This window comes from Diadema antillarum, unplaced genomic scaffold (genome assembly GCF_040938485.1).
Source record: "Diadema antillarum isolate AM-2024a unplaced genomic scaffold, OU_Dant_1.0 seq00000569_RagTag, whole genome shotgun sequence".
NCBI lineage: Eukaryota > Metazoa > Echinodermata > Echinoidea > Diadematoida > Diadematidae > Diadema > Diadema antillarum.
This window is the reverse complement of record NW_027271507.1, coordinates 65,091-137,179: the sequence shown is the minus strand read 5'-3', so window position 1 is coordinate 137,179 and position 72,089 is coordinate 65,091. Positions and strand designations below refer to the sequence as shown.

Below are 72,089 nucleotides of genomic sequence, written 5' to 3'. Positions count from 1 at the left end.
TGTTTCACTCGGAAAAAGGTTTTGAAAATCTTATTAACACAACCACAATATCAAACATGGTTCAAATGATATCACAGTTGCTTTGCAAAAAATATGCTGCTCAGCTCAGCAGTTGCTCTAGATCAAAATATGCAATCCCTGTTTGACCTAACTGCCAAGGGACAAGCTGCTCATAGTAGGGTGCGCAGTGGCACAGTCTGAGTAAGCCAAAAACATGCTCGGGAGAAACTCTCATAAATGCTCCTCTATCAACCAGGTTTCAAAACAGTGTTTCAAAAACATTGTCTCAAAAGAATATTTCTCGGTATGCAGTCTTATATACACAGCCATGGACAGGTGTATGCAAAGCATGGCAAACTTACTGAAGATTTCATTCCTTTGTGAAGTAACTGCCTTGTCTCCTTGTCCTGTTGCTGTATGTTGGCTGTCAGTCTCTCTATTGTTCGCTGCATGGTGTCGATCGTTTTCTTCAAACTAGTCATTAGAAAACATGGAAGGAATTGTATAACAGGATATAAAGGTTTGCTTTAATACCACTATATATGCACTGTACAATTGTCTGGAGCAAGAAGAAATCAGAGTCAGGAAAGTGATATACATACATCTCAAAAACTGCTCACAGTAAATGAATGTAATAGTAAATAGACATCCAAATATAGTTTTGAAATAGAAGTGGGTATAAGCAAACGGTCACAATCATAACTTTAAGGAAAGTATTTTCCTTTCTACAGTATGGTGCTAAACATTATTAGTTTTCCCCTTCTTGTAACATGAATGTACCATTAGAAACTATGACACAACACCCTACAAACCAAAGAGTTTCTATCACTATTAGTATCTTTCAAATGATTACCTTTTAATTTCACCCCATAGCAATGTAAACACTGTCCAAAGTCCCTCGCACAGAAAGGACTAACCCCATTTTGTCGATGTGTTAACACAGGACACTTTTAAGAAGGCTTTCAATATAACAAACGTCATTGCAATAATGAACACTCAAGCGAATGATAAATGACAATAGATTTGAAATCAGAAAAACCAAAGACACTTGAAATATGTATTCAACACCAGCATAGATAATCAGATTCAGCCAAATTTTACTTTTAACAAAAGAGATTGTTCTTACGCAAGTGTGCCTAGTTCTGCTGCTGTGACTGGTGTGACAGCCTTCTCGCCCTTTGAGGCAAATTTGATGATCTGCAGAAATTAAAACATCACAGCAAAGTGATAATTTGAGACGAGCAAATACAAAATTTCATCTTGCAAAACACAACAGAAAATGCATCTCCAATAATTCTTATCTCTATCAATCAAATCTGGATTATTGTCATGAAAATAGTCTATCTTCAAGAAACAGAAAAAGAGGGAGTATAAATTTAATTCTTAGGATCACAAGTGACTAAATGGTCATCTCTGCCAGGTGCATGATGGAGATTTTGCCCTGATGTTAATTTCAAGCTCTGTAAGAGGGTCTCTTGTTAGAATGTACACTTTTCTCAGACAAAGCAGGAGCTGGAAAACAGTCACTTTGTAAAAATCATTGATCTGACCAACCATATTAACCCATCCCCGTCACCTCCCACAAAAAACGTGGTTTTTATTATTTATGACCAAAAGAGGGCGTCCTAGGACCTCAGGCTTGGCCAGGAGCTGTAGAATAATTTTAGCCAATCACAGAGATCCTTACTGGGACTCAGAAAAATAATTTATGCAAAGAAACATATTTTAGAATGTCTCTTATTGGCCAAAACACCTGCCAGGGGTTCGAGCCTGCTGAGAAACTAATCAATATTCATGTTTACAGCGCGCATGTATCTTTGTTGCCCCAGCAACTGCAGTGATTTCTTACGCGCGGTATCGTGATATCGATCTCCTCATAGAGTGCTTGACGATATCTCCTTGTGTGTGTACGTGTACTGCTATGCTATGCTGGGGCGGGCACGGGGGTGTGTGTGTCGAATTCCATTTACGTTAGTGAGTGTGGGTAACTTCTCTAGGTTTCCCGTCCATTTCTCTCTCTCTTTTCTCTCTTTTGCTTTCGTATCATTCTATATCTTTCATTCTCAGAGTACAATCGTACTTCTGAGAGTGTTTTGTTCATTTTTTCTAAGTGATTATCTCGTTTGCAACAATTTAGAGGTGAGTTTTTGTCCTAGTGTTTGTTGAGTTTTTTGATTGAACACGATGTAGCTTATCTACGTATGTGCGCAAACATAGTAGCTTGTGTGGTACCCACTCGTTTGTTTTCCATGTAAGCATTTTTGCCGTACCTCCACATGGTAGTGTCTTCATCGTTCGTCTTCCAAGCATCGTGTTTTCACCCTAGTTTTTCTCATCGTAGTTTTTTACCTCGATTTTTTTTTGGGTGCAAGATGTTCTGTGTATTTTTTTCTACGGTAATATGCCATCGTTGATGATCTTCGTGTATTCATTTACTAGTTTTTCACCTCCGTTTCATTTTTGTGTACAACTAATGTCTAACGTGGCGTAGTTACAACTATGTTTAGAGCTAGTAGTTAGCTAGGTCTGCGATGTCTGTATCGTTTGCTGATATGTTTTGTGAGCTGAGAGTGACTATGATGGGAGTGATATTCAGGGTTTTGCTGTGGTTGAGGTGATGGCAAGATGTAATTTATTTTGTGTAACCATGTATGACATTGATGATGGCGAGTAAAACTACGACACGAGTAACCTAGCCTAGGTCAATAACGAGAGCTAGAGTGACACTGAAGAAACGGGGGCTGATGCTCGCTCGTGCACGGGAGTGGTCTAGAGACGTGCATTACAGTTGTGTATTTATATTTTTTTTCCTTTTTCTTATTCACTCGGGTATTGTGCTACCAAAATTTGTGTCTCTGAAGAAACTCAACCAAAAGCTTGACAACAAGTTTGCATCAGGTCTATTCTGTAGTACTAGCACTAGGTTCTAGATCTAGTTCTAAATCATAATGGCGATGCTAATTTAGTTTTCATTTAGAACTCGATGAAATCCATTTTCTTTGCTCATTTTTCAACTGATAAATTATTTAGAACTGTACTTAAATTCTGATGTACTGCATTCACCATTGTAATAAAAAAGAGCCTGCTGATCAGGTGTTTCATTGTATCCTTTTCATTTCCTCCCTATCCTTTTGGTTTCCTTCCTGTCACTTTCTTCTTTGACCCTGGATGGAAAAAAAATCCCATCTTGCCATGTAAAGACAGAATACATAACCATCATGAAATATCATGACATTGAAGTAATAATAAGAAATATTCAAGTGACCAAAATACTTGTTTGTGAAAATAAATAACAAATGAAAGGTGATTTCTTATGGAGCAGTTCTTTCAAATGTCAAACAGCTTCGATAATGAAGTGAAATCTGAAAACTATCCTGGCAACAAGTTGAAATTGATAGGGAATTCTGACAAAAACTGTCACACCATTTGATGTTTGAATTTGTCTTTTTATTGGATGAGGTTATAAAACTAAGTGCCGCCGATAAAATAACAATCCTCTCAATTTGAACAAGAGCAGTAGGGTGGTACACTAGTACGACTCAGTAAACAGCTGTATGCATCGTATCCATGGGCAACTGCGGGGTAACTGCAAGAAGGCGCAGGAAATTAGACTTGAGTCAAGAACGACTATTTATTATTATTTTTTTATTCAAACTATTTTTTTTCTTGGACTAAAAAAAAAAACCCAAAATATTTCATATTACGCTTCTAAAATATAAAATGAATATATGAAGTCTTTTTATCGTGATTTCATGAAGAATTAGAATTATTAAAAAAATATAGATACTAGACGGGCTGAACAAGGAAGTCTAATTTCACCCCAAGAATTTGCAACACACCGCATCTCGGGTGCATTCCTAGCGTTCTTGCCGCACTCTCACGATCACCTAGCTATAGAGGCCATGTGCACAAGCCAGTCACATGTTCACAGTACACACGTTGTTAGCCAGTTCACCGATCTCATTCCTGATCTCGTGCGTGTAGAAAATTCTCTCAAAACTAAGCCAGACATGATTTTGGAACATACATTACAATGTCAAGACCTTTTCAGTGGACTTTGAATTCGCTATTTGTCTGTTTTAGCTCTTGAATGTACGACTTCGAACGTCCGATTTGTTTTTTACTACACCACGTGGAGTCCCGGGTTTTCTCAGCCCCATTCTTCTCCACACACGTCACACTAGCACTGTGTACCTGTGTACACACACAAGCCATCGCGATCGAAGTTTGAGCGATAGCGATAACATGTGCGGAGCAGACATGCGGATTTCAGCACAGGGTAAATGAGTAGTTGAACGTATCACGATTGTAAAACAAATCTTTTTCTATGTCTCTGCAAATTTGAATTAGGCTATCTCAGCATAGATAGATTATGATACATTACAAAATAGATTAGCCATAGCAAGAACTTGCTTACATGAGAGTTATTAGATAACGTTGCAAAATAAAAACCCCGTCATTGAATGGAATGTTCCAGAGCTATCTCGGGGGCGGGGGGGTGGGGCTCGAGGACATTATGGACACGTCGATTCGCAAGTGGGTAAGATGTGATTACAGATGGCTTGAAATGAAGAGGATTTATCAATGAAATACACAGAAACAATATTTTTTCATAATTCCTGCACAATTTATTATTTCTTTTCATAAAATTCACATAAACTAGTGCTGTATTGAGTCAACTAAGTGCATATTAGCACGAGTGTACACGCATCATCCCTCCTGCCTAGTGGGAATGACACAGGCAGTTTTTTCCATGACGTATGAATGCTCTTCGCGTGTAGATCGCGCCGTAGGGAAGATCGCGCCCAAGTTCATGGCCAACTTACTAGGCAGGCACGATATTACAGATTACACAGAGGCCCGTACGTGGATGGGTTAACTCATGAAATAATACAACTGATCTTGTGAGAGATATATTACACTTGTTGAAATTATTACCTTATTCCCAAAATGTTGAGGTATTTGCATCACAGCATCACAGGCAGTAGAGTTTTCCCGTTATATTTTTTTTTCTGTGTATACAGACCTCATCTCAGTTCATCTAACTTATTCTTTGGTGTTTGTCTTGATGATGAATATATTCAAAAAATCAAATGCATAGAGAACAAACAAAGACTTTCTCTGTACTACATGGAATGTACAATATCAGAATCCAATCACTCTAATCCATTTTAACAACCAGCAGTAGAACAAGTAGTGGTGCTTCATGATTATTATCATTAAAATTCATCATCCTGATTAATTTACCTCCATTTGCACAGGGTAGGCTCTCAAGTTCAGACACTGTTTTCACTTAAAACTCTGTCACTATTATTATCCAAGCATTACCAGATACCAATTTATACACCTGTGTCAAAGGGGATACAATGGGTAAAATTACCTTGCAGAAGGATATTTATTGCCCTAGGCACTACTGGAACACATGACCTTAGAACTGTCCAATGGTCTCAGATGATTCTCCTGTTCTCATACACAAGCAGTAGTATGGCTTTCAGAAAACTTTCATCAGTTGGGAAGATCATACGATAGGAGATTCAGGCTTCTACCAACCTTCAGTGATTTGCCGGCTAGCTTTCATCCACTCCTGTGTTCCTTAAAGCAGAACACGTCCTCAATACAGGACACAACATTGGATGGGAGGATGCAACAATATTAGCCTATGAAAGGAATTTTTGGCAGAGAAAAGTAAAAAGAGTCCATCTGGATTAAAAGAATCAAACTCACACTCAATAAGGATACTGGATACAGTTTATCACCAATCTTCGATCTTATGATCAAGAAACAAGCAGGCAGTGCTAGAGAAACATTGCAATCACTTGGCCTGAAGAAGTCGCAGGAGTGGATAAAAGCTAGCCAGCAAATCACAAGAGGTTGGTAGCAGAAGCCCGAATCTCATATAGTAGTATGGCTTACCTTTGTGCCTTCGTTGGTGGTGACAAGGATTTCCTTCCTCCGCTGCAGATGGAGGAGGACTAAATCAAAGGAAGCCTGGTCCCTGCACAGGTCTGCGCACTCCTCGCGGACAGTGGTATAGTCCACCACATGATCTGTGCTGGCACACTGCACACTTTGGTGATGTCTCTCTAGAAGCGCTGCTGAACATTCCTACACAGAATATGACAGGAAGAGGTACCCTTTACCAAATGTTATGCTATACGTGTACATCTAACTTGGTATTATGTTTCAGCAGTTTCCATTTGCTAGTTGTCAATTTGAGTCTTGACTTCAATTGATATCAAAATAAGAATCTCTCTTGATTTAACAAAAATAATGGTTTTTAAAATTGTATTCAGACTTTTTTTTAAACAAAACTTGATTAATATTCAAATTTTTCATCAAATCTCTCACTTCTTTTTCCATTCATCAAAAACTGGCAACTGGTATCTTATTGGAAAACTGAATCAAAGCCGTAATCATCAATGATATCCACTGTAAATCAAAGCAGGGATTCTTTATTACCGGTAGCTTAATATTCATTTTACTATGGATGTTCAGTGAGACAATGAAATGAAACAACTCAACTACTATGGGTAGGCTCATTTTTACCTTCATCATTTCAGCCATCAACACTGGATTTTTGTAAACACAAAATACAACTGAGATAACACTACACTCATTCTCACCTTCAACAGTTCAGTCGATACATATTCAACCTGGGAGGATGCATCTCCTCGAGGAAACACGGAGGTCATCGTCCATCTCAGTGGTCTTCTGATGAATGTATTGACACCCCATGACAACCAGGCAGAATCTGCTTTCAGATCATCAACTCTTATGAGCTGACCATTTCTGTAATTTATCAGAATACACACACACAAAAAAAAAACCACACAAAATGAGTACAGATTTTGGTAAGTTATTGAGTAAGGTACAAGTGTATAAATCTGTACTGTAGAATATCCTGTGTTAAATTACACTAACAACTTTTCACTGGAAGAAAATCCATTCATACCTCTGTTCTCAATTCATAGGCCTACCCTTCTACTATAAAATTCAAAGACATGGGACCTTCTATTGGATCTACACAGACATGCAAATATAATGCAAATCAATTTTCCATTCACATAATGATTAATGCCATCACCTGTAAGGAACACAACCAGAAACAACATCTTTTCATTTGATGGACACCACTTACAAGCAAACAACTTCATTATGAATGATGTCTGCATAGCGCTGGGATCCAGTCCAGGGCTTGCACTGTCAGTGTAGGATTATAGATGCTCCGATCTCTGTTACTACAGTATCTTAGGCCTTACTTCTTTAAAATATTTACCGGTATTACAAAACTGAAGTTGGTGGAAGATTGCCGAAACAAATGTCTGTAGCATGTTGTTATTGTTAGCACTTGGGTTGACCAAAAGATCGGTCTGTATCTGGTCGTCGGGGAAATGTTCCGCGGAGACTGCGTCTGGCTTCACGGATCCCCTCCTTATACTATACAAGCTTAAATTTACCGACCTAGGGCCGTGAATTAGACGCAATCGAGAAGGGTGAGGCAGGGCTGCCAACACTGGAAACTATTGAGAGTGAGACTCCCATAGGCCAATGCAATGCTATAATTTAGGAGTCAAAATGAGTGAGATCAATAGAAATGCATGCAAATGAAATAAAGTTTTAGAGTGAGAAAGGACCAAAATGCGTGAGTCTCACACTCAATGCATGAGAGTTGGCAGCCCTGGCCTGGTGAGGTACCTCACCCAATTTTCCATGGAGACAGTGGTTAAAGGGAAGGTAAACCCAAACAGCAATGTGGATTGAGTGAAAGCAGCAACATTAGTAGAACACATCAGTGAAAGTTTGAGGAAAATCGGACAATCGATGCAAAAGTTATGAATTTTTAAAGTTTTGGTGTTGGAATCGCTGGATGAGGAGACTACTAGAGGATATGACGTATGAGTGGACAACAATACAAAGAAAATATAAAAGAATTCAACAAAAATTCACTTTTCTAGAATTATGAAAGAGCAGTGGACCAACCGCTTTCAGAAAGCAGGGGGAATAATTGCTGCCCTTAACATATGTCAATATCAAGTTGATGGAATTTGTAATTTTCATGAAAAATGGATTTTTGTAGTATTTTCTTTATATTTTCTTGGTATTGTTGTCCACTCATACGTCATAACCTCTAGTAGTCTCCTCAGCCAGCGGTTCCAACACCAAAACTTTAAAAATTCATAACTTTTGCATCGATTGTCCGATTTTCTTCAAACTTTCACTGATGTGTTCTACTAATGTTGCTGCTTTCACTCAATCCACATTGTTCTTGGGGTTTATCTTCCCTTTAAGACCATCTACACAGCGATGTGTACTATCAACTTCCTTCTGTTCTGTCTACGGAGGAGAGGGACAACATCAAAAAAATAAAAGACTCCTCCGAACAGACGAATCTTTCTGTCTAGCACTATTAAATTGGGTTACCTGGCACTCCTAGAAAATGATAAAAAGTGATTTTGATCTCTTAAACTACAGAGTAACACCACAATTACCTATTCATTTCTTTGACAACCCCGTCAATACAATGTGGAAGGACTCCTTTCCTCTCAAACTTTGCCAGCAGACTGTCTACACTGAAGATGAATTGGTGTTCTATCCGTCCCACCTTCACTACCAGTTCTGACCAGAATTTCAGCTTGTTGTCCCAGTCACGGGGATTCACCTGGCGATTTGCTCGAAAGCCAGAAAATAGGTAGCCCATGCGCTCATCATCATCCCAACAATCGGGCAGGTGACCTGACGAACCCTTCTCCATGATGGGCTAGACAAAAGTTGCTGCTCAATACCTACACTGTATTTCACACCTACAGTTAATGAGAACAATATTGTTTACACTCGCACTCTTCACTGTACGTACGACGCAGCTGGCTGGCCTTGCCTTCGTATGATACAGCTGTAGTAGCCGAAACAGAATGTTTGTACACAGCGTCTGTGTGCAGCTGAAGCTGACTGAAGCTGCCCGATGATAATTAGCTGAACGACACTGCTATGGTGTCCTCCATATGGTAAACAACAAATAAGTCACGATTTTTTTTTTCTCTCTGTCTCTCTGTTTCCTTGTGCGTACTGTTCCATGGCTGTTGAGTCTTTATCAAGTTAGTCTTCCCTTTCTTTCCGTTCTTTCACATTGCCTTTTCATTTATCTGACATAATATCTTTCTACACGTTCCTTCTCAAAACAAGCACGAAGGTCGAGTTCATCTCTTCGTGAAAGCTACATAGCCCTTTGAAGAAGAAGACAGCTGTATATATCAGTAGAAAAGAAAAAGGAAAATGCACACATCAGTAATGAAAATATGAGGAAAGGTCAGCAAGAGATATGAATCGATCAAACTTTTTTTTTCCTTGCAAGAAAGCAAAAGGTGGAGTACTGCAAGTGGCATTTTTACATAACAATTATTTTACAAGATCCTGCAATGTTGAGTACCTATAAGAATGGCCACACTCATTTCATAATTATGTACATAATGTGACCTATTTCAGTCATATTTTACTCAATTATTATCGTTGTTGTTTTCATTCTACACTGGAAACCAAAGGCACTTTTTAAGTTATGATTTATTATTCCAAAGGTTCATTGATCTGAAGACAAAATTAAGCTTTTTGTTTTGTTTTGTTTTTAATCTTAAAGGTCCATTAGTATGTGTCTTCTTTTCATTTTTGGAATAACATACCTTATGCTATATTCAGATAAACAAATCTTCAGAATGTTGGGGAACCTTACTTCATTTGTGGATTAATAAGGATTCAGAATAACAAACATCACGTACTTTTTCATGGTGGCTTTTCCATTCATAGGACCCCCATTTACAAGTCCTTTAGCTTTATCCAAACAGATTTTCTTTGAAGATGACTTTATACATGAAGAGGTCAAATTTCATCAATTCTCAGATAAACTTTCTTTTGCATATGTACTGTGAGTGAAGGTAAAGTTACTGTGAGGGGCTAGTTACCCTCTGTAGGCCTATACATTTTTTTTGCGTGAGTTTTATATGTGAAACATTTATCATACTGTATATAAAGCATGATGATTTTACTACAGAAATAAAGCACCAACAACTTTTTTGTGCAGTTACAGTGAGTGATATTAAATTACGTATCCATACAATGTCCTCTTGTTTATGCCAGTTACCTTTAAAAAAATGGGAAAAATCTTTTGCTTTATCAGGCAAATGTTACATACAAATTATTGAATGTATGCCATATCTGCTGCATGGAACAGATGTCTTTTAGAATCCATTAGTCAATTCAAAATCAATATGCCTTCCTAGCATGGATCTTCAGTTTGTAAATGAGGATTTATATAACTTCTACTGAATTATAAAATTGTGAACATTCAGAGATTGATGTATATGTGTTATATCTGTGATTTCTTTGGTATGTTGTCAAACATCCCCTTGAAAAAAAACCCACAAACACACACACACACACACACACACACACACACACACACACACACACACACACACAACAGATACACACACACATGCACACACACATGCACGTGTATACACATCCAAACAACATTGTCTCAGGGCTTATACATTTTGGCATAGTTATTAAAGGCAATATAAATATTATATATAATTATTATCTCCCATATTTCAAACAGGAAATAAAAGGCCACCTTTTTTTTTTTGCCTGTTCTAGCATTTTCAGATTGCAGAGTGAGAGAGCCAATTCGAGGTTTCCAGGATTATTTTAAAAGTCCTAAATTAAATTCTGCCACATGCTAGTGTAAAGTAATCACCCATGTGGACATTGTTTGTGACATGCATTTATTTCTGTGATAAAAAAATGATCTCTCTTAATATATACCCTGTCTCTCTCATCCACATCCTCCTTGAAATATTTGAACAAAACTCTCTAGGATCTTCAGCGAAAAAAAAAGAAGAAGAAAGAATCAAAACAAGATTTGCTTGTTGAAGCCAAATTGTGTGTTTTTTTAACAAAAATAAAAACAAAATACTGTATTTCTCCACACTCAACAGTAGCTACTAAAATTTGGCAGCCAAATGTCATTGCAAAAAGAATAGCAAATGAAAATATAAGGAGGATAAAGAATGATGAATACCATGAAGGGTGAGTCTCTTTTATGAAAAGACTTTCCTAAAAGACATCCTTATGTTCTTGACACAAGACCCGAGCAGTTAAAATGTCCTTTGTTCAATTTTTACCAACATGCCATTTACTGAAACATGCCATTTACTGACAAGATGACTCTTCCTTTTTGAAAGCACTTAACTCCTCACCAAAGAATGAGAAACAAAAAAGATTAACATATCTGAGAATATGCTTCTAAAAACAAATCCCAATACACATTTCCTGTTTTATCTTTCTTGTTATTTTTCATTATATATTGTATTACTATCCAAATCATAATTGCACAGATTTTTTTTTGCTATTCACTACCATGGCAACAATACTCAACAGCCAATCAAAATCAAGAATTCTATGGAAGTTACCATTGGATGGCAAAGTTGCCATAATAGTAACTTTTATGCAATGGACCCCGATGTGTTTTTACCTCACCTGTATGTCCTACACCAATACTGTGCAAATTATGTTGAGCATTTCTTTGCTAATCACTCACAATGCTTTGAAGAAAAATATAAATGATCTTACATCTTCATCTTATTGTTTGTTTTAAATCGTTTGTTTGATTTTGGGGGTGTGCTCTGAAAATTCAGGTGAATTTTCCCTCCCTGTCTTAAACATAATAATATCAGAGATCATATTAACACCTCATTAGCAATGGTGACTGCACAAAATTTGATATGCAGAACTACCGTCACTGCAAGTGTAGTTCCATTGAAATAGCAGATGAAAATAAAAATGAATGCCCAGAAAATTAGTTGAAGGGCTGGTACAGTTTCAGTTGAGATGGGGCTTCAGGTTTCCAACCTTTTTTCATGATATATATATATATATATATATATATATATATATATATATATATAGATATAATTTTTTTTAGGTACTGAAAAATCTCTTATGAAATAATGAAAGAGAATGTCATATTTAAAGCAATTCAAAGTTTATTTGATGAAAATTGGTCTTGAAATGGCTGAGATTATATCCAAAACAAAGTGATTCTGATAAAAGATGGGACCCACATTTTTTATTAGGCTCACTTTGTTTTACTTTGTTTTTCAATATCTCAGCCATTTCAAAACCGATTTTCATCGAATAAACTTTGAATTCCTCTAGACTTGTAGGCTCTTTAACATTTCATTTAGTGGTTTCTATAAGTACATATATCTTGCAAAAAGTTGAAAGCTGAATCCTCATCCTAAACCAATATACCATCCCTTTAAAGATCCATGAGCGCATGCAGTCTTTAGCTAAGATCCAATGAAATCTTCAGTTCTTAAGTTTCCTTTTGTCATTGTCTTTTTTTTTCTGAATGATTGATAAACAAAATTTCCAAATTTGATTAGTCTGCCCTGACAGAATAGGCTGTTAAAAGTTATGGTCAAATTGCAGAAATGTCTTAAATCAGTTGCCAATCATAGAGAATTAAATCCATTAAATGCTCATGATGTTGATAATGCTCCTAATAACAGTTCTGATTGGTCAGGTTGACTTATTGCTAGAATGTATATTAAAGATGATAAACAGAATGCAAAATGAAGGTCAATGCTTCTGGCCTAATGATCATGCAGTTGACCCATGGATGTGCATCTTAAAACAAACGAGGCTTCATTTTCTCATTCTTTGAATCATGGGAGAAAATATAATTGAATATGGGAGTAAGTACAGTGCACTCCCGTTATAACGAACACGGTTATAACGAAATTCCGGTTATAACGAAGTAAAAATTTGGGCTGCAATGTCATCCACTCTATGTATTTCTATTGTTTATTTGTTCGGTTATAACGAAATTCCGATATAACGAAAGAAAACTGCCGGTCCCGAGGACTTCGTTATAACGGGAGTCCACTGTATAGGGCCTGTAATGGACGTATACTTGAAATATATTTCTTTTCATCGTATTTCCTTTCTTTTATCCTGCATCAGTGCAGCTAGGATACTGTAAAACGAGGAATGTTCGCGTGCATTTTAATTTCACAAATTTCGCAAGCGCCAAAATTCGCGAAATTAAAATGCATGCGAAAGATCTTGTCTACACTCTCGCGATGCATTGAATGCCAGTGGTGGTTCGTGAAAATTTCATGCCGTGAAAAAGGCCGTCGGCTCCAATTCGCGAAAATTTCATGCTGCGAATATATCATGTTTTACAGTATATAAGAAAGTAGTATCTCTTGTCACTGAAATCATTCTGACCAGATAAATCAAAAGTTTTCCCTACACAGAATTCAAACATTTTGCTCAACCATTCAATCTTTATATAACTGCCTGGACACACACACACACACACACCCCACACACATTTTGTTTATTCCTAAGTTAAAAGCAATTAAGAGTCACTCACAACAGCTGCATTAGTGAAATCACTGCCAATACAAGGCAAAAATATTACATATCTGCATAAATAAGTAAATTGATTGTATATCTATAACTTTATGTCAGGTGCATGCAGTGGAGATATAAAGATGTGGGTCAGAAGGAGAGAGACACAGAGAGAGGAAGACAGATTCAAATGTGAGATTAAATTATTAAATGTTAAACTTACAATTGTAATTCTTTACATTTGTTGTAATCAATTCTTACTGCAGTAGTGATGCATGGGTGCCTTTTCTTCCACAACAAAGTGTGTATCAATATGGTCTGTGATGTAAAATAGTAAGATGCACCACTCGATCTAAATTGCTACATACAGTCATAAGATTTATATTCAATATGCATTTCAAACATTGTGAAATTTGTAAATGGCAACAATTTTTCATGATTGAAGTAGATATTTGATATGAGGTAAGTGTATTCTTAGGCCCTGTGTGTAAATACCTTGATAATGGACCCATAGCTCTACCTACACTATAGGCCCTATAATTGAAAACATTGGCAATTTAACAATTACAAACAGCATTCAGTTTTCAGTTGAGGCATGTAAAATTGTATTGCAAATGCACATGCCAATGGGTTCACTTATATGTTACACTGCAATGTTACAGGAAGGAAAATAAGTATTTCTTAACCGCATGACCATATTGACCACCTTCAGCGGATAACAACTAGGAAAGACAACAGCTATAATTATGTAACACATCATTACAGGGCAAAGGATAGGCCTAATATGCATATAGATAAAACGAAAATGCAGAAGAAAATGTGCATTAAAAGTCACACTGACAAGACTTGCTGGAGGCAACACATTTATGAAATAGCATTTGATATTCTTTTTCATGATATTATTTTTACAAAAATGGTGGTGTTTCTGTACATAAAACAAATCAGTTTTCGTTATATATTTGCCTGATCATACATTTAGTGCAGCTGTAGCTATAGCCCATTCAAATGATCTTGGATTATCTTGTTTATCACACAGCACATGAATTTGCACAAATTCTAGTAAAGGAAATGTTTCTGAGTACCTCATAAAGGCATGAATAAACCTGATAATGAGTGAGTGATTTATGGTATCAAAATCTATCAATAGTTGGTGAAAATTAACAACAAGCAGTCAAAAATATACTAGGGCCAATATATTGCACAGACAAAGGAACCCCACAGCGAGTCCACAACCGAACGAACTTCGGAAGAATCCGTCACCTTTCGGATCTGACTTTCCGAAATGATCCACCAATGGCTGAAGGACAATATTTCGCGCCGCCACAGATCGTAAGAGTTCGTCTCAACCCAGGTAAGCCTGCGATGCGTGAGTACACAACGGCGCACGACTGACGCGTCTTGGGGTTTCAGCGCTCGCCACCAGGCAAGCGTGTTATAGATAGGCTATACAATTGCGTGTATAACGTGTGGCATTTACGTTCATAAAGGCTACTGACTTCCACAGTGACGAAAGGTTAGTAAAATGCTAATATTAAGCCTTACGCTTCCTTTTACAGTGGCTTTCGAAAGACTAGATATTTTTACCTTTTCTCCTCTTTACAGATATTGTAAAATAATGAATATAGTGTCATGTTGTCTAAAATTTTAAAATTACATTCATTGCTCTCTGCTTGTTGGGTGAGCTAGCTGTGCTGTGGTGTGGTGGTAAGTCACCACAATGTTGCAACTTCAACAAAGTCAAAGGTGTGGATGCAGTGCTGAATGCGCTTGCTCTGTCGGCGATTGAAATTTTAGTCAAGACCTTTTGTGTCCTTGTAGCTAAATTTATCAAAATGTTATAAGATTTGTGCAGATATTGTAACCAGATGTGGGAAAAAGACACTTGAGTGGTGTGATGTTCTTATATGAATTTTGAGGCAAATTTCAAACAGAACAAGTGTTGACGCCTAAGCAATCACCAGAAAATGACCTAAAAATTTTCAGTAATGTGTAGGAGGGGTCCAAGTATCAACACAGTTATCAAGTTACAAATTTCAAAATGAGTCAGTTTCTACAGGACAAAACCCTACTTACGTTGCTGTGAGCTAACATGTAAAGTAACGTTAGATGTGTAGAATAATTCAATTAAGATGCAACTGCTCTACTGCTCTGCTGTCTAGTAATTTTTAATGTCTTCATATTTTAATTATTGATTTCATCTGTTTCAAGGATGTCTTACAAGGGGGAGGGAATATCGACAGTGATTTGAAGTCTGAATTTTGTAACTTGAATTTGAAGTTTGATGTTGGCTGTTGAGTAAATGGTAGAAACAATGGTAGACTACAGATGTATTAGTGGCTATGATGTTTTGGGTTTAAGGGGCTTATAATATAAAGGATGTTATGTACAGTAACTAAGCAAGTAACCCCCTTGACCGAAAGATCGGTCTGTATCTGTCCGTCGGCGAATGTTCCGCGGAGACTGCGTCTGGCTTCACGGATCCCCTCCGTATACAGACCGAAGTCAATGATTGCGGCTCCTGTGTGGAGCAGTCGCGCACAGATCAAACGTTACGATAAACCAAATTTCAGACAGCTTTTTTACATTCAAACAAGTATGACATGACATGACACATTATGCAGAAATATTTGGGATAAATTTCTCACATTGTGCAATCGAAATACTCACATAACCTCGGTTATAATGCAGAAATTTTATCGATATCGCAACATCGCCGTTCGCGAGCAGTAAGTCGCCATTTTGAATCTGTAACAATTGCTAAGCCAATCACATGCGAGGTACGTGTTTTAGTAAAACAAACACGTAGAAACTACCTCGCATGTGATTGGCTAATAGATTCATAGTGTATGTTTCTGCAGTTTGAATGTGACGACGCGACAGGCTGTGTTTTACGTTGAAAATTCTCCTAAAATGTTGGATTATTCATTAATCTGGTGAGTGTAACGTATTCATAAAAAAAATAAATTCACCATACAAGCTTAAATTTGCCGACCTAGGGCCGTGAATTAGACGCAATCGAGAAGGGTGAGGTACCTCACCCAATTTTCCATAGAGACAGTGGTTAAGAACATCCACACAGCAATGGGTACTGCAACCTTCCGTCTGTCTACGGGGGACAGCGTTAATGGCAAAATATAAAAGAGTCCTCCGGACAGACGGATCTTTCTGTCTAGTAACCCCCATGCCATGGATGTCAGTAGTCACATCTCACATACACACAGACACTGATGGACAGTTTCACTCACTGACTGTGGACCCATGGTCTCACCAAACCTGCACACCAACAATCCAGGTCTGGCTTATTTTACCAGCTCCTGTATACGCCATATGATATATTTTAAAGAGGTTTTTATTTTCGCAAATTTTTGCTAGTTGGTTGCCAATCGCGAATTTAAAAACATGCAAATTATTGACTCTGATCGAATGTGACGTGCAGGCATACATTTCTCCGTACAACTGTACTCCGTCGATCACAGATCTAACCATCTGTGAAACTGTCAGGAAGTCCTGATGCGCGATCAATTAGATTGCTACAATTAATACAACGCGACTTAGACAATTTTAGCTTCTGCATGGTTAAAGGCAGACATTGGCACTGTAATGCGACATTCACAGAATTTTGTGAACCATCCTATTTTGACACATAACGAATTCGGGGATGTTCAAATGAAATAGTGACATAAGGACTTAATGTAAGACAGGCACAGAAGCAAATGTTTTCTCCCCCTTCTCCAATTTGCCATTGACATTCTACTTTTGTTTTTAATGTTAAAGTGCTTCAGCTTCCACTGTTTGTTGATGAAGGAGTCATGTCTCATTTGGTTCTACTTTTACTCATTTTGTGTGTGTCTGCGTAATCTGTGAAATGGACCTAGTGTGCAGGGTCAACTCAAGGTTTTCGTGTCTGTTGCCAGATAATTTTAGTCACAGCAGTTACAAGACCTTTACACTTCTAGCTTTACAATTCTAGCTTAGTCTCGATATCAATCTGAAAAGGATTTTCAAATGGGTCTAAAGTTGTGTTGGACATGGTGTAATTGCTCATTGCATGTACAATGTATACTTAAAGACTTCTGTCCATCTACACAAGGCAAAGTCTGACAGTTACAATACAGATCCTGATAGTATCAAGTATATGCAAGATGCTGAGATGAAATGCTTCTTATTTCACACAAACCCAATTGGGTGAAGTTTGAATGCAAATCTGTTTATCTTGAGCTGGATGTTAGATACATGTAGGAATGAAATATAAACCAGGAATTCATTCCTTTACTGTTCAGGGGATTAAGTGTAGTAGTATATAACATAGAATCGCACAAGGTTACAAGTTTCATTGACAGTTTACTGAGTGTATTTGATTGAACTTTCCCTTCCAGAGCTCTCGTTGAAAGGGAACAGAGGAGTCCATGCAGGAGGAATCCAATGAGCACGTCGCTCTGAGTAGGATGAATCCGTCAGATCAGAGGGAACCCCTGCCCCCTCCTCCCCCTCTGTATAGCAACACACCTCAGCGTCTTGGCAACCCGGCCATGCAAACTATTAACCCTGTGGGCTCCCTGAGTGGAACCCAGTCCTACGGTCACATTCCAGTCAACCCCATGCCAGGGCCGCCATACCACAAGATAGCACAGCCGATGAGGCAGCTTGAGCCATCTCACGGCCAGTCACTGACATTCCCTCCCCCAGCCAACCAGCAACCGTACTTGGCCCAGCAACAGCAGCCACCACCACAACAGCCCTACCCGCATCAGTCCTACTCACAGCCACCAGTATACAGGGAGCAGTTTCAGCACTCCATCCCGCCGATGGTGCAGTCCGGGATGCCCCAGGCACAGTACCCCCCAGCCCAACCAGCACCCCACCCGTCAATTCAAGTAGTGCAGGACTCAAATCAGTATGGGATGCCCTATCAGCAGTCCCATCAAAATCAAGTTATATCAATCCCTTCACAGGGGTCGCCTGTAAAGGCCCCTCCAACAAATCTTTCACAGAGCTACACATCCTCCCAGACTGTCAATGCTAACAGGCCTGTCCAGGCCCCTCCAGTGCATCCTCCTGCAGTGCCACCACAAACTGAGCCGCAGTTGCAGTTTTCACCGCAACCTTCTGAGCAGGCCCCTGCACAGTGCACCCCTCCACCCCAGAACACTAGCCCAGTGAAAGGAAACTCTGTTATGCCAACCCCTCCTTCGGATTCCACACCGTCTGAGGCGTCTGATCCAGCATCTCCCGAAATAAAGATCAAAATTAAGAAAACAGTCAGTCAGGGCAAACCCAGCTTGACATCAACGCTGCTTAGCAGTGAGGCACCGTTGAAGCAACCCGCCGCAGTCGAAAAAATGCCAACCAAAAGGCAGCTGGCCATTGCCAAGTCAGAGTCCCTTGCCCAGAATGAAGTCGCTTACAAGCCACCTACATTTGCCCAGAGGAAAGACACTGCAAAGGCAGCCAAAGTTGGAAATCTCCTCAAAGGCCCGCAGCTGAAGCAAAGTGCGCCCTCAGTTGATGAGAAGCCCTGCGAATGGCTGGTCGGTGATCTTGTGTGGTCAAAAGTCAGCGGGCATCCATGGTGGCCTTGTATGGTGGCTTATGACCCAAATTTGGGAATCTATACCAGGATGAAAGGTATTTGAGGGGTTTACCATCAAAAGAGAAGTCATTTATGGTTGTGGAGATAACTGGTCTTGTCATGAAGTAGTCCATAATCATGTTTTTTTTTTTTCCTTGCAGTAAATGGTATATATCATTGAAGTCTTGGAGAATCATATGTGCAGACTTACAAATACTTGGTCTGCAATGATAGGATGATGCAATGACAGTATCATGAAAACTGCTGTAATCGCAGGTGTGCATATGTTTTGCACACACGACAATATGGCATGTAGTTATATTTACTTCCGATGCTATTATTAATTCACCAAAGCCTACAGGACACTTGTAGTTGGACTTTTCACAATCCTGTAACATAGAATCCACGTGGTTTGCATTTATTAAGGTAGATTATTTTTTTTATAATCCTGGTTTTTGCTGTGATTTTTTATGTGCCTTTGATGAGTAGTCATTCCTAGTTGCATTCAGTGTGGAGCTTTGGGGGATATTGTGAGATTTCCACTGTTCTAAATTGTATTGTTAAGTGATTTGGAAAGAAGATGGCAATAAGAACTTCTTGGAACCTTTCCAGGACAATTGCTCTTGGCATAGCACCGAGATGCCAAGCTGCTGATCAAGACATTAACCCTTAGGGAGACTCTGAGTAACAACTTTATGCAATATTCTTTCTTTGCAGGTTCTATTGGCAAGACATACAGAATGTACCATGTGCAATTCTTTGGCGAGGTGCCCGAGAGGGGCTGGGTCAGTGGCAGCAGCATGAAGAAGTTTTCGGGGCGCGATCAGTACGACTCTCTTGTCCAGGAGATGGTCAGCAAGGTGCGCAAGGCGGAGCGGTCTCGCATGATGACCAAGTTGGCCGTGCGTCCGTGCCGGCGCCAGGCGTGGGAGGCGGCCATAGTCGAGTGCGAGAGAGCCCTCCCCATGAGCAGGCACGAGCGGAAATTGAACTTTACCTTCAAGTACGACATGTCCAAGGCAGACTCGGCTGCACAGTCAATTGACGTTGTGTCATTGGGGGACTCGCCGAAGATGAAAGCCAAGCGGGCCTACAAGAAGCAACGGGAGGACGAGCCAAACAACGAATCCGCAGCAGAAGCCAATCGGCCGCTTGCAAAGACTCCGAGGCGGCAGAAAGAGGACAGGGCTGCGGCAGAAACACCAAAGAGAAAGCGCGGGCGCAAGACGGCGCAGTTCCTTGAGTTCTCGAGACATTACAAGGCACAGATTGTGCAGGAGAATCCTGGAATTGGCCAACGGGAAATTTACTTCAAGCTGGAGGAGAAGTGGAGTGCTCTATCAGAGCAGGAAAAGGATCAGTATGCGACTAAGTCACCCAGTACTCCAACAACACAGAAGAGAGGTAATCAGTTACTTCACTAGAGATAGAAGTTTTGCTCTATTTTGTCTGTATGAATTCCAAATGTTTAGAATTTTCAAATGATACATCTCCTAACAAAGACTGCAACAGAACTAAATCTGCAGCCCTCTTTGTGGGTTATAGGAGGAGACAATGTAGCATGTGGCATGGAGATCCACAGAGTGGTATACTTCAATTCCAGTGAGCTTTCTTTGTCTCTTTTTTTTTTTGCATTCTAGTGCTTTGTTATGGTTTTGTGCAAGTTGTTTTTGTCAACTTCATGTTCAGATAAATGTATTTGTTTTTCAACGTAGAAAATCATTTCACCTCAACTTTACAGTTTATGCAGCTCAATATTCTGAGATTTTCTTTTTTCATGCCATGTGCCTTGATACAACAAGATACATATAATAGCTTGATCTGTTTGGGTGCTACATGTTTATTAATGAACTATGTACCTTGCAAACTGTACTCTTCTTTACTGCTGCATACTGATTTGCAACCATCTGCAGAGAGGAAAAGGAAACTGACACCAGGTCAAGACTCGGAGAGCCCCCCAGTTCTGAAGAGGTCCAAGCGGGAGTCCAAGCCCTCCAAGAAACTCCAGGAAGCAGACCTGTCCAGCTTGGGGTATTCCCCTGAACTGACCAAAACCCTCAAGGTATGCATCATCTGTGCCTCATGCAGTACATTCTTGATTTCTGTCCAAACTTTAATATGTTTTTTTCAAGTAGGCAGCTACACAGTTATCAAAGAAGGTTGAATTTTCTATCCAAATGCCTATAGGAAGTATATCTTTATGACTGTCCATTTGTCCATCTATCCTTCCAGTTTAAAAAGATATGTACTAGTTTCGTTGAGAGCCTTATCAAACTACTGTTGAGACATTGTTCGAATGCCATTATTGAAATATGTTTTCATATCATTCATCCATCTGTCCTTCAAGATATTTATAAGTAAGCATTTATTTCGGACTTATTCAAATAAACGTTGATACAGAGGGAAGAAATGTGAAGAAAGTCATTGGGTCAAAGTCAAACATCAACATTTTAACATATTTCCCTGTTCACGCAGTGACTAAAAAATGCTGCTTTTATGAAAGAAATGGGTGTCGTACAACAGAAATATACATAGTACTAGAGATCAACGCTCACATTGTCAATGCAGTCTTCTTGCAGTAAATGAAGTATTAGTACACTTTAATGGAAGTGTGGACATGGACAGGGTATTTATAGGCAATGAAATAGGAGAGTTCTGCAATCATGTTTATGTCATAAACCGCTGAGTATTATATAGCATGGCTTATGTTCAACAGTTAAAAGTCAGCGTTAAAGTGTAATATTGGAGTTGTAAGAAAATAAAAAGGAAGGATCATCATATGTGCTATCAAACAGCTAAAGATGGAAAAGACGTCTGAAGAGCAGGCTAAGCACCAAGAACAAGCCCCGATCCCTAGAGGGAGGTCATCGGGCATCCCTGGCAAGAGGGTGCGGTCAAGGAAGGGTGCCCCTGCAGCCACGCCCTCCCAAGCAGAGACGACACCAGTCGAACATCACTCTAAGAGGAAACGAAGCCGCAAGTCTGAAGGCCAGAGCAAGAGAGAGGAGAGCAGTGCTGCCAATAAACAGCAGGCCATCACATCAGATGTAAGGAAAGAAAAAAAGCAAAAATAAAGAGATTCGACTCTCTCAAACTCTGTGGCATTGAGGCACTGCATTTGTTATGAAAGTCAGTTGTAGATTTTTGTAAGGAATTGATTAATTTGCCATCTCTTGTTACAGGACATTATCTTAGACAAACTTTGTGATAGTTCTGACTGCATTTAGACATGCATGCATGCCAATTTTCCAAGTAACCTCACATGTTAATCTCTGTAAAATGGTATGTGGTGATAATATTGTTCAATAGAATTGTCAGGTTTTGTTTCTGCTGTTGATATATTGCATGTGTGATTGCTTTGGTACTACTAGTATCCAAAGATTCTGAAAGTGCTTAGATGAATTGCTAATGCAGTTTAGCTGAAGTATGGGCATTGGCACCATTTTAGGAAGCAAACCTGATGAGTAATTCATCTTGGGGCATGCTTTATGATCTTTGGTACTATCTGACCGACAGACACAAGTTGATCGCTTCCTTATGCTCCTCACTTCACTAGTATTTTGTTTCATTGCTCATCATAAGCACAGGCTAACTTGCCATGGCCTGCTGTTGTAATGTGTCATCTAACCATTTGCCCCTCTAAATTAAACCCCATTCCCTGACCTCTTGGCATCCATTCCGCAGATGAGCCAGGACTTTGCCGAGATGCAGGAGGACGATGACGAGGGCGGTCTCATCATCGACACCGACCTCATCGCCGGCGCCATCCAGTCTGCCGGCGACACCAACAAGAGCCTGGCCCCAGCTCACAGCGGTAATAACGAAGATCATTCCTCTTTCTTCCTAAACCTCCCGTAGTCGCAGGGTATCTTATGCTGCCTTCAACCGGCCCATCATGCTCTCAGTTTAATCTTGCCATAAAAAGCAGAATCAGAATTCATGTCTACATACCCTGCCCTACATGCTGCCTCATGTAAATGTGAAAGAACCCAGAATCTAAATCTTTTAACATTAAACGCTATCATCGAATGCTAAAAAATTGCTGTCAATTTCTTTTCCAAATCAAATAATCAGACACATCTCCAAATTGAGTGACATGATTAGTATAAAGTTTCATATTATAGGGCCGAGGCTATCTTCAACTTTTTTTGTCCATTGCCACTATTGTCTCAACATACCATTACACATTTGTCCCTGTCTGTCCTCTTCGGTTCTTTCAGACAGATAGGGGGGGGGGGGGGGGGGGGGGGGGGGGGGGGAGGGTCCACTGGGATTTCAAAATTGAAATTTGATATTTAAAGCAGACACATTAATTTCATTCAATTTCAATTAAGTTTCTTGTTAAAGGGCTATACAGAATATGTAGAACACAACATAGAGGATAGTGGCGTTGTGATTGCTGAGATATTGACGTGTGTTAGCCACTAAGGCATTATTATCGTGTGTGTAGCTGTCTGTCTGTATGTCTGTCTGTACTTGTGTGTGTATGTATGTGTGTATGTATGTGTGTGTATATGTGTATGTATATTTATGTATGTGTGTACACTGTATGTGTGTGTGTGAAAGGAATAGAGATTTGGTAGTGTCCATCTTCTGATGTCAGAGAAAGTTTGATGTCTAAGAAAGGTTATGCTGCTAAGTGAGAGAGAGAATTTGTGGTACAAGTGCATTTCCTGACTGTTTGTGGCAAGGTTTCAATTTGAAAGCATCAGTTAGTTGGTAGCTCTGGATGCGTGCTGTTGATTCCTGAATTTTTTCTGCCAGTTTTCAGTCGTGCGTTGGCTTTCGAGAATCAAAGTTTGTTGTGCTTCACTGAGTAGTTGCCATCAAATGGAAGGCTTTTGTAAAGGTGGTGTCATGTTTGCCTATTGTAAAGTTGTTTTTCTTACAACTAGGAATGTGTTCAGGAGATTGTGACAGTAAGCTACATGTAGATAACCTAGGTAACCTTTTTTTTTTTCTTCTTCTTTTTTGTATTGGCGTGGGTGGTATTCCACCATATATTTGATATAAGAGGACTTATTTTTCTTGTGCCATTTTTTGAGATAGGAGAAATCATATGGTGTGTGTGTGTTTGTTTGTCAGTAAGCGTACATGATGTGTAAATCTGTTTGTAAATTGACCTCTGTGTATACCACCTAATCATAAACACAAACACTTTGTGATGATATGTGATGACTGCGGTTCATGTTGAATGCGATTTTCTTATGTCATAGATTGTATGCTTTGCAGAAGGCCTTTTGTTCTACATTATGCAGATATAGCTGCATTGAGTGCCCACTTTCATGTGAAGTCGGTGTGTAGAGCTGTTAGGTTTATAGACATATAAAATATGATCAAGTGCATACAAGTTGTACCTGCATTTATGTAATCAGTGCATATGTGAGTGTGTTTTTTTTATGTGTATGCCTGTGAGCCTGTCATTCTTTGTAGTGTGGCAACACTGGCCACCTGCACCACACTCTGCTTGCTTGGCAGTTTTGAACTTGAAAATGGTTGCGTTGTAAGCGAGGCATTGCTTCGTTGTTCTTTGTTTCTGGTTATCCGAGGCAAGTGAAAGTACCTTACTAGTCCTTCTAAACCAAGAGACCACAAAAAAACAAATGAAACACCCTTTGCTGTCTCTCTAATTTTTTTTTTTTTTTTAATGTAGCTTCGTAAAGATTTAACAAAGACTCTTAATTCCTAGAGAGACAGGATTCTGCTTAAAATAAATTAGTTATCAGCATAGATGGTTATGGGGAAAGGGATGTTCTGTTGGGGAATAAGACTGATGAAAGTGGCCCTATCAAACATTACAGCTTTGATCATATTGGATGTATAGATGCTTTGTAGTAGGTATGTTGTGACTTGTGTTAGTCTTTTATTTGAGAGTTGAGAACAGAGTTTAATGGAGAAGAAATAGAAATCATGCCTTTTGAATGAGGACAATACTAAACTAGCGTTTGACATCCTCACTCATGTCGCGAGTGCACCAGTTCACTCCGAAGATCTGGAATCTGTTATCAATATGAGCTATATTTCATTTCTGAAATCGACAGCAGGTAACGTGTGAGTTGTGTGTTGAGTTTGAAAGAATTTTTTTTCCATTATTTGGGTGCATGTGTGTGTTTGAGCACTTTGTTCTTACAAACTTAGATCTACCTCTATCCTGCTGTCAAGATTTAGTGGCCTTTTTTCAAAAGTAAGTATGCTTTCTATGATGTATGACTCTGTCTATGCAAGGTGCTCTGTGCGTGCATGCGCTTTTCATGCGAAAAAGAAAAGCCAAAAGCAAAGAGAGAGAGGGACAGACAGATAGACAAACATCCTGTTGGCAAGTTGATTCGCAGCTTAAAAGATGGGTATAGGCATTGGCTTGGAAAGTGGGTTGATTTATTATGAGGTGTCTTTCAGATGGTGATACACATGTTGATACATCAAGCAGATATACATTTCTTAGTTTTTTTCTGTCAGAATCTTTGTAAGTGCGACGCTGTAGTTTGGGCTTTCTCTACATGATGGAAAAGATTCACCATTGCAAGATCGCAAAGCGGCTTATCACACAGTAAATGGCTTTTCTCGTAACTGGAAAATATATAGCACTGAGAAATGTGTCGTGTCTGTTTGTACCTTCACCCAGCAAGTATATATGGGCTTCAGAAAGTGGTAGATTAAACGTAAATAGTAATTTTTCTGTAGTTATGACATTTTTTTTCTTCTTGTGCTGTTAGAATGTAAGCATCTTGGTGAAAATTTCAGTGTTAGCTTATGAATAGATGGTTTCATATGATATCTGTAAATAAAAGATATATGTCTAAAAACATGTGGACATATGCCCATTTGGCATATCTAACATTTTTACTTTCCCCTTTCTCATTCTCTCCTTATTTTTGTAGATATGTGTTCATATTCTGGTAGACTGTTCAGTGTCTATGAGGTATGCACATAATGGAGATATGTACAAAGGTAGAGGTACGGCAGTCCGTGAAAATGATTCTTCATTATCGTGAAGTTTTAGTGACAGAGTAGCCTGAAACATTTGTGTTGAAGTAAAGTTGCCTTATTTCATTGCTCATTTTTGGATCAGTTGATTGAGTCAGTCTTATGTTGTATCATGTTGTAAATTAGAATATGCTAGGGATAAAGGAAGTATTATTTCTGTCAGCTAGATATGATAGAAATCATTGCAATATGCTAACTGAAGTATAATGAAGTGACATTAGCAAAATGCATTGATTTGTATTTTTAGCAGAGATTCAAATAATGTGAGTTACAAATTTAAGTAGTTTGTATACATTTCAGAATGCTTGTAAACAGAGTGTACTGTTCTGTTTGGTTTCACGGAATTGTGTGCTTGCCTTCATTAATTCACTTCTGTATGTATTTGTACATAAACCCATTTCATGTTGATTCTCGTCAGATTACAGGCTCTTAAAATTATCGTAGTTTTAAGACATTTGTACTATTGTGCTTAGGTTGTAACATAGGCATGTCCACACTGAAAGTCTAGCCATTACATAGCCTTATTCTACTTATTTATTACCAGGTATTGTGGAGGTGTGATGAAATGCCATTGTAATGAGGTTGTGATAAGTGCACAGTACAGCAAGCGTTGCGTAATGACTGGTACTCTGTACAGTAAGGATAGTCTTTCAGATTCTAAAATGTGAAGGAATTCAGAAATAATATGAGGATTTACAGGAAGTTTATCTCAAGTGTCCAAAGTTGACAATGTCCTTACAGAACTGATGATCTAGCCTGGGCCGTAGTGAAACCCCTCAAAGCAGTCTATTCAGAAATTTTGTGCTTCCAACCTAAAAGTTAGAAGTGCTGGATATTCTCTGTGTATGTCTCTTGAGCCGACATATCATTATTATAGCACCAGATTATTTTAACTTATTTGGCTGTTGGTGCTAAAAGGAAGCATGTCACTATTTTGATCATTGTTGCAGAAGATGTCTTAATATCGTTAAGGGAGAAAATTTCAAAGCGATTGCTAATGAGACAAATTTGACTTATAAATGTATATTCTTGATGAAATTGGATGTAACACACGATGTGTGCACGGAAATCAGGTCTTAAGCTTGGCATACATTCGGGAACGCATTGTGAACTCGAAGGATAAACTTCCATTAAAATTCTTCTTTTAGATTACATAATGTGACTAGTCGCCGTTGCCTTTGTACGGTTGTCTCTCCCTCTCTGTCTTTCTCTCTCGATCTCTCGTTTACGTATTTGGTGTTGCATCACAACAGGGTGATTCTTGACGTAACTATTGTAGTTTTCGCTGGGATCTTGTGTGCCTGCCTGCATTCAGACTTGCTGCTTTGTACTAATTGCCAACTGACTCACTGTTTCCATGCATTATTATTAGTTCATGCATGTACTCTCTCATGGTGCCATGTTGTCTCTCTTGTTTTTATTTATTTGTGTGTGTGTGTGTGTGTGTGTGTGTGTGTGTGTGTGTGTGTGTGTGTGTGTGTGTGTGTGTGTGTATATGAACGTGTGTGTTTTGCATTTTGTTTTTACACTGACCCAAATTAGATAGATGGGGTATAAACTCGCCAAACTGGTCAGGATGTGTGGTAGTATGCCATATATTTTTATGTCAGAGCTTGGTTTCTCGCACATTAGGTCCTACTTTTCAACTTCAAAACTTTGTAGAGGGGTTTTCCCTGTGGAAAAGCAGTAAATCATTTATTCATGTGCAAATTGAATCCATTTGACTTTTATTCGGAAGAGGTTTTATGACATCTGCCGTGTCGCACATTGCTATGAGCTCTCGTACCATCAGCCAAAGCCGAGATTTCAGGTAATGCAATGTTAACTGTAAGTTGTAGTCGTGCCAAGTGGTTGACACACATTGTCTTAGCTATTCAAACTTGAGTGAGTTATGTAGGTTTATGTAGGTAGCTGCGAGTAGCATATCGCAGCCCATATTAGTTTCTCTACCACATACTTTAGTTAATGTTCATCATTTTGTCAAAGTTGCCATGGGGACACTTGTGTGTAGACAGACCATCTGTTAATTCATCTGTCCATCCATCCATCGTCCCATCTGTCAATCCATGCATCTCTTCATGCATTTAATTTCCATCTATCTCAAGCATTGCATCATAGGGCATGGTACAAGTAAAAACCGGCCATAAGTGACCATAAGTGGTATGATCAGCTTAGAAGTAGGAGGGCGTTAACGCTGTACAAAGTGTCCAGAGTTAATGCCCTTCTGCAGCTGAGCTTTTAGTATGCATAATGCGTGGCATCACATAGATTTTAAAAAAAAACGATGTATGGTGTGGTTCTGTCCACCCCCCCCCCCCCATAAGAATAAGATAGTAGCACCAAAGTACCTAAGAGAGATTAATTTCTCTGTGCTGTTGTAATGGTAGAAGTTCAATGAAAGTGAGATTACAGTACAGAAAGTAATCTCTTTGGAGTAGATGATATGTAAGGCACTGTTAAACAGCATTTTCTAAAAGTGTTGAGTTGCTTGATCCTACATGCTACGAGAGTCTCTAATATTGTGTGAATATGAAGCTACGACAAAATAAGGGGTAAAATGAATGCCAAGTTCCTTTAGAAAGAAATTTGTGAGTGATCAGATTTACTATACCGGGTATATTCAATAATTCCCATAGTTAGACAGTAGTGTGTGAATGAAATATTATGTTGAGCATGGTGGTATTCATTCATTGATCTCTTGATTGTAACAGCATAATTATCCAGACTTGTTTATACTGGGGTGTGTTGTCAAGCATTGAACATATCATCATACAACGGTGTCAGCAAAGTTGGAAACATTCTAAAATTGAGCCACCTAAATGTTTCAGTGGTAAGGAGGTGCAGATATCGGTACTCTACTCAATGTGCTATGTCGGAGTTGTGCAGAATTCAGTGAGGATGACAAAGATTTAGTGGATGAGTAGTACACGTGGTCCTGGAATGATATTGATGTGATTGGCACTGTATTGCTCACTTACATTGGGTGTGGGGTCATCTCTCATTTTCTTCATTTTCTATGATACCCCCTTTTCCTAAATACAATATCGATAGACTCTACATTGGTGCTGTGTGAATTGCAGGGTCGTGCTGAGCAGATTTTGGGTGTGTTAGGTGTGGATTGTGAGCTGGTGTGGTGTGAATGGCAGGTTTGTGTGGTGTGGTGGTAGCAGGGTTGTTTGCTATACCCTTATTTTACAATTTGTTTAGTATCAAGCTCTTTGGAAAGTCCTGGTATTAGAGTATCTCCTAATATGATTTTCAAAGGCAGGGTTCTCCCTCATGGCATGATTGACCTTTCTTTGGGATCAACATCTGCTGTTGTTGCATGAGCATGTTAGATATTCATTTTTATTTTGCTGGTATGCTGTGCTTCTTTTCTGCTTCATGCTTTCTTGAGCGTGCCATTGTTTAATTTCTTTACGTTGTATGCATTTCCAGCAGAATGCATTTTAATTTCATTGAGTTGAATTGAATATTAGGGAGGTTGACCCTCAAATCAAGTCAAGTGCAATTGCATAGTAACTTAGATACAAAAACTATTAACAAAACCTAATCTAAAATGCTTGACATTATTAGATCTATATTTGTATGGATGCATCAAATTGGGATGTGATTAAAGGCATCAGATTAGGAAGAAAAGTAGATGATATTCAGTTGTTTGAAAACAAAATCGTATTCTGTTGACCTCCTTCATATAGCTTGAAGGTACAACAAGCAATATGTGTGTGAGCAGAATACACCATTTTGAATTCTGCTCAAATGCAGATTTTTATTTTTTATTATATTTTTGTTGGTAAAATCGCAGAGCCAGGTTCATGAATAGGCCAAGGTTTCATGATTTGTTTGATATTGACCTGCCTCATTAACCATGTTTCATTTTTGTATATTGCCCCCTATGTGGTGTACAGATATACCAGTCTTTGTTTGCAAAATCATAAGGTGATCATAAACCAAACTCTACTGACTGCGATGTAGCAGAATTTTCCGTAATGAGGTGATATGAATGAAAACTGATTGACGTAAGTGTGCCTGATGGTCAACTGCAGCTTTTTCCGAATGCATGACACTATTTTTACTTGCCTCTTTGTGCTGTCTTGGTCTCACTTAGAATAACTTTCTCTTCTATTTTTTGCGGGAGTAAATTTTGTGTAAAACTACATTGGGACTAGAATGGAATATAGCAATGGACGGATAGATTGCAGAGTTGGAAGGATAGCTGTATGGAGTTCAGTGATGTGTGTGCAGGGCTGGTGGAAAGGGAGAAAGATGGAAGTGAGAAATTAATGGAATGATAGAATGGGATAGATGGATGGTGAATGATAGAAGGATGAATGTATCCATTTGCTGTGGGAGGAGATTTAGTGTGTCTTTATTGAACATTAGAACTCATGTGAATTGGATGAATGCTGTAATCACTTGAATAAATCAGATGAAGTACTACTAGGTGGATAGTGAATGATAGAGGATTAATTTTTTGTTGGTTTTGAAGATCTGAGTGTGTACATGGATCTCTTATGGATCAGAGGATGGTTAATTGTTCGAATGAATGAGTTGAGAAGGATGAGTGGTACTGATTGCCATTGAATAAGAGGGAGGGATCTACAATTTGAAGCAAGTTACCCGGTGTATACTGGATAAGTTCGTGATAGCTTGTGATATGAGCACAATTAGCAAAGATGCGGGAACAGTGGAGAACCGAAATATAGATACACATGCGTGGAGGATTTTAATATGTCTTCAGATTTGATGGACATCACAAAGACAGATGGGCCAACATGAATGACGAAGGAGGGAAGACTATTGTGCTCTGACTCTCAATGAGTAAAGTAGAAGATGTGTAAAGTATGTGTGTGTTGGGAGTAGTCTGGTAGAGTTGTATTCTTAGTAAGCTGAATGACGCAATATTGATTGGCGTGATCTGTTATGTGTAAGGTGTTTCAAGACGTTGATAGAGGAAAGTGTGGACATGGATGGATTCATGAATGAAATATGTTGCTGCTCAGATTTGCAGCTTGGTTATTGAGTACAAGGGTAGCTCAAGCACCATGGCTATTCAACAATCAACACACACCTATGTCAAGAAAACAGGGAAAAACAGGGCAAACATGCTTATGGAAATGTAATTTAGCAGTAATGACTGTCTGGGCTCAGTTGTCTGAAGCAAGAATCAGGGTACTAAACTGATGTCAGTAAGAAGAGAATGCTGTTAAAAATTATGAAAGGGGCTAGAAATGCTAGTTTATTTCGAAGTGAAGACATCAGCCAAGAAAGACAGCCACGCTACTTTAGAGCTGTATGTCCACACTCAACAATCACTTAGCACACAAATATCCTTATGGTATGTAGACTTCAAATGCACTATTTCCCCCCTCCCATTCTCTTCACATAAATGTAGAGCTGAGATATCATTCTGAATGAAAGAAATGAAACTGAAATAAAATATTTTTTGTAAATGAAAGTATAAGTTGATTTTTTTAGTGTCATTGTCAGTTAATCATGTAGATAGCATTATTCTATTTTACACTCTTTTTCTATGTTGCTGTAACAAACATTTAATCAACGATTTGCATACTTTGTGCACATTTATACATTATAAACCTATTTCACAACAGCTAAACGTAGACCCCTCAGACAGATTGAAAAAAACTTCACACACTTTTTACCATTGCAAAATAACAAACACACAGATGTATGGTAGAAAATCCCTTTGAAGTGATCGTGTAAGTTCATGAGGACAATAATACTGTCCAGAGAAAGGCTTTCCTAAACACAGAGCCTTGATGTGACAGTACTCCATTCCACTCCGGTGGTAACCCATATTCAAAGTACACAGTCAAGCACTTTTGCTGCAAAAAAACAGATGTGCCACCGAGCGACAGTGATTCACCATGCCCCGATGTTTTTCGCTTGTCGTGTGATTTCAGCAGCTAGCTCAGAGGCCGACGCTGCTTCTCAGAACGGGAGCAGCACCACCAGCAGCGTGAGTGGCAGCAGCTCGGGCAGGGACCGCTCGGCCCCCGGAGGGGGAGCAGCGAAAAAGGAGAATGTGTGCCAGGTAATCGCTTCATTCGTTGCAAACATGAGAGCCATTATGTGATCAAAGGCATGAAATGTATGGTTCTAGGAACAGTACCCCCTGGAAAACCACCCTCCGGATAACTACCACCCGGATAATTACCCCCCAGGACAATTCCCCCCTAGGGCAACTACCCCCCGGACAACTACCCTCCAAGGGCAATTACCCTCCAGGGTAATTACCCCCTAGGACAACTACCCCCCGGACAACTACCCTCCAAGGGCAATCACCCCCCAGGGCAATTCCCCCTTAGGAAAACTACCCCCTGGATAACTACCCCTCGGATAACTACCCCTGGATAGCTACCCCCTCGGATAACTACCCCCTGGATAACTACCACCCGGATAACTACCCCCTGGATAACTGCCCCCCGGAGAACTACCCCCTGGATAACTACCCCCCGGAGAACTACCCCCTGGGTAACTACCCCCCGGAGAACTACCCCCTGGGTAACTACCCCCAGGATAACTACCCCCCGGATAACTACCCCCCGGATAATTACCCCTCGGATAATTACCCCCCGGATAATTACCCCCCGGATAATCACCCCCCCCCCCCCCCCCCCCCCGGATAATTACCCTCCGGATAACTACCCCCCCCCCCCGATAATTCCCACCAGGATAATTATCCCCAGGTTAATTACCCCCTCCTCCGATAACTAGACCCCAGATAACTTCCACCCGATAACTTCACCCTCCGATAACTTCCCGAGGATGATTACCCCGGATAAGCAAGCCTACAACTCCCCCTCCCCTATAACTATCAAGACGAAAATTACCCCAGGACAGTGCACCACGCCAATTACCCCCTGGGTAACTACCTCCCGGGTCATTGCCCCCCCCCCCCCATCTTACCTTTAATAAAAAGAATATCATTACTACAGGAAACGAAGTTCTTTGTATTATTTGCCAGGAATCACGGAGATGCCATACTGATACATCATTTTATGAAAACAACATCTTAAAGATTTACGATTTGTATCGTTTGCACTTAGGACAATTTATGTAAAAGCTTAATTTCTCCCTCTGTATTTTGACTCTATGTTCATAAAAAACGAAGCTGTCCCTTCATATCCTACCCGGTAATCCAGTAAATGTCAATGCCTTTAACCAAACTATTTTCACTAAATCTGTATTTTCTTTTACTGTTCCGAAATTTCGGATTTCTCTTGATAGTATAGTATAAAAGAAGTTTTAAGTTTGAATGCCTTTACCATTGAACTAAAGACATTTTGAAGAAATGTTACACTTCAGAATGAGTTAAACTTTTTGCAATATTTTTTAACCACAATTGTCTATCGTTTACCACAACTCCATGTAACACTTCTTTATTTTGAGGAGCTTATATCTCATGCCTCACGTGCCCTGGTTTTGACCCATCATCTTCCTCTTCCCTCTCGCTTTTCTCTGTCCACTGTGAAGGCAGTCTATTCCTGTCATTCATAACTCACCTTTCCTCTTTCTCTCATTACAAGGGATTTATCTCGTGTGTGTTCATGTGCAGTGCACTCCCGTTAAAACGAAATGCTCAGGACTGGCAGTTTTTTTTTTTTTTCGTTTTAACGAAATTTCGTTGTAACCGAACAAATATAATATGCAATGTATAACGAAAAGAAGGAAACCACGCATAAAAAAATTTGTTTGTTGAATCCTCATCATACGCTGGAAAGCTATGTGAAATGGGAGAATACCTTTTTAATTTCGTTTAAATATTACATTTTAAAAAGAGCATAAAGTTGTTTGTGTTGTCACACAGGTGTAGAAAATGACGGTGTAGGATTTGGTTACAGTTCGCTATTCCAAAGGTTCTTTTCTTACTAAAGTACGTTACTCCGAAGACTCCTTATTCCGAAGTTTCGCCATTCCCGGGATTCCGATGGTTTGTTTATGTGAAGGTTCGCATTTCCGCAGAATCATCATTCCGAAAGTTCATAATCTAGATCAAAATAATATATTGTTCATTTTCCGAAGGTTCGTTGATCTGAAAATGAAATGAGGTTCGTCATTCTGAAGGTTTATAAATCAAAAAAAAAAAAGAAAAAGGTTCACTAGTCAGAAAGTCCGTTGTTCCGAAGGCTTTTTCATCTGAAAATGAAATAAGGTTCGTTATTCCGAAGAAATTTTGTTAATGAAAAAAAAGATGAGAAAGGTTAGTTATTTCGAAGATTTATTTATCTTAAGACGATTATAAAGATTGCAATTCTTAAGTTTTGTTAGTGTACTCTCCTTTTTCCACCATGGATTAACGATACTTTCTGTAATGTTCCGATTAACGAACGTTTTGAATTCCTATCATTTTCGGACTAACGAACCGTATAAGAATAAGAATAAGGACCATATTTTATTATCGAATTAACGAAACTTTGGAATAATGCCAAAATGTGCTTAATAACAAACCCTCTTTCATTTCCGAACTAACGGACATTTAGTTGTATCAGAATCTGTGTGTTTTGTATTAAAGGACTTCGGAACAATGAAACAAACCTTATCTGAATTCAAATTATTTTATTACAACAACGCAAGTTCCCCTCGGAAACTGTGCGTGATACACGGAGTGAACATTTAATGATGCGTTCGCTCATGCAGAGACGCTTTAATAATGCTTGTTCCGCTACGCATTTTCGAATGCGATCCGCATTTCGTTATAACGGAGCGCATTTCTTTTGTTTTTCTTTGTCAGTGGCGCTCAGAAAAGACTTCGTGATAACGAAAATTTTGTTATAACCGTCTTCGTTATAAGCGAATTTTGTACCATAGACTTTAATGGCGATAATTTTGGGACCAGAAGTTTTGCTTCGTTATAACGAAATTTCGTTATAACCGTGTTCGTTGTAACGGGAGTGCACTGTATCTTTATTTGTGTACTTCGTCTCTGTCTTAATTTGCTTTCTTTACATTGTTTCATCAATTTTGTAACTATTTTACTGTTATACCGTTAACGTTCATTTCAGAATTGCCCTACTGCATTATTGGGCATATTAACAACTAGTATATCAAGGATGTGGGAAGAGATTGTCACCTCCTTGGTATGATCACTGCAGAACATTACCTCCCTTGACAATTACTCCTTATTAAAATTAGGCTCCAAACAATCACCCCTCTTACAATAACTCTCCCCCAGAAAATTACGTCTCTCATTGTTATTTTCGAACACATTAGCTATTTGAATTGAAAAAAAACCCAACATTTTTTCATATCGTCTGGTTTTGGTCGAGACCTAACTTCAGGTTTTAAACATCTTTTGGGTGAGATGATTAGAAACCCCTTACGAAATATTAAAGAGCATGTTATTCCAAGAAGGATTCAATTTTTTGAGAAAAAAAAAATACTCTTGAAATGGCCGGGATAAAACAGAGCAGCCCTATAATGTAAAAAGGATTCTGTCAACTACAACTCTCCCTAGATCTATTCAAAAAGAGGGTGCAGGACAAAAGACTTCGTTAACAACTAGGGGTGTTTTGTAAAAAAAAAAAAAAATACCGTTAAACTCGTAATATTTTACTCTTTCTAATGAGACTAACTTATATTTGAACTGGATTTCCTCTTAAAGTGTCGAGAACATTTAATTTGAAAACTAGCACAATTCTACTTGTATGTAAAACAAGCTGTAATTTTACTCTCATGACAGATTAGGGCACCTTTTGATAAAAGTTGCCAGTTATGACATCTTGTTAGTATCTAATAATTTCAATAAAACCATGGGTTCTGCTTGATTGATAAGCTCGAGTCACTGACTTGTTACCATGGACCTGCTTTGATCGACCTACAACGATTGGTAATTGTGTGGAACTGACAGCTTGTCAGGACTGATAACTTTCATTAAACCGTGCCCGGATCCTATCATAAATTATGGCTTTATATCGAAGAGTCCCTCGCTAATGTTAAGGGAATATGAATTGCAGTGAAATCAACTCTCCTTTTCTTATGTTTATCGTCTATCATGTGTTATAACGGTAGAAAATAAATGACAAGCCAAAAGAGTGATGACAGTGTAAGAGAAAGGTGCATCTTCTGATATGGTGTTATGAACTTATGGAAAATATACGACGGGTGGTAACTTTCGGGGGGGGGGGGGGGGGGGGGCGGGGAGGGAGGGTTGTCCAGTAGGTAAGTATCAGGAGGGGGCGGGGGGGGGGGGGTTCGGGGTATTGTTAATGGGGGGGGGGTAGTAATCCGGGTGGTAGTTATCCTGGGGGTAGTTATCCGGGGAGTAATTATCCGGGTGGTAGTTATCCTGGGGGTAGTTATCCGCGGGGTAGTTATCCGGGGGGTAGTTATCCGGGGGGTAGTTATCCGGGGGGTAGTTCTCCGGGGGGTAGTTACCCAGGGGGTAGTTCTCCGGGGGGTAGTTATCCAGGGGGTAGTTATCCGGGGGGTAGTTATCCAGGGGGTAGTTATCCGGGTGGTAGTTATCTGGGGGGTAGTTATCCGGGGGGTAGTCATCCAGGGGGTAGTTACCCAGGGGGTAGTTATCCGGGGGGTAGATGTCCTAGGGGTAATTGCCCTTGGGGGTAGTTGCCCTAGGAGGGTAGATGACCGGGTGGTAGTTTTCCTAGGGGGTAATGGCCCTGGAGGGTGATTGCCCTGGGAGGGTAGTTGTCCGGGGGGTAGTTGCCCTAAGGGGGAATAGACCTGGGGGGTAATTATCCGGGTGGTAGTTATCCGGAGGGTAGTTGCCCAGGGGGTAAGTGCCCGGATACGGAAATGTATTATGTCATGTACTACTGTAATGAAAATGAACAGTATAGTCTTACCTACATAGGATACTGTATACGCCATATACTTGAGAGCAAGTCTAATTTTTTCGAATCGGGACTTCCCGTCAATTTTGCGAGGGGTTATATTCGCGATTGTGGAGTACAGTACTGAACGGAGAAATGCATGCGTGCACATCACATCATGTCCAGGATAAGAGTTAATATTTTCGTGTGTTTTTAAATTGGTGAATAGCACTCGACTCGCGAAATTTGTGAAAATAAAAGCCTCGCGAATTACTCAGCATATACAGTAGTTGCTTTCTTCATTGTCTGTTATGGAAAGGGCCCTGCTATTATTAATTTCTGTAAAAAGAAATGTTTTGCTAAGTGGAAATTTTCACGCATTCTGTGGACAAAAAAGTAGCACAAAATGCATGAGAAATTTGTTCGCTTGTTATATTTAACATTTTTGTATGTTTTGTTAATTCTGCAGAATGAAAGACAAAATTCATCTTACCTGGCTGAGTACCCACAAGAATAATCAGGGTGAAAATTTTAGCGGTTACAATACCTAGCACTCCTGTATACCAATTTTTAATCACAGATAGAGGGACATGAATAGATGAAACGTTGTGTTCAAATTTGTGCCTACAAAGGTTAGGCAGCAGTCAAACTTGGGATATTATAAAGGTGTAGACCCTTGTGTACTAAACCTCAGTGCTGCTAATTTAATACGGAAGTATGTACTTGGATGCAAATCACATCCATTAGTTGTAATGATGCTGGGTTTTGAAATCCATTTGGCCAGCCTTTTAGGCATCGTTTTATCTAAATGGGATCAAGTCTTGATAGCCATTTCTATAGCCACCAGTCAATCATAGTCGTGTGTTTAAAGATATGTGGATGATTCTCATCTGCTGTGATGCAATTCAACTTTCTTCCTGACAGTACGAAAATGTTTTTTGATGGATATGATAGAAAAATTTATTCCTAGAAAAATGCATATATGCAGTAACTGTTGGAGATTCACCATTTTTGTGACATGACCTTCGACATGTTTGATGTGAGCCTAGACAAGCCATCTCAATTTAGCAATCTGTTACTGCCTTCTTTCCTGTGGGGAAGGTCTGTGAACGGCCAGGCCAGCTGCTGCTGTGTGAAGGTGGCTGCTGCGGGGCCTTTCACCTAGACTGCATTGGACTCCAGATGGCGCCCTCTGGGTCTTTCAAATGTGATGAATGCATCTCAGGTATGTCAATTGGGTAAAAACTCGCAGCCTGAACAATTTTGTAATTGTATCAAAAGTGATATTCATCTGATGATCATATGGAATCGTAAAGCATCAAGGATGTAACGAGAAATAAATATACTGATATAGAATTTTCTCTCTTTTTTATACCCCCGCCAAACGAAGTTTGAAGGGGGTATATAAGAATCAGCGGACGGTCGGGCGGTCGGGCGGGCGGTCGGTCCGTTGCAAATCTTGCGTTGCGAACTACTTCCTCAGTTTTCAACTGATTCCCATAAAACTTGGCACAGATGTGTGCCTTGGGTTGTAGATGTGCAAGACGTATTTTTTGACAGTACCCAAAAGTACGTTGCCATGGTAACGGCATATTATGGGCAAAAATGGGTACAAATCTTGCGTCGCGAACTCCTCCCACAGTTTTTGATCAATTTTTATGAAATTAGGTACAGATGTTCATCTGAATATGTTAATGTGCAAGACACATATTTCGGCAGTGGCAAAAAGTACGTTGCCATGGTAACGGCATGTTATTGGTAAAATATAGGGCAAAATGCTTCATGGCAAAACTGCTTCATCAGTGTTCTTCCAATTCTCATGGAATTCATATTGAATGTTTGTCTTAGGATATAGGTCAGCATGACACATTTCTTGACAGTGACAAAAAGTATGTTGCCATGGTAACAGCTCACATATTATGAGCCAAAATGATGGAAAATTTTGTGTTGCAAACTACTTCCTCAGTTTTTGCCCAATTTCCATGAAACTTGGTACAGATGTGTGCCTTTGGTTGTAGATGTGCAAGACGCATTTTTCGACAGTACCCGAAAGTACGTTGCCATGGTAACGGCATATTAATGGCAGAAGATCAAGGAAAGATCTTGCGGATTTAACTACTTCCTCAGTTTTTTTACCAAAGCTTATGAAATGTTGTTTTGACCAAAGCTTATGAAATGTTGTTTGGCGGGGGTATAACCAGTCGCTGTAGCGACATTTCTAGTTTCTTTTGTTTGCCGTTTTTCTGTAGTTTGCTCATCACTGTCATTATCTTCATCATCATCTATCTAGGAGTCCATTCATGCTACGAGTGCAAACAGTCGGACCAAAACGTGAAGCGATGTCATGTGCCCGTATGCGGCAAGTACTACCACGAGTCGTGCATCCGACAGTTTCCCCTCACTAAGTTTGATCACCGCGGCTTCACCTGTCCGCTACATTCCTGCCATGCCTGCTTCGCCGAAAACCCTAAGAGTGCCAAGTCAACCAGAGGTAAATCACCGGCAAAGTTCACCCCATATGTTATAAACTCTATAGAGTACCAAGTCGTCTCAAGGTAAACTACCTCTGACACTCACCCCCCACGTCTTGAAATATCCCAGGAGCTGAAGTCAATCTAAAGTAAATCACTAGTAAAATTCACCCCTCCCCCCATGTTTCCAGCTCAGAGTGTCAAGTCGTATCGAAGTAAACTACCAGTAACACTTGTCCCTCCCCCTTGTCTTAAAATAATCCCAATAGCTTCAAGTCATTCAAAGGTAAATCACTAGTAGAACTTAACCCTTTCCCCATGTCTCAATGCTTACAATCTTGTGGAGTTATCAGAGGATGTTCAGTGGAAATCATCAGTATAGGTTAGGGGACTTGCTCATTGATTAAAAAAAAACAAAAAACATTTTATTACTATTCATTTTATTGTGCAAAAATTTTGGATTCTACTGGGCCCCCATTTGTGAAATGTAGCTTGCTGTTTCAAAGTGTTACTGGGCCACCTGATTTGTTTCGCTTATTCATTGCTACCTCCAAAAGAAAAACAAATTATCTTTTTCTGATTAAACCCTATTCTTACATCTTACATCCTTGACAATCAGGCCGATTGATGCGTTGTGTCCGCTGCCCGACGGCCTACCACCAGGGGGAGACCTGCGTCGCTGCTGGCAGCATCGTCTTGGCGGCTAATTCCATCGTCTGCAGCCGCCACTTCCAGCCGCTGAAGTCCCAGAAGCACCACTCGCATGTCAGCGTCAGCTGGTGCTTCACCTGCTCCTCAGGTAGGGGGCGCTGTCACCTTTCTTTATTTGTTTTGTTACCTCTGCCAAGGGAGGAGGTTATGTTTTCATGGGCATTGGTTTGTTTGTTGGTAGTTTGTTTGTTTGTTTGTTTGTTTGTTTGTTTGTCTGTTTGCAAAATAACTCTCAAAATAACTCAAAAAGTTGTGAACAGATTTGTCTGAAACTTACTGGAAAGATTGATAATGACACAAGAAACAAATGGTTCAATTTTGGTAGTGATCTGGGAATTTTTATGGATTTTATGAAGGATTTTCAATGTTTTGGCAGTTAAAGTCAATGAACTTAGAGTTCAAGCTGCGCATTTTTTGAGGTTTGCGTATGCACACTAAAGTGCATGCTCTAGTTTCTGCTAGGGCAAGGCGCACAGCGCAGCTGGAATTGATGACGAAACAAAAGGCTTCTATATTGGGAAATAAACGGGCTATTTTCAGCATGCATACGTAAGGGTTGAAATCACTGATCTCTATGGAAGAACAAGATCAGTGGTGGAAATGAGCTGCATGGCAGAGGTTTGCGCTTTCAGAATGCTTCTCTAGTTTATTCATATTTTTGAGGGAGGGGGCAAGGATGAGACTAGGAGCTCAGTCCTTGTAGTTGACATGATTTTGTTTTGCTTTTTCTGGAGGATTCATTATGTGTGCAAAGAATCTGATTTGTTCAGGATGTGATATCTGCACATTTTGCAGGTGCTTTTGGTATGATTATTGCTGATTTTCAGTTGATGTGATGTCGTATTCTTGTTTTCAATGTTGTGGATAAGGGAAAAATTTGGCAAATACATTTTTGAAAAGACCCTATTTCAGGCATGTTAAGTTACTTTAGGAGCTACAAGGTGTTACCAAGTCTTTGCAAACTTTTCACCCCTCTAACTTTCAATTAAGAGTTACTTTCCAGTTTCGTTGATTTGCTTGGATCTTCCTCATCTCCTTACTTTCTTTCATTGTCTTTCAGGAGGCGACCTCATCTGCTGCGAGAGTTGCCCGGCAGCCTATCACCCCAAGTGTCTGGGCTACGACAGCGTCCCGGAGGGCAACTGGTTCTGCCGGGACTGCATCAATGGCAAGCGGCCCCGCTACGGCGACATCATCTGGGTCAAACTGGGCAATTACAGGTGAGGAAGGGAGGGAAGAGGGGGGCCTGCCCGCCAGGGGAAAAGGTTCACCTCAAGGAGCACCTTAGAATCAAGGTGTATGTTAAGAAGCTATACCTTGTTTGAATGGTTTGCTACAGATAGAGTTAAACCTTATTGACTAACAGAGTGTAAGAAGTTTCATTAGAATATCAATGAATAAAATAAGAATATTATGGTATTACACATGTTTGTATATGTAACAGATGCAGATATCATCATGCTAGATGTATATTAAAGAAGAGAAATTATAAAATTATGTTCATATTAAAGAAAGGAGAAATTATAGTTGTTCAACACAACAAGTTTTGATAGCTAGATTCTCTACTTGACAAAATTGTCTGTCAGCATGATAATTTTTTCCCCCTTGTTCACAAGGTGGTGGCCAGGAATGGTCTGTAACCCCAAGGACGTTCCTCAGAATATCCAGGAAAAAACTCACCAGGTGGGGGAATTCCCCGTCAAGTTCTTTGGCTCCAACGACTACTTCTGGACCCACAAGGGGCGTGTGTTTGACTACCTAGAGGGAGACAAGGGGAGTCGAGAAACGACCAATGCCAAGGGTCTGGCAGCTGTTTTCAAAGCAGGTTAGTCGCTTCAAAGGCACAATGCCATAAATGCATCACTAATAGACTGCCTTATTCAATATACCAACACAAAATATTGGTAAGTTGAATTCTTTGGTACATTGATTTGTGTACCTCAAAAACTGGTCCTCAATTACATTTGTGCATTTGACTTTTCATATGATCGCAGGAGAAGTGTTGAAAATTGGTGTATGCATGTTGAGATGATCCATAGAATTCTCAGTAATTTTGTTTGACATGTGGTATCCCAAAACAATACAGTTTTTATTCCATTGTAAAAGAAGTGTTGAAGATTGGTTTATGCATGATGAGATGATCTGTGGAATTTCACTAATTTTGTTAGACAAGTAGTATCCCGAAACAATACCTTTACTTTAATCATTGTTTTGCATGTACGGTATGTCTCAGACCGGCAGTCAAATCTACAGTACTGTGTTGTTTCACTTATGTAAATCAGTGTGTCCAGGGAAAGTAAGGTTTCTTTTTTCTTGGCATGACAGATAAACTGAATAAGACTTGCAACAGTGTTCAACCACTGTGAACATTTTGAGGTTCCAATCTGTATTTTTGGAAAGAGAGTAGCGATAGGATGCATAGCATTATATCTCACTTGTTAATGGGATCATGAGGAGCATGGGTTCAAATAGGATTCAATATGAATGGTAAAGTCAGAGCTGCCAACTATTACGGATTTCCCGTAACTGTTACGGGAAATGATCACGATTATGGGAGTACGGAATGTCGCCTCAAAATTACGGTTTTTGGAAATTACGATAATGCCCTATCGCCTATGCAGCAATTGCAATATACTAGCAGACTACACACTGTACATTCTCCAGCCGGCCTGCGTTGCCTGATTGCCCGCATTTGTGTGTGTCGGTGTCTGTGTACTTGACGTGTGTGTTCGTAGCTTCCATTATAGAAAAGTGTGCGCGCACGCAATTCGCTGCTTGCGTACTGTGTACACCGAACGCGCGCGTGAATCCCTGTCGCCTACGGACCCTGGATGTTTCCATCGATCGCCATGGGATCCCCATGTGTGGCCGGCCGGCTGGGGACCGGAGCGTGAGTACATGTAGTAGCTTAGCTACACACTGTAGCCAGCTGCCACTCTAGACAGTACCCTATTTCGTTTTCAGTCGGGGTAGAAGCGCTCCGTTGTGCAATGTCTGCTTCTTTTTCTCTACTTCTTCCGTTTTTCCCTTGCCTCCCAAGTACGAAATGATTTTTAGAGTGTTGTGTGTGTTTTTTGTAACGTTATTGCATCATTTTTCTGCAAGGAAGAGGTGAGTTTCTGTTCATGTACTGATGATGTGCACTGCAGTATGTGCAGGTGAAAAGCGTTCGAACTTTCTTTCCCGAGTATCGTGGAAACTCGATGTATTTCTAGGCCTATAAAAGGAGATCTCATGTAACAGAATACTTATAACAAACTATTTTCAGGTCAAAGTGAATTAATTTCCCTTGTTTTGTATCGTTTATTGACGATCTCAAGGATCTCGTCGTAATACCGAATTTCCAATGTGTAGACTAGATCTATTTGATTTTCGCGTAGCTTTCAGTGCTGCAAACTTTTGCTAGGGCCTAATCTTACTACAAAACTTATCATTCTATTTCTGTTGTTTCTCACACCTCGTTTGGTACGATTTCTTCCATTTTATATCACTTTATCCGTTCTCTTTATGCTTTGAAATATTTAAACGTAATTCTTTCAAGTGTCTCGCACTGTTATTTTCGTAACGGTGATTTCTCCGCTTTCGTCCAATACTTTTTCCGAATCAAAGTGACGTGTGTTGTCTTTTCTAAATATTTGTGTTGTTGGGAGGTGTTGATACTTTGTATTTGTTATACTTATTTATTTTCCTCGGTGTTTATCTCGAGGGACTATGCGTGTTTCTTAATGTTAATAGGAAAAGGCTAAAATGATATGAGTGATGTCTGATGGTGATGATGAAAACCATATGCTGGTACAAAAAGACGTCTTACTGTGAATGCTGAGCGTACGTACCGTTCGTTTTATTTCACTTTCCCTCTTATTCTTCTTTCCCCCTTACTCTTCTTTCCCCTCCAAAGAATGATAAAAAAAGAAATTACATACACCTCACAACAAAAAGATCTACGATCTGTCAACCTTCGTAAAGTTAAATGTAAATGTTCAATATCAGCAAAGAATAAGGGGAAAGCACGAATGACAATAAATTAGAGCGAAGAGATTGTGAAATACTGAATACACGCAGTCTCTTCGGCTCGAAGAAACTTGACACCCACCCGGCCTCTCCCCTTGTGGAAATTTCCACAAAAACAGGTGCCACACCCAGGTGCGTGCCAGACGAAAGAATACGCGCACTGGAATAAACAGCGTGTTAGTATCCTGGAAATATCGATCGAAGAACCAGCTCATTAGTTGAATTAAAGGAATCATTGCAAAGATATCCTGATTCTATATCCTTTCTTTTGGCGCATAGTAGGAAACATCAAACAGTCAAATATATTGTACTTAATCGAATATCTTATGTTCCCTGAACAATAAAAAAGGATCGATTAATCAGTCAATTAAAAATGCAATCACGGAAATACTTAGAAGGTCTCGTATGCCCAGACAAATTTACTACGATTAGGTCCAATGAGATGCAGTCATCACCTGGTTAGACAGCAAAATCATGACAATTAATTTCAGTTCACGCTCATCATAACTGCTTATTACTTTTCAAAGTTTTGGCTATCAACATTCGTTCGTAGGTGTTTTTTGTTTTGTTTGTTTTGTATGTTTTTCCTCGTGAAAGACGTAATGACTTTTTCGTATCGAATTTAAACTCGATGTTTACCGTAAACAAGCCATTCAGCTCAGCTATGGCGCATTCGATCCATCGAACTTGCAGTAACCTCTTAGGCAGGAGCACATGGGTCTTTCCTTTAAACTTGAAAGTGAAACCACGTGTTTGCACATTGGCGCAACCACACACAGCGCGGCATTTTTGCGATCATATATAGCAGAGTTTCCGATTCCAGTCAGGGTAAAAGAAATTGGAATACTTCGGAAAATACTGATGTTTAAAATCCAGTAAAATGAAAAAGCCTGAAAACAATGCATGATTATGTTTTATAGTAAACAATAGTTGGAAACACCGAAGAGAGTTTTGCATTCGCTCACACAGAAGCTTTCTTGAGAAGATGAAAGCATCCCCCTCCCCTGCTAGATAGTGGAAGCTTCCATAACCAGCCCAGCAAGTTTCTGGAGGTACATGCATGCACTTGTACACATGCATTGCGCGAGAAAGCAATCAATCAACGCTGAACATTGCGTAGTTTGGATTCTTTATCGTGCTGGTGTCCAGCTCGATACTTCGGCATGTGTCGTAATGTTTTGTTTAGAGCCTGTAGGCCTCATATGTCGACGAGTTTAATTCAAAAAAGCAAAAAGAGGGAGATGGAGAAATTACGGATTCTGGTGGAAAAATACGGATTTTGGAGCTGCTGAGTCGGGATTTGTGCTTCCAAAGGTTGGCAGCTCTGTAAAGTACATATTTAGGTATCATTCTTTGACATACAGAAATAGACACAGGGAATGTGCATGTTTTCCCAGTGCAGTGAATAATAAGCTTTCGTTGATTCATGTGTGCTCATACCTTCAAAACTTCTGTCTGCCCAGCTCTGAAAGAGGCATCAGAAAGGTACAAACAGTTCAAAGCATCAAAGGAACAGAAGATAGCCAAGGAGCTTGAGAACAGCAGTAAGAAGCCTGCGCCCTTCAAGTTTATCAAGGTAAACATGGGATGTTGATGATGATGATAATGATGATGGTGGTGGTGGTGATGGTGGTGATAGCGATGGTGATCATAAAGAATATGATGATGATGATGATGATGATGATGATGATGATGATGATGATGATGATGATGATGATGATGATGATGGTGGTGATGATGGTGATGATGGTGATGATGATGGTGGTGATGATGATGATGATGGTGATGATGGTGATGATGATGGTGGTGGTGGTGGTGATGGCAATGATGATAATGAAGAATATGATGATGGTGGTGGTGATTAATACGCCTTTTAATGTAATGGTGATGGTGATTGTAGTTATGACCATCATGATGATAGTAGTGATGATTGTGATTGTACTAATGAATGACAACAAAGGTGTTGGATTGATGGTTATGATGATCTGCACACAATGATGACAGTTTAATGGAGATTAGCCATGCGTTACCTGTGCTCCTGTTTTGATGCTCATTAAACAGATTCATATATAGTGTAACAAGCATGTTTGACAGATTGTGCAACGCGGTGATCCTCTTTTGTTTCTCCTCCCAGACCAACAGACCAGTGGGAAACGTAGTGATGCCTGCTTTTGACATCAGTCAGTGCCAGGCGTGTGAATGCACACTAGACATGGACAACCCCTGTGGGCCGGACGTCGACTGTCTCAACAGAATGCTGCTTATAGAGTGCCATCCACAGGTATGGCAACTAACACCGTTTGACACACACGCAGTTTAATTTATCCAGTACAAGGCAGAAAAATGTGTGAGGCACAGGTCCTCGAAGATTTGAACAAGTGTTTAATGCCAATACCCCAAGTATTTAATTACCACTACACAGAGTGTTTAATGTCAATACATGAAGAATTTACTGCCTATGCACTTGATGTTAAATGTCTCTACATGTGACATTTATTGCCTCTAAGTCTTACTCGGGGGATCCTCTGGCATCTTTTCTCCAGTGCATCTAGCTAGCATTCAGTTATATTGGTTGGAATTCGTGATATTCATGTAGAGAGTCTTGTCTGAGAGGGAAGTGTAACAGCACATAAGGGCTACAAAGAACTGCATACTGTAAAGGCATGTGAGTATTGAATCTATGTAGCATGCAATCAGAGTGTTAGGATGATGTTCATTGACTCATTTCATTAAAGATGTTATGAAAGCAATGATTGCTAGAATGGCAACTTCTTGTAGCAACAGCCAATCACAATTCTTGTCAGTATTATGACACTTGGCATTGCGGCAAGCGTTGCTGTCGCAGCAACCTGTATGAAGTCGAGCCCTGCTGTTTACAGCAACACGAAAAATAATCGCTTTCATTCTGTCGAAGGATTTGAACACATTTGCTCGTTCTACCGATAGTTTTTGATTTGCTGTCCAGCTGTTTCAAGCAGTTGCCAAAACGGTTCAGAGGAGTGCCGGGACCTTTTATCACTCATAGTGAGAGATCAGAACTAGATTTACCAATTGATGTAACAATTGTATGTGCAGGTGTGCCCAGCCAAAGAGAAGTGTCAGAACCAGCGATTTCAGAAGAGGCTCTACCCAGACTCAGTGCCACTGAAGACAAGCCAGAGAGGCTGGGGTCTAGTCAGCATGGTGGACATAAAGAAGGTAGGCATACTCTCTTTTAGTTGATCCTTTTTTCTTTTCTTTTTTGTGAGGGCGTGGCTGCAGAACAGCAGCCAAAGACAGCAGCAGGCATGACAAGTGTTTCCCAAAATATATCTGTGTTGTGATGCATTCTAGAGCGTTTTAGTATCATGCAGATAAGACTCAGAGAAATCCTGCCAATTTGGTTACATCCTTGAACATGCTTCATTATCCGGGATGTCCCTATCAAGCTAGTTGTATGATTGGGTACCTATTAATGCTGAGGTGATGATAATGACAGAGCCCTTTGGAAGAGCAATATTTATTATGGCCGACGTTCTTCTCATTAAGCCAGTCTGCATTATTATTGTCATTATCTTGCCAGGTCCTTTTATCCTTTGAAAAGCTGTTGTGTCCAGTAGTATCATGCCAGGCTGGGGTAAATGAATGTAATGGCAGGACCCTCGAATAGCAGTGATAACAGTGATGATGCTATACTGGATGAAGAAGATCACATCTCCATCATAATGCAAGCTCACTTCACTTCTCTTGTGTCATTATCTTTGATGCCCTGTCTGTCGTGATGATCGTCCATTCCAAATCTGGCTTCCTCTTGCGATAACCACCAGGGCGACTTCGTCAACGAGTACGTCGGCGAGCTGGTGGATGAGGAAGCGTGCCGGCGGCGGATCAAGAAGGCGCATGACGAGAACATCACTGACTTCTACTTCCTGACGCTAGACAAGGACCGCATCATCGACGCAGGCCCCAAGGGCAACCTGTCCCGCTTCATGAACCACTCTTGCCAGCCCAACTGCGAGACGCAGAAGTGGACGGTCAACGGGGACACACGGGTTGGGCTCTTCGCCATCAGGAACATCACGGCAGGTAAGCAACATCTTGTCCAATCCGCAGTGAGGCACGTTGTCCGAAGGGGTGGGGGGGGGGGAGGTGGTGTTCTGCATTTGTCCAATCCACAGAGATATCACTTTTGTGTTCTGCAGTAGACTGGATCAAAGGGGACAGTTTGTGTAAAATAGATTTGGAATATCATTACTAAGCCAGGATTGTCCGCATAGTTTTGTGATGTCTAATCCAGCGTCACCTGAGCATCATTTGTGTCGAGGACATCATATTTAGTGTCACTTATTGCATTTTGTCTTTCTTTTCGTTTGGTGTTCCCGTACTGTCAACTAGTAAGTTTTCACTGCATTTTGTTGTGAAATATTTTTTGTTGGCCTCATTTACACCCAAAATGAGAAATAAGATGAACTAAAATAAGAAATGTATTGTTTATAAAAAATTGATTCAGCAGGCATATTTTGTGCCGATACCCCCATGTGAACATATGTGGGCTTTTGCCCTCAGTTTGTTTTACCTTGCATCAATCTGTTTTTTGTCTGCACAAAATGGTAGCCCTTGTTCTCCTATATCCAATTTAGAGCTATCTTATTTTTTTGATTGGTTTGATTTACAGTTACAATATTGTTTAAAGGTTTTCATTGTCACTCTTTGCTGGATAGGAATGATCAGGGGAACAAGAGTGTAATTGTAGCATTCTTTCTACAAATTGTCTTTTTCTTTGACGAATTTGCATGCTTACTTTGATCTCTTACCTGCAAAGTTCAGTAATAACCCCATTACGGAACAATTTGTTGAAAGCCTGGAAAATCTTTGAATTGGAATGGAGTTGCAATGTGCACGATAGCCCTGTATGAAAGGCATTTCCTATTATTATTTTGTGAGTGGTGATGTGTAGTTCATCTTCTGGTTTACGTGGACGTGTTGCTCTGACCCCAAAACATGTTCGGTTGACCTCGAGGAAAGAGAAAGACCTTGACCAAAAGAATACACAGCCATCTCCGTTGTCTGTGTATACTCTGTCGAGGAACAACTTTTATGACCATGTCACTTTTAATCACTTCCATCCTAATGCCCATCACTACCATGCAGTGCATTTCCCGTCATCACATGCACCCCATCCAGAGTACCTCATTTCTCTATCAATTATACTGATTCCATTGATGTACAAACAGGTGCGGAGCTGAGCTTCAACTACAACCTGGACTGCTTAGGAAATGAGAAGAAGAAGTGCGAATGCGGGGCTCCAAACTGCAGTGGCTTCATTGGGGTCAGACCGAAGGTGAAACAAGTCTTCCACGCTCTTTTTTTTTCATACTTTCATCCTTTTGTTTTTGTTTATTAACTCTATGTGCTACATTCGTACATCCGACTCAGTCGACGGCATGCCAAGTTCGCATATTCTACTCAAACCCACAAACCTGTCCAAACAGATTGAAAAGTCGCCAAATGTTTCAGCACAATGAACGTGTCTCTCGCAATTCCATTCCTGCCTCATGTAGCTTGCATTTTATGTGGTGATTGACTATCTAGCGGTGCTCCGTACTGGATTTGCAAGTAAATTCTAAGTTTCTTTCACTGTTTTGTGTCTAAAAGTCATGCCTCTACAATTATGTATAGCTACTGGTCACTTGAAAGAAAAACAATTATAGATTTGTCATACAATCTACATCAAAGCAAAGTTTCACATTTTCTCTACAACTTTGCGCATTAAATTCCCAGGGTAACAAAAATCTATAAAGGTTACACATATTTAAAAAGCAGAATGTTTTCCCAAAGCATGACTATGTTGCTGTCTCAGAATAATGTGGCACACAGGGGGTTTACACCATGGCACATAAAGAGTTAATGGTTGATGTAATATATGTGATGCTTTATGAACCATGATATTAATAGTGAATAAGATGCACTCACATATTCACACAGACATTTCAACATCAAATTATAACCATCATACAGTAAATTAAGAGTACTATAAAACCAGAAATGTTCGGTTCATCTTAATTTCCTGAATTTCACGAGAGTCAAGATATGCAAAATTTAAATGCACTCGAAAGTTCTTGTCTACATTTAAGGCATGGAATGCCAGTGGCAATTTGGGATAATTTTGTGCTGCAAAACAGGCCGTTGGCTCCAATTCGCAAAAATTTCATGCCGCAATAATATCTTGTTTTCCAGTAGATTATTTCTCTCATCATTAATCCAGTGCGATTACATTTGAAAGCTCTAAACAGATGGACAACATTCAGAAGGCATTTCTCTTCGTTTTCCTCAAGGTCAAATGAAAGTTTTTGTTAACTTGTACCAACACTTCTTGGCTGTTTTCAGACGGCTGCTGCTGCCGCCCAGGAGGAGAAGTCCAAGCAGGCCAAGGACAAGAAGAGGAAGCGGGTAAGGAAGAGGAACAGGGCGGGGCCGCCCAAACTCAAGCACGAGGACGAGTGTTTCCGCTGCGGCGAGGGTGGAGAACTCATTATGTGCGACGTCAAGACGTGTCCCAAATCCTACCACCTGGACTGCCTGGGACTTGTCAAGCACCCTTACGGTGAGACTCCCTCGTCCAGATTGACCAAAAAATTTCTTGTGCCGTTTAGTGCATTCTTGGATCTTATTAGTAATTCCTAAGGCATGAGCATAAATTGTTTTTTTAGTTTGTAGTGATTATAGGGTGTTATTATAGTCATATTTTATCTATTGTAGTAGACAGCTTTTATGCACTAATTTCATGCTTTCAAGAAAGTGATATTGTTGATCTGTGCAATAAATCAAATCATCAAAATGATCAACTCTGTTAGGAAAACACTGTATTTACTTTAGTTATTGCATTGACAATCACATAATACTTTCATAAAACTGATTTTGATCAGTGCAGTCAGTCAAATTTGTGAATTATCAGCCATCTATTTGCAAGTTAGATTTATTAGGTGCAGGACAGTGAACTTGAGCTTTGCGTAGAATGCATTTCATGCTAAGATCACACATGATAAGAAAATATGTTAAAATTGCCCTCTTGGTAGACAAGAAAATGTCGGTACTTTAACAGACATTTTCAGCTAACCGTGAGGAAAGAGAAAGACCTTGACCAAAAGAATACACAGCCATCTCTGTTGTCTGTGTATACTCTGTCAAGGAACAGCTTTCATGACCATGTCATTACTTTTTGTTTTTGAACATTCAGTATGAATATGCATATGAGTGAGATGATATATCATTGCCTCATAACTTGTCATATACTTTGTACACAAAAGTCTCGAAATTTGCAATTTGTTTTTTTGTTTTAATGCAATCGTAACCCAAGCTCAAAATCTAATATACACCAATCTGACTGATCATTATTTTGAGGTTATTCAGCTATGAATAATATTTTGTACACTATATAGCATAGAAATTCATTTTCATCAATTTTTTGTACATGATCAGTCGAAAATTGGGAGGTGATTACATCAGCTCACTCATTTGCATACTCATATCAACTGTTTGAGAACTGTTTCGCAAAAAATTAACAAAACTTCACAATGCTAGAACTTCCCTTTGTTCAAATTTTTGCTAATAAAATTGTACTCTTTTATTTTTTTTTTCAAATGTGCTTGTAACTGGTGCTTAATTCCCTGTAGGAGTAATTTCTGTCTTTTTTACATTCCTGCTGAATTCTCTCTCATGCAGGGAAGTGGCAGTGTCCATGGCACCATTGTGACATCTGCGGGAAGGCCTCAGTTAAACTCTGCGTTGAATGCCCCAACTCATTCTGCAAGATCCACTCGGAGAACGTGACGGTAATCGTCAACGAGCGCATCTTTTGCAAGGATCACGACCTCGCAGAGGTACAGAAGGCTGAGGAGGAGCGAATGAGGCGCGAGGCCGCCAAACTCGAGCAGGAGGTGGCGCTGCTGTCGCAGCAGCGCAACAACGCGCCGGTGAAGCGGGAGAAGCGGAAGTACCGGAGGCGCGACAAGTCGGCCGAGGCGAGCGAGAACCAGCCCAAGGCGAGGCGGAAAAACAAGCTGAAGAAGAGAGAAGAGAAGCGAGCGAGGAAAAGACAGAACAAGGCAAAGGATGGTGAGACTGCCAAAAAAGAGGAAGTGAAGGAGGAGGAACAATTGGTGAACGGAGTGAAAGCTGAAGAGGAGGAGAAACCAGCGGAAGACGTGAGCGAAGGCAATGGACTCCAGCCGCTCAATAGCGACAGCGAAGCGGAGCTTGTCATCGACGAAGGTGCTGCGGAGAAGAGGGAGAAAGCCAAGAAGGAGAAGCAAGACAAACTTGAAAGCAATGGAGTCGATGACGCCAAAGAAATCAAGAAGCACAAAAAGAAGGAAAAGAAAGAAAAGAAGGAAAAGAAACACAAGAAAAACAAAGAGCATAAGAAGGAGAAAAAGGCCAAGGTCGATCGGAGAAAAAAGGAAAAAGTTGGCAAAAAGGACAGTAGAAAAGAAGGCAAAATCAATGGTACTCATTAAAAGTGAGTGACTGTGAGGGGTGTAACACCGTACAGAGGCATGTGAAATGCACTTTGAATTTTGTGTATGAACACTTTTTAATTGGGAGGGAAGGGAGAGCATAGGTGTGTATGTTTTAACAGAATTTTTGAAGTACATTGTAACTAGGGGCATTTTTCTGTTGTCTTAGTTTTTAACATGTTCATGTCCATTTTTTCATCTCACTCTCCATGTGTCCTTCCTATCCCCTTTTCATCCACTCTTCACTTTTTCTTGCTCCGTCTGTAATTGATCGATCTATCTATCTATCTATCTATCTACCTATTTCATTCTATCTCTTTGCATTTTAGTTTTTGTGTGCATCATTCATGCGATGTGACATTTCTGCAGCTGACAATGTTGAAGTTGTAGCATCTATGGTTTCCCCACATTGACATTTCCGATACTGCACGTCAGAAGTATCGCCTTCAAAATGAAGCCATGCACTCGATTTCTTGCTGTATGGAAGCACTTACAATGCAAATTGCTGTTTTTCGCATGCCAGACAGTTTTGAAGTCTGCATGAATTGATCTCAGGTACTAAAAAAGTATCATCTCTTGGTCATGTGGTCTTGTCTCCTCAAAAGGCTAATGGTTTCATTTTCTTTTCTTTTTTTCTGCTGTTTACTTGAGTTGACATTTTAAAATTTTGATGCTAAAAGAGTTTTTTTTTTACAAAGAGTTACTGTGATTGTTATTTGTGTGTTTGATGGTAAGAAAGGAGATCTAGTCCGGTGCATGATGTAAAGAGCTGTAATTATGCGGAGGCCCTGTATTCAACAAAGATTAATAGTGAGGGTCAGTGCATTAACATGCAAAGTAACCAATTGAATAGTTTCGTTTTTTCCAGTACTAATGAGAATGTAATGATTGGTTTATTGATAATGCAACAGAAACGATTTGTCAGCTGGCAAAATGACCCACCTAATGGCTGTGAGCTGCTTTTTTTTTTCTTTTCTTTTTTTTTGGGCACAGAGAGTAAAATCATGTACATTTCAGTAAATATATAAATGAAATAATGAGTAACTGAATAAGAGAACTAACAGGTACATGAATTGGTAATAGAAATAAATGTGTAAGGTATACAGAAAATGTGGGTGCTAAAGTAAATTGCCACACCTTTTTTAAGGTACATTGCACTGTAGCATTCTCTTGTTAGCCATGAAAGCCTCTCGCAAGTCTCTCATTTGCATTTTTTAGAGAAGTGGTTCCTAGTACTCGTGGATTTGGCATGAAGAGATGGAGGCATACATCAAATTTAGTCTTGTAGTGTTGTTTGAACCAGTGAGGCATTTTGCTTCTGACTGATGTGATTCAACTTGATGATGTTCATCGTACAAGTCATATTGTGTAATACAGTACTCTCCGCGTAATCGGGTATCGCTTAAACGGGTACTCCGTTTAATTGGGTAGTAATGTCAGAATCAGTTCCAATGCACATGAAATTACCTGATAATCTGGTTGCCTCTCTGCATAAATGGGTAAATGATTTTATTCTTATCTCATTTCTACCCACATTTCATCACATATATAACACTTGAAGAAATCACGAATGTCAAATTTTCCACGGCTTATCGCATTCTCTGCTTAATTTGCAAAGCAGACCGATCATTTGGGGAGTGATTAAACATGAAAGCATGTGTACACGTACCGACTTGTCACACGTAAACGAACATTACACATGTCGCTGGCACTCACAATTTCATAGACAGACAGGTGTTTAGTGAAGTGTAAACCGCATGTACATGTACATACACATTGTGTGTGTCCATTGTGAATTAATCGGGTACTCCGCTTAATCGGGTAAGAAACGCTCTGCCCGAACCTACCCGATTATGCGGAGAGTACTGTAGTATTTTGTCCCTCTTCAATCCCCCCCCCCCCCCACACACACACACACATTGACCAACCAACACAGGGATGAGTTGAAAGTTCAATGCCCTCCCTGTCGTCTTGTTACACATAAAATCCCTCTGTTGTATCTGATGTTTGTTATATTATGAACTATGGACTGTGGTTATTATTGTTTTATTCTAACCAAGGGAGGATTGCATTTGGAGTACGAAAAGAATCTATTTCATCATTCAGTATTGAAATGACTACACAACAGTAATGGTAAACGAGATGAAATATGTAATTTTTTTTTTTCAAGGCCCATGCAACTTCTCTTGACCATTACATTAATTTTTTTTTCCTTTATGCATTCAGAACGATAGGTAGTGAGATATTCACTTGATTTTTATTTTCACTGATAACAGGTATCCTACAAGCACATGCGGGAACAACTGTTCCAGGTTTTGCTTTTGCCAATCTATTCAGAGAACTCACTGGAATCTTGTAATAATGTGGGTAATTTGGTAGTCAACTTGTCTTCATAGCACGGTATATCTCATTAAGCTCAAGATCTGATTTTAAGTATGGTCATCATGTATGCAGGACTACTTCAATTCATGCTTGTCAGAAAGCAGTGCTCTCTTGCTTTCAAATTTACAAAATATTCAGGGAAAGGAAATGCAGGAGTGGTACACTTGCCTTTCTAGAAGTCAAAGAATCTATAATGCACTGTTTGAGGCGGTGGCAAAGTGTGAACAGGTAACAGCTTTTTACTGAAAGCAGCTTCTCGTTGGCTATGCACCAATAATGTACAAATTTGACATCACAGAATTTGTCATGCAGTGACAGATGTAGATTGGCTCATATGGACATGGTATCTGCATTCATTGAGGGACAGTCAACCTTGCATAAGTCGAATAGTCGCCTGAGTCGAAGTCTTTTCAAGTCCTCTCTTTATATTCTTATAATTTTATTACCTCATAAGTCAAAATAGTCAGAGCTATTTCTTGAGGCCAAATAAATTCGACTTGGGCAAGATTGACTCTGAATAATGCTGCATCCAATATTGTGCAAATTCCGAGTAATTATGTTCTTGACACTCACACTACCTACGACTTGCCACTGTACAGCTGGAGATTTAGGCGCTCTGTGGATGAACTGCTGCAAATGTACAGGTGTGCACTGGTGTGTTAATTACTTTTTCTTTTTTTCTGGTGTGTGATTTCTGTTTCCCCCTTTTTTTTTTGTAATTTCTTTTCAAAATGTGCTTGTTGAACATGAATTCTTACAATAGGCCTAATTACTTGGGCACCGCGTTCCAGAAAAGACAGGATAAATTCAACACTCCTTTTATTTGCTGAGGCACCTAGCTTAACTTGCCATGCTTTTTACATCAGCATTCAGTAATCCATCCAACCAAACTGGACCTTGTTATAGATTAGCAAGCCCACTCAGGTTAGCAATGAGCCTCAGTCCAACAGGAAAGCCATAGTGACACAGCAGGGATTAAGGGGATTAGGTAATCTATATTTGTTGACAATTAGTTTCCAGACATACGTATAAGCTCCAGTTGGCAAAGAAAGCACTCCTGCATGCATGCCAGTTCAAAAAACAAAACAAAAAGCACCGTAAGGGTTGAGAGAAGCATCGTCTCATGTAATGTCATGATGAAATTCCAGTGTCGACATTTTAAAGGAATCAGTCCTTGCTTTAAGACTATCATGTGTACAATAAGCCACTGAGGTGGGTGTTGTTGTTGTTGATGCACCTCAAACACAACAACAACAACAGCCACCTCAGTTTTATCTCTCTCACAAATAAGGCAACTGTAAGGTGACATCATGTCAAACAATTTGTTTTAGAAAAGAATTGAACTAGAAACATGTTACTTGTGTTAAAGTGAAAATCAGAGCACATTGTGGGTAAGAACAGTATTATGACACTCGATGGGTCTTTGAATCTGATTATTCTGGTAGTGTTAATGTGTGGGATAAAGCTGAATGATGTATCGGACTACTGCTGCTTGGGTGTCGGAATTTGCAAGTGTAACTTGGTATGATCTTGTCGATTTATGTCACAGGCAAAACAAATTCTCGATTCACTATTCGCCTGCATTAAATGCTTGTATTTCATAATGTATGTATAAATAGATATGTTAAATTTTCATTTTGATCTTCAAACAGTAACTAGCATGTACTCTTCAAAAGGACAAGAAAATAAATCTTCATCTAATATTCAATGCCATTACTGAATTTAGTCTAACATGAAATGTAGAGTGAAAATATATTGACTATCTCTCAAGCTTTCAGATGCGAAATGAAATATTTTTCAACAGTGAATGTATCAACTGTCATCCTCGCCTCAGTCAAAAGTGAGTGGAATTTCACATTAGTCATAGGATTTTCTCCAATCCGTTTGGATTTGACTTTGGCGAGGTTGAATATACTTTCTTGTATATCTCTCACATGAGTTGAACTCTTAGATTGGCTGCATGAAGGGGGTTGAAAAATGGGAGAAATAGCATCCAATTTGTAAATATGAGAGAAAAATGGGTGATAAAAATTGAATGCGAAAGACAGGGATCTTGGGTGTTAGTGTAATTGTTTTGTTGTCATTTTTAATAGTCACAAATTCTCACTATTACTTGCAACATGCTGGTGTTTTCTCCTCATTACAAGTGTAAGTTAAAGGAGACTTTCCCCACAAAATGAGAGAGGCTGCCAATAGATAACAAATTGTGAAGTCAAATTAATTATCCAGCATATTTTTTATTTTCCAGTGAGCACCTCAAACAAGTTCAGAAAAACTGCTGTGGTCATGTGATCGTGATGTCACTTCCTCCTCTCTAACCTTTCGAGGATGAGCCAATTTTGCTCCAGCACGCATCATCCATAGACACCTGCCCAAGTATATGAGCAACCCTGCACACTGGCACTGGTCCGACGGTCCCTGACCAGTAAACATCACTGTCGGGACCAGTAACTTTTTCACGAATGGACCGGTAAAAATATCGAAAAACTGGGTACCTACTGGTCCAACAAGAAGGTCGGGCCAGGAGAAAAAATTAGGTTAGTGTGCAGCCGAGATATGAGTACCAAAGTGTGATGTCATAGCCATTCATCACCATGGCAACTGGTTCTAAACGACCTCACCTGACCTGGTCTGTGAACACTATTGTTGCTGACCATGCTCACACCTGGTTTTAACCTAAGTTGTAACAAAAGACTGACATCACTTTGGTACTCTATAGTTGAAGACTGGTCTTCAACAGGTTAATTTTCACCCAGGAAGGACTAAGTTATCAAAGTTACACTATTGAGATTCTGTTGTTAAGCAGTTTCTAAGAAATCGACTGCCTTCTTTGAAGAGAGACTAAGAGTATACAGTTTACCAGTACTTTTTAAGCAGAATCATTACAGATAATTGGCACTGACAAATTATTTGGAAAAGGCAGAGTATTCGATATAAACAGGAAGTGTTTTTGGTCTTATGACTTAAAATGGAAGGGTACACATTTGTAGATGTTCCTCATCATGACTGCTAAGAATAGCTTAGTTTCATTAGTAATTTGCTCATATTTTCACCAATACATTGCTGTTTTCTCTTGAGAAGAAATGCAATGAGTCTTGTGTTTGCCATATTTGCCCATTTCCTTGTTTGTTTTACAAACTCTAGAGATCGAATGAGGCAGCTGATTGTCGGGATTTTCTATCATTCTGATTAGTCTTAAGAAATCGAGAGAAGCACCAGTTTGTGAAACTGATGGTCGTGTGTAGCAGTGCATGCACAAATCCATGTTTTCAGTGCAGTGCTGAAAAAGATGCTTGGGAGTTGTTTGTTTGTTTGCCAGAAAGCATCCCCAGAATGTAACATTGTTACAGATGTGTACATGATTGAAGCCTGTTTTCAGTGTAAATATTTAGATTAAACTCATCAGCCACATTACAAATCAACAATTGTCAATTCTTTATGAGTTTCTTGTCACACTGTTCAAGGCTGTATGAAGGATTTTTGCGTACTACCACTGGCAGGGTTTGTATCGATCACTGTAGTTATTTGCGAGATTGATCACAATTTGTATATGAAAGCCATTCATACTTATCCTGTACACATGTGTATAGTTCTACATCATTAGGTGGGTGGTAAATTTTTATTAGTATTATTTCTTTTTTAATTCAGTGTTGGTAAAGATTGTTTGTCTGCCAATACTGGGGAATTGTGATGCATTTCTCGATTTGTGACAGAAGAGGTCGATTAAAGGAGAAAAAAAAAGTATCGGTTGCAGATTTGTAGAAAAATATATGATTGTTTCGTGCAGGTGTCTTTTGTGATTCCAGACTATAGCCATATGTGCAATGCACCTGTATGTAATGCTTACATGGAGAGAATGTGTGTGAGTAAGCGTGTGTATGTGTATATATATATATATATATATATATATATATATATATATATATATATATATATATAGATACATTGATATATAGATATATATAATATATTATACACTCAACCAAAAAATTATGTTCCCCCTAGCATTTTTGGATATATCTCAAAAAGTATTTTACCGATTTTCATAATTCAAATGGGAATGGATGGGGAATTTTATTACTCGTCACATGAATATCATTGCCACCAGATATCATTATTGGTGTGAAAAAATGCATTTTATGTCAAAATGCATTTTTGTGCTCAATTCAATTCAATGCTTCATTGAGCCCATATTAGCGCATAATTTTTCATAAAGGGAAATATTTGCATTTTCTATATATTATGCTTTGTTTCAAAATTCCCCTAAACATTTATTCCACATTTCCCCTTATGGCTGGAAATAATGTTATACATATATGTATATCGCTCACACACAGGACTTTCAGTTTATCTATGCCAATGTCTCGGTTTAGAGAGAAGGAATGTTTTTGCCTTTGAAACAACATTGACGTCATAGTGACCCAACAAAGATGGCTCCACTGGTTTCTTGTGAGTCATGAACCAGGGACCCACTCATTGGTATACCAACTCTGGGAAACTTGCAACCTACAATGTTCACATTATGGACCAGTCAGCGAGGCATAATGTTTACATAGCCAGTCACACATGGCAGCCATTTAATAAGTTCATATATCTTTTTTACAAAATTACATATTTAGGAATATACAGTACATCATCATCACTGTCATACATTGTGGATGGTCACACCCCATAAAATTATACAATGTATAACTAGAGAAGCACTCTGAGAGCGCAGACCTCCGCCAAGCATGCAGCTCATTTCCACCACTGATCTTGTTCTCCCATAGAGATACATGCATCAGTGATTTCCACCCATTCGTACTTATAGCATTGTGTGCTGAAAGTCGCCCGATTTTCCAATATAGAAGCCTTTGTTACGTCATAAACCCTCAGCTGCATGGCACGCCTCGCCCTAGCAGAAACTAGAGCACGCACTTTAGTGCACGCATGCAAACCTCAATACGCGCAGCCTGAACTCCCAAGTTCATTGACCCTACCTGCCAAAATGTCAAAAATCCTTCATAAATTCCCAAAAAATTCTCGGATCACTACCAAAATTTAATCATCTGTTACTTGTATCATTCTAAAACTTGTACTTTTTGAGTTATTTTGCACACGTACAAACTAACTAACTAACAAACAAACTCACAAACCAACGGTAACGAAAACATAACCTCCTCCCTTGGCGGAGGTAATTAGGAAACAATAATCTGATGAAATGTAACATGAATTATGGCAAATACTTTGGATACATATTTCATGAAATGAAATCATTAAGAATGTCAAGGTCTCAGATAGGTGGAAAGAAGCATTACAAGAAACTTGTCTCATTTGATTGTAATTCTTGAGTCTTCCCTGCTTTCTTTTCTTTTTTTACATTTCTAATTCCACACATTAAAGGGATTGTACAGTTATGGTTGAGACCTAATTTCAGGTTTCTAACATTTTTTGGTGAGATAATGAGAAACCTCTTATAGAATGTGAAAGAGCATGTAATTCTATGAGGAATTCAACGTTTATTTGATGAAAATTGGTTTTGAAATGGCTGAGATATCAAAAAAGAGCGATTCTAATAAAGTGTGGGACCCACACTTTATGACGATCGCTTTGTTTTACTTTGTTTTTTGATGTTTCAGTCATTCCAAACCCGATCTTCGTCAAATAAACTTTGAATTCCTCTCAAAATGGTATGTTCTGTACTATATCATAAGTGTTTTCTTGGTATCTCGCAAAAAGTTAAAAACCCAATTCTCATCTCCACCAAAACTGTATCATCCCTTTAATTATTATGCAGGGAGCAAAAAAGAAAAGAAAAGAAAACAAAACAAAACAAAAACAGCATACGTGCTGCAATTTCAGCAGCTTGTTTGTAGGGCCTACAATGTACTACGTGATCTGCATTCTGTTTGAAGCATTATGAAGCCTTGCACACACTGAGCTGTGAAGTTTCCCGATTCTGCAGGAGACTTGCCGAATAAACTAGATGCTTCTTCGTGTTCTGAGAAAAGAACATAAATGTCTCGCTGATTTAAGTACTGAATTTGCCTATCACACATCCAATCATCCTTGGATGGGACTTTATCACCAACCTGGGGGGCATTTCATGAAGGAACTTGTCGGATAAAATGTCCGACAAGTCAATTATATCTGACAAGTTCAGAGAAATCAGCCAATCAGACTAAAGAATTTCTCAAAACTTGTCGGATAAAAGAGACTTGTCAGATATTTTATCCGACAAGTTCCTTCATGAAATGGTCCCCAGAATGTATCCAATTCTTCTGCATCATTCAACATGCCTGGTTCCTGTAATAGCGCCACCTTGTGTCAGAAGTATGAACGTGTTCAGCAATAAACCACAATACAGTGCAGTCTATAACCCGGCACCAAGGTGTACACTCGTAGTGTCAATCCGAGTGAAGATATCACAAATATGGCGACGAGGTCGGGATGAGCGGAATCCCAAGCTTGTTTTTCGAGTAGATTATGATGTCTACCGTCCCACTGAGATGTTTTTGAGGACTATTAGTGGAGTTTAAGCTTAAATTTCCGACTGATTATTTTTGGATTCAACACGTACCGTTGGTGAGACTGTCAAGAATAGGAATCCAAGATGGCGGCGCCCAGTGGCTACATTGGACGACTGGGTGAGTTCCAACAAAGTCGTGAGACTTTTAGTGCCTATGTGGAACGTTTGGAGTTATTTTTTGCCGCAAACAATATAGTAGAGATAGATGCTACTGATGAAGAGTCTGTGCGTAAAAACTGTGAAATTCAGACCAAAATGAGGGCAATTTTTCTCACTGAAGTTGGCCCTGCAGTGTATGAAACTGTCAAAAATCTCCTGGCACCGGGAAAGCCAAAAGACACATCACTCCAAGTGATACTGAATAAACTAAGGGATCATTTTGACCCTAAACCGCTGGAGATTGCGGAAAGCTACCGTTTTGGCACTAGATGTCAACTGCCAGAAGAGGACATCGCGAATTTCGTGGTGGCATTGAAGAAATTATCAATCCACTGTAATTTTGGAGATTTCCAAGATCGTGCTTTGAGAGATCGGTTTGTGTGCGGCCTTCGGAGTGAGAGGATACGCAGCAAGTTGATGACAATGTCCAATCTTACTTTTGATGTGGCATGTAGCACTGCAATCCAGATGGACTTGGCTGAAAAAGGGTCTAAGGCAGTGCGCCCGTCAGCCTCAGCGCAGCACCAGTCATCAGGGGAAGTTCACAAGATGTACCATCCCGCCCAAAAGACAAATAAAGCGAAGTCACCCAAGTCAAGCACAGGGACAAGTAACCATGGTAACAGGACAGGGAAGCCTTGTTACCGATGCTCAGGACAGCACTCGCCAATGAACTGCCCATTTAAGAATGCAGAGTGCTATTCGTGCAAGAAGAAAGGGCATATCGCCAGCGCTTGTCGAAACAAAAACAAGCCTACTTCAAAGCAGACCAGATCTTCAGGATCCACAAGCGGACATCGTCAATCACTACATACCCTCGAGCAGGAACCTACCACTGAGGAGGACGAACTTGCTATATACACGATATATAGTAATTCAACAGCTACCGGTAAACCAGCCAGAGCACAAAACGGATCATTTTCAGTTTGTGTGGAGCTAGGAGGAGCCCCTGTAACAATGGAAATCGATACCGGAGCATCAGTGAGTGTGATACCAGAAGCAGTGTACATGGAAAAGCTGAAGCAGATTCCTTTAGACGCGAAGCGAATCGAGTTGCGCAGCTACTCTGGAGAGAAAATCCCAGTGTTGGGTAGCGTTCAGGTCCCAGTCACATATAAGGGGCAACAGGCAGATTTGCCGTTGGTGGTCGTCAAGGGAGATAAGCCAGCATTGTTGGGTAGAAATTGGCTACAAACCTTGAAGCTCAACTGGAGTGACATCTTCCATGTTCGCGTAAACTTCAAGTGTGCGGAGGACGTGATCAAACAGCATCCTAAAGTGTTCAGCGCCCAAGGAGAACAAATCACAGGTCACAATGCGAAAGTTCGTGTGAAGCCGGACGCTAGGCCCGTACATTGTAAAGCTCGTGCTGTGCCGTATGCACTCAAAGAAAAAGTAGAAAAAGAACTGAAAAGACTTGAGTCTGAAAACATTATCAGCAAGGTAGACAATAGTGAATGGGCAACACCCATTGTAGTAGTACCTAAGTCAGACGGAAGTGTCAGAATCTGTGGTGATTATAAGGTCACCATAAACCAGGTACTGGAAGGTAACATGCCAGACACACTACCCACTGCAGAAGATCTGTTTAGTACCCTCACAGGCGGGCAGGTCTTTACCAAAATGGACTTGACAAATGCCTATTTACAGTTAGGTGTAGATGATGAATCAAAGTCTAAACTGACAATCAATACACATTTGGGTCTATTTGAATTTAATAGGCTTCCTTTTGGCATATCCACAGCTCCTGGAATTTTCCAAGGGGTCATGACAGAAATCCTTGAAGGGATTGAGGGTGTGGTATGTTACCTCGATGATATCTTGGTCTCAGCTCCAGATAAGAGCACACATGATGAGAAACTGCTAGAGGTACTGAAACGCCTCGAGAAACACAATGTTCGTGTCAAACCACAGAAGTGTGAGTTTTTCAAGGACTCAGTAGAGTACTTAGGACACAGAGTTGACAAGGATGGCTTGCACCCCATGAAGTGTAAGGTGGATGCCATCAAGAACGCGCCCACCCCCAGGAACATCTCTGAGCTCAGATCATTTTTGGGACTCGTGCAGTACTATGGGAAGTTCATGCAAAATTTGGCTACCATATTGCACCCTCTAAATGAGCTCCTGAAGAATGATGTACCCTGGAGGTGGACACGTGAGTGTGAAGAAGCGTTCAAACTGTGCAAATCTCAGTTGGCAGAGAGTACCATGCTTGTACACTATGATGTAAACAAACCAGTGAAGTTGCAGTGTGATGCCTCACCATATGGTGTAGGGGCTGTGATTTCACATGTGTTAGAAAATGGGGAAGAGAGACCCATAGCCTTCGCATCCCGAACACTCAGTACCAGTGAAAGAAACTATGCGCAGATTGAGCGTGAAGCGCTTGCTTTGATTTTTGGTGTTCGCAGGTTTCACAAATACCTCTATGGCAGACGGTTTGTAATTGAAACAGACCATAAACCATTGACAGCCATTCTAAATCCAACTGCGCATGTTCCAACACTGGCTGCAGCTAGGATGCAAAGGTGGGCCCTCATACTGTCAGCATATCAATATGACATTCAATACAGAAGGTCAGCGGAGCACGGTAACGCTGATGCAATGTCTAGGTTACCCCTGGCATCAGAAGTGACTCCAAACCCAGAGGACTTGTTCTATTTCTCCTATGTAGATGAGTTGCCAGTCACAGCAGATGACATTAGGAAGGCAACCCAAACAGACAAAGTGTTGTCAAAGGTGAAGGAGTACGTACAAAATGGATGGCCAAACCACATGTCAAACACTGAACTCAAACCATTCTTTGTACGGAGAAATGAACTCTCAATAGATCAAGGTTGTGTGATGTGGGGATCTAGGGTGATAATCCCTGAGAAGTACAGAGACAAACTGTTAGGAGATCTGCATGATCAGCACATGGGTATGTGCCTGACCAAGAGCTTGGCGAGAAGCTATTTGTGGTGGCCAGGTCTTGATAAGGACATTGAACATATAGTAGAACAGTGTAGTACGTGTCAAGTAGTAGGAAAACAACCCCCAAAGGTACCATTGCAGCCATGGAAATGGCCGAGTAGAGTGTGGCAGAGGCTACACATAGACTATGCAGAGATAGAGAAGCAAAACTTGTTGATTGTGATAGATAGTCACTCCAAGTGGGTTGAGGTGTTTCCGATGAACAAAACAACCTCAAGCAAAACAATAGACGTTTTGCGGGGATTGTTCGCATCCTACGGTTTCCCTGAAGAAATCGTGTCTGACAACGGACCCCAATTCTGTTCAGAAGACTTTACCCAGTTTTTGAAAAACAATGGTGTAAAGCACACTAGGGTACCCCCGTACCATCCAGCTTCAAACGGAGCAGCTGAGCGCACAGTGCAAATTGTGAAACGCGCGCTAGTGAAGCAAATGCTTGACCAAAATCCAAAGAAAAGACAGTTATCATTGTCACACAAATTAGCCAATTTTCTGATAACATACAGAAACACACCTCATACCACTACGGGGCAGACACCAGCAGAACTGTTCCTGAAAAGAAAACCAAACACAAGGTTCACACTGCTCAAACCAAACTTGGCTAAAACTGTAGAGGAAAAACAAGAAAAACAAAAGGAAAATCATGACAGAGGTAGAGTGAAAGAAAGATGTGTGGAGGTAAACCAAAAAGTTAAGGTGAAAAACCAGCATCAAAAGTGGGTGAAATGGTCACCAGGAAGGGTTGTGAGAAAATGTGGGCCAAGAACCTACATGGTCAAGATGTTCGGTAGTGGGAAAGTGAAAATGGTACACATTGATCACATGATGACAATGAAAATGGCTGAGTTAGGAACAGAGGAGAAACCAGATGAATCAGAAAATGTGACTATGACTGAAACACATGCACAAATGCATGAAAATGAAGTACATGAACGTACAAATGATAGTGAGGGATTGAACCAACATGGAAATGGAAGTTCAAATGTGAGTAGCAGTCAAACTGCTGGACTAGAGACTAGTGAAACAGATGTAGGTCAGAGACTGACCCCACCGCAATCAGAGGTAGGTGGGTCAGCCACGTTTGGACAAGGAAGGTATCCAGTCAGGAAAAGAAAACCTGTGGTCAAATTTGATGCATAAACAGAAATGCCAAAATTGTAGTTTATGCATTGTTTGTTTTTGTTTTAATGTTATATTGCTAAATTTGCAGATGGAGTAATGCAAAATACAGCAATAACAAAAGTGTTGCACAAATAATCTGTTCATACAGTGGGCTCTTGTAATAACAAACTCATTGGGCCCATTACAAATATTGTGTTTGTCAGTGTTTCCCTTATAATGAGAGTACACTGTATATGTTGCAAAATTTTGGCATACAAAAAAAAAAAAAAAAAAGGAATTTGAAACAGTTTGCAAAAAGGCATACATGTATCTAATTTTAAGTTGATTTTTTATCATTATAAAAAAATGTAGCACTAATGTAATGAAAGTTGAACATACAGGTAATTATAGATTATACCTGAAATGTTTTTGTTAACATTCAATTTTTGTACATGCATACATGTACATTTTTGCAAATTTACAGCTGTTTATAATCTGTAGTTTAAGTTTTAAATGTTGATGAAAAAAAAAACAACAACTGGAATTTATATTTAAATAATGCCAGATAAATGTTTCATGAAACTGAGTGTTTTATGTACACCGGAAGTTGAGTTTAAAGTGGCACTGATAATATGTATAACAGATTTGAAAACTTATAAATATAAGTGTATATTGTACATGCGGGTCACAGGAGATGTACTACTTTATTAAGAAGTCACATGACAAGCATGTACTTATTATATTTTGAGGATGTATTTGATTGAGATTGAAGGCATCACAGATTTTGATGATATTCTAAACTCACATTATAACTGGTATTATTTTGGTTACTTATTTACTATTTTAAGGTGACATGATATTTGATTGTATAATGATAGACACATACACACAAATGAGTGAAAATGACTATAGGACACATTTTGAACAAAAGCACAGTTGTAAACATTTTCTATGTGAAAGAAATGTTTTATTTAGAAAGGAAAAGTGATCCTTTATGGAGTTAACATTTTGATATTATGCATTGCATGGGTAACAAAGTTATATGACAAGGTAAAACAAAAAAAAAAATGCATAAGCCTGCATTACAGTTATTTTAGCCTTTTATATATATTATATTGTAACCACACATGTATTCACATGTATGTAAACAGAACTTTTTCATTAAGAAGGGAGGAGTTGTAATAGCGCCATCTTGTGTCAGAAGTATGAACGTGTTCAGCAATAAACCACAATACAGTGCAGTCTATAACCCGGCACCAAGGTGTACACTCGTAGTGTCAATCCGAGTGAAGATATCACAGTTCCGCCATCCCTTTCATCGACCCACAGCAGTAGGCCTACCAAGCCCCACTGAAGTGTAAAGTTTCTTGTGCGCGACACTCTCATATTTTGCCCATGTGTGAAATCCATGTCCACGGAAAATTGGCTTCTCTGCAGTTCGACATTGTACCAAGAGACTACGATGGCTACTTTGAATCAGCTACACGAGATCACATTCCTGTCATTGGTGCCAGATCCTTGCTTAAGCCTCAGGATCGTCTTATTCTGGAATGTCTCATTAACCCCTCGAATGAAGCAGCGGACTTGCCTGCAGACACATGTCTTGGACAGTTTTTCTCACTGACAGGAAACAAAGAAGAGGAGTACGAGATCATGAATGTTACTGCCGATACAGAGACAGAACTGAGGGACAAGTCACTAACAGCCAGTGTTCTCCCTTCTAAACTCTCAAAGTCAGAGTACGAGAAAGCAGAGCAACTACTCCAAGCCTATAGTGATATTTTCAGAGCAACATCCCATGATATCGGCCAGACTGATCTTATCCATCACCACATCAACACGTCAACCGAAACTCCCATACGACAGAGAGCTTACCGAACTTCTCCAGCAATGCGAGTGGCAAGTAGAAATATACAAGTCAATGAGAACATGGGATGGCCTAAGAACCTATAAAACAAACTGCACTTCATAATGAACTGAGATGGGAAAGAAGGAGACAGCCAAAAGGAAACTATATTAAATCAGATTTGCTGTCTTACATCATCATCATTGTTAATTATTATCATTATTATTATTATTATTATTATTATTATTATTATTATTATTAATAATAATATTATTATTATTATCATTATCATCATTATTATTATCATAAATCATCATCATCATTATTATCATTATTATTATTGGTAGCACAATATATTACATACAAAAGTATAATCACATAAATCATTGTTTATAAAGTAGTTTTGTCTCCACTGGTTTAAAAAAGGGGGGTCCAAAGAGAATTCTTGACCAGCAGCCCTGCTGTACAGTGGCGGCTATAGTGACAGAGTCTTAGATTTAGGGTCAGAGAGAGTGAAGCAGTCTTACCATCAGCTCTACACAGTGCACTCTATTTGAGGTGAATTTTATCCTCACAGAAAAGCCTTCCTGTATTTCTGACATGACAGTTGAGAACCCAGAGTTGTCCCCTAGCAGTGCATATACCTGGATGATTGATGATTGATACCGCATGTACTCGATCGTACTGTGATAGTGCACAGAATACACAGAATAGAAGCGTGCAGATCTAGGCTGTACGACGTTTAGTTCACTTGGAAGATTGGAATTCCCCATCAAGAAAGTTGGTGTGGCAGAAGAGGAAATCCCAGTGGAGGGATTCGTCAAGGCCTCGGTATTGATCGGAAATCATTGTGCTATGGTTGGGTTCATCATAGTGAACAAAGGAATTGTACATGGACTGGAAAGTAAGATTACCTTATCTTACTGGGGAGTAGTGCTCTCACGGTGCTATTTGACCAGGAGATAAACAGGGATTCTGATCTTGTGGCTGCCCGCCTCAGATTGTCAGAGCAAGATTGCCATGACAGGACATATCCGTAAGTCAGAAGAGAGAAGTGTTCACAGGGTCAGCCCTGGAAGAAGTTCCACCCAGGTTGATACGATGACTTCGGTGTCATTTTGGCGACTGTGAGGACTTGGACAATGTGAGGACAAGGACAATTCACTGGACGGTGAATTGTGGCTGATAGAGTCAGGGACAGTGCCAAAGCAAGAAGCACTAGAAGACAGTGGAAGGCTGCAACTCACCCCGCACCCCTGGCACACATTTGTTAGTCATCAATAGCAGCAAGAAGGATGTAGTGTTGCATCCTAACACAATTTTGACCAATGTAGATGAGACTGTTAAAGTAAAGTATCTGAAGTACTCGTGGCAGAACATTGAGGGTTGCCGGAACATGATGCGAGGCCAGCTATGACACCAATTGAGCATGATGAAGCCAAACTGGAAAGTGGGCACAGTAAATCAGAAAGAGAGAGATTTACTACTAAGAATGGCTAGGCCATTTTACTATCTGCTGGTGTTTGTCAGCAAGGGAACAAGATGAGACACAGGTAATTGCCCTATTACTCCAGGTGTAGCATTGCAAAAGTGCAGCAGTAAAGTTGTCCCCAGTATATTTGACCCTGCAGATGCCCCCTTCTGATAAGTAACCCCCCCCGCCCCATCATCAAGAGTGGAGTAGTCTGCAAGTAGCTTAATTTGCATATTTAATCCCAGGCCAGCTAAGAGCTGCTAGAGAGGTTTTTGTGGGTGCACACAGATCCCAATAATTTGCCATTGTTCTAGCTGCTCTACCAATGTGAACATCTCCCACTGAGCATCTCCCCAAACCCGAAATGTGCCCAGAAACTCTGCAGCCTGAAGGTTCTGCAAACATGGAGTCAGCAGAATTCTTGTAATTTTGTAACTGGACATCCACACACCAGTTACTGTGCATTCCTTATGAGCACAGGCTAGATAGCCAGGGTTTATTTATTTCTTAATGGAATAAAAAGAGATGAAACATAACTTTGGCCTATGAGTGCGTTTATCCTGCATCACATTTTGGCGTAGTCGGCAGGTTATGCCTGACACTCAACTCAAACCCTGGCTGCCGGTGAGCGGTGCGTGACCCCTGATGACTCCCTGCTATGACACCAACCGATGGCCTGCAGTGACTGCTGACCCACCTCCAAGTTTCCTGTGATGAAAGTCTGAGGGAGGCAGACTTCTCGCTCTTCTGAAGGATGGTGCATCAACAATGGCTGAGTGTGTGACTGATGGCTGGTTCCCTTCTACTCTTCCAAGAAAGATGACTCCTAGTTATTGTAGTCTATAACAGTAGTTGTTTATCTGTGTATTCAAATACTGTTTTGAGTCAGTTGTGTTTTGCATTTTGTTTCCTTTTCTCCTGTTCTCCCTTTCTTTCCATTACGTCTCAAGATAAGCCAGATTTTGAGAAACGGCTGGAGGAGATGGGGAAGATGATGGAGATGATGAAGGCTGCCATGGACAAGTAGGAACAAGAAGCAAAGGTGGCAAAGGAAGAGTTAGAAGAGCTGAAAAAGTCAATGGCTGCCAGAGAGGATACTCCATCATCAGTAGGAGGTGACCAAGCCACTCCAAGTACACCCCATAATCCACTACCAGACCAGTCAATGACGAGGACACTCTACATTTCTGCAGGTAGGAAGCTGGAAAGGTTCAGCGGTCGGCCCGAAAGGTCTGGTGATCCTACTGCAGAGGATTGGATAGAAGATGCCCAAATGGTAATGGCACCCAGGAATCTCCGGCCAGATGAACAAGCAGCATTCATAATGGAGTATCTCTTTGGGAAGGCTCGCCGTGAGATCCTGGGTAGAGGTGAGAATATCAAGACATGTCCCCGTAAAATTTTCCAGGTACTGTCCAAGATCTTTGGCGATACCAGTAACCTACACGTAGCTCAGCTTCAGCAAAGGTTTTATGGGTACCGTCAAACAGAGGGGGAAGATATTGTGTCTCTTTCCCTCGAGCTTGTCAAGCTGTTTGACAGGATGGTTCTCCTTGATTCCACCCTCAAGCAAATAAGGGAAACCCAACTCAAAGATTGCCTGGCGGAAGCAGCTGGGGATGAAAGGATGAGGATGGAGCTGAGGCGTCTCGCTAGTGATCATCCACAGATATCCTTTTTCGACACCAGGGATCGGGTCTTGGAACTCATGGGTCGGAGAGAGGAGAGAGCAAAGGGGAAGCGAGACGTCACAGTGCAAGGCATGAACATCAATGACAACACGGAAAACACTGTCCGCCAACAAGCCCAGTAGATCGCTGCCCAGCAGAAACACATTGAGTCCCTGCGCATCCTTCTTTCCAAGCTGCAGTGACCATCATGACCTAACGAGGGAAACATACAAAAATGTTGGCTCTGCAAAGAATCAGGACATTTATGAAAAAAGATTGCCCCAAACCACATGCATCCAGAACAAATGACCAAACTCCAGCCTCACATCCTTCTTTGCAGACTACTCAGCAGTCGTCAAATTAGGTCGGCCTGCTACTGAGAGCCAAGTGGTGGGCGAGACAGTGTTAGAGGGAGGCTCAATTATAAGACGAGCGGTGGGAGACTGTCCGGAGGTAAGCATCAAGCTTGGTGACACAGAGGTCAGATGTTTGATAGATACTGGAGCTGAAGTCTCTACGGTTACAGAGAGTTTCTGTAAGGAAAATCTAGCTCAGGATTTTGAGCTAGTGAATGTGTCGTCGATCATCCAAATCTCTGCGTTACAAGGAGCAGTCTTACCCTTCGTTGGATATATTGAGCTCCAAATTACAGTCTTCAATCATGTACGATCAAGCAGGTCATCAAACGTATGAGAAGGCGTTTGCTCTCGCAAGGACCAGGTGCTATTGGCCAGGTATGTCATCAGGCATTTCAGACTACTGTCTGAAATGCCAGAGATGTACTTTGGCCAAAGTAGGGAAGTGTCTCCATCCCACAATGGGATCTCTAACAGCTACAAGGCCCTTGAGATACTTGCCATAGATTTCACAATGCTGAAATATATAATCAATCACATCCCAGCATCATGGCAGATGTTGCTTAGTCAAATCTTCTTATCATGCAGATGGGTTATGTGGGACGCAAACCCTCAAGCAGGAAAGTGTGTAACATTGCAAAAGTGCAGCAGTAAAGTTATCCCTAGTATATTTGACTGCTTTTTTCCAATGCGGCTCCTTAGGGAAGCTCAACAGGGAAAGCCTGACACTTTGTTTTCTTGTGCTTTGTTTGTTTATTTTGTTTCTCTGTTATCACTTGTATTGTTTTGCAAATGCCGAATAAATAATAATAATAATAATAGATCATCTTCTCACTCGGAGGAAACAGGATGGTTGCGACAGTTTCCTAGGTTAGTTGTCACCAATGGTGTCATGTACCGACAGGTGAAAGGTGAAGAGATGGACCCACTTAGACAATTGTTGGTACCTAGATGTCTCTGCTGGAAGAAATTAGAACAGGACCATGACTAACCATGGGGGCACCAAGGCGTCTACCGGACTACCAGCATCCTGAAGACTAGATTCTTCAAGCCTGTGTTGCATCAAGACATGAAAGCCTATGTGAAGAAGTGCTTCTCTTGCACCATTGCTAAGGCTTCTAGTCCAACTATTTGCACTCCTTGTAGACACTTATTAGCATTTCAACAAATGGA

At 40.0% G+C, this 72,089-nt stretch overlaps 3 protein-coding genes across 3 annotated transcripts in view; 2 read left to right on the top strand and 1 right to left on the bottom strand.

Annotated features, from left to right (window-relative positions):
- Positions 1-8,752, bottom strand: part of LOC139735298 (charged multivesicular body protein 7-like) — a 13,566-nt gene extending 4,814 nt beyond the window's left edge. The window contains exons 1-5 of the mRNA XM_071646055.1: positions 8,490-8,752; positions 6,624-6,789; positions 5,914-6,105; positions 1,127-1,197; positions 363-474 (exon numbers count right to left, since the gene is read on the bottom strand). Coding sequence (XP_071502156.1) covers positions 363-474; positions 1,127-1,197; positions 5,914-6,105; positions 6,624-6,789; positions 8,490-8,752 — 804 coding nt within the window. The remainder of the gene's footprint in view (positions 1-362; positions 475-1,126; positions 1,198-5,913; positions 6,106-6,623; positions 6,790-8,489) is intronic.
- A 6,050-nt stretch (positions 8,753-14,802) lies between these two features.
- On the top strand, positions 14,803-52,667 carry LOC139735297 (histone-lysine N-methyltransferase NSD2-like). Its single transcript, XM_071646054.1, has 19 exons — positions 14,803-14,923; positions 17,787-19,035; positions 19,697-20,383; positions 20,893-21,041; positions 21,775-22,026; positions 22,664-22,793; positions 31,888-32,018; positions 37,861-37,984; positions 39,050-39,250; positions 39,850-40,029; positions 41,002-41,161; positions 41,558-41,766; positions 45,416-45,528; positions 46,087-46,233; positions 47,028-47,150; positions 47,759-48,017; positions 49,166-49,272; positions 50,319-50,535; positions 51,654-52,667. Exons 2-19 carry the CDS (start codon positions 17,817-17,819, stop codon positions 52,445-52,447), a joined length of 5,202 nt encoding a protein of 1,733 aa, XP_071502155.1. The 5' UTR covers positions 14,803-14,923; positions 17,787-17,816; the 3' UTR covers positions 52,448-52,667.
- An 8,754-nt stretch (positions 52,668-61,421) lies between these two features.
- On the top strand, positions 61,422-69,917 carry LOC139735296 (uncharacterized). Its single transcript, XM_071646053.1, has 5 exons — positions 61,422-62,853; positions 63,241-63,651; positions 64,171-64,235; positions 67,008-67,473; positions 69,841-69,917. Exons 1-5 carry the CDS (start codon positions 61,422-61,424, stop codon positions 69,915-69,917), a joined length of 2,451 nt encoding a protein of 816 aa, XP_071502154.1.
- Positions 69,918-72,089: the final 2,172 nt, after the last annotated feature.

Excerpts from the sequence above, each read along its gene's own strand:
- LOC139735296 (XM_071646053.1), top strand. The coding sequence starts at position 61,422 with ATGGCGGCGCCCAGTGGCTACATTGGACGACTGGGTGAGTTCCAACAA. Across the intron at positions 64,236-67,007 it reads CAGACAAAGTGTTGTCAAAG|TTCGACATTGTACCAAGAGA; the intron begins GTGAAGGAGTAC and ends GCTTCTCTGCAG. Across the intron at positions 67,474-69,840 it reads TCCAGCAATGCGAGTGGCAA|ATAAGCCAGATTTTGAGAAA; the intron begins GTAGAAATATAC and ends TTACGTCTCAAG.
- LOC139735297 (XM_071646054.1), top strand. The coding sequence starts at position 17,817 with ATGCAGGAGGAATCCAATGAGCACGTCGCTCTGAGTAGGATGAATCCG. Across the intron at positions 41,162-41,557 it reads GTCAAACTGGGCAATTACAG|GTGGTGGCCAGGAATGGTCT; the intron begins GTGAGGAAGGGA and ends CTTGTTCACAAG. Across the intron at positions 50,536-51,653 it reads ACTTGTCAAGCACCCTTACG|GGAAGTGGCAGTGTCCATGG; the intron begins GTGAGACTCCCT and ends TCTCTCATGCAG.